Source organism: Falco punctatus (assembly GCF_963210335.1).
Source record: "Falco punctatus genome assembly, contig: scaffold_35, whole genome shotgun sequence".
In the NCBI taxonomy this organism is placed as follows: domain Eukaryota; kingdom Metazoa; phylum Chordata; class Aves; order Falconiformes; family Falconidae; genus Falco; species Falco punctatus.
In genome coordinates this window covers 458,606-530,423 of record NW_027660155.1, presented here as the reverse complement: position 1 = coordinate 530,423, position 71,818 = coordinate 458,606, and the positions used below count along the sequence as shown (strand labels likewise).

The 71,818-nt window shown below is 44.8% G+C and overlaps 1 protein-coding gene and 3 long non-coding RNA genes across 5 annotated transcripts in view; 1 reads left to right on the top strand and 3 right to left on the bottom strand.

Annotated features, from left to right (window-relative positions):
- Nucleotides 1–20,448: 20,448 nt before the first annotated feature.
- On the top strand, nucleotides 20,449–22,572 carry LOC308057750 (ribosome-binding protein 1-like). Its single transcript, XM_080411802.1, has 3 exons — nucleotides 20,449–20,737; nucleotides 21,074–21,192; nucleotides 21,988–22,572. The coding sequence occupies exons 1-3, from the start codon at nucleotides 20,663–20,665 to the stop codon at nucleotides 22,199–22,201; spliced, it is 408 nt and encodes a 135-aa protein (XP_080267928.1). The 5' UTR covers nucleotides 20,449–20,662; the 3' UTR covers nucleotides 22,202–22,572.
- A 16,680-nt stretch (nucleotides 22,573–39,252) lies between these two features.
- LOC308057764 lies at nucleotides 39,253–40,123 on the bottom strand. The gene is made up of 2 exons (XR_013925442.1): nucleotides 40,070–40,123; nucleotides 39,253–39,587 (listed from the first exon to the last, which is right to left on the bottom strand). It is a non-coding gene; the product is annotated as an uncharacterized lncRNA (long non-coding RNA).
- Nucleotides 40,124–49,572: 9,449 nt separating this feature from the next.
- Nucleotides 49,573–54,697, bottom strand: LOC308057757. The gene is made up of 3 exons (XR_013925440.1): nucleotides 54,618–54,697; nucleotides 52,764–53,029; nucleotides 49,573–50,166 (listed from the first exon to the last, which is right to left on the bottom strand). It is a non-coding gene; the product is annotated as an uncharacterized lncRNA (long non-coding RNA).
- Nucleotides 54,698–66,210: 11,513 nt separating this feature from the next.
- Nucleotides 66,211–71,818, bottom strand: part of LOC308057765 — a 7,634-nt gene continuing 2,026 nt past the window's right edge. For both annotated transcript variants that reach the window (XR_013925443.1, XR_013925444.1), the window contains exon 2: nucleotides 66,211–67,196. This is a non-coding gene — a long non-coding RNA (uncharacterized lncRNA). The remainder of the gene's footprint in view (nucleotides 67,197–71,818) is intronic.

Below are 71,818 nucleotides of genomic sequence, written 5' to 3'. Positions count from 1 at the left end.
TCCTCTCCTGGCAGAAAAGAAAAGTACCTTCAGGTTTTCAAGGCACAGATTGTGTATTTCTTGTGGTATGAACTAATTTCTTTTAACATTCAGCTGCGCAACTCACCAGTTCCAAGAACTGCATGTTATAGTTTGCATTCTGAACAAAGCTAAGTACCTTCCCTTCCAGGGCTCTTTTGTCTTCTAAATGCATCCTCCTTGGTTGTATTTCATCTTACTGTGTTCTCACTGCTTCTCTATAAATGGACATATTAATCCTTAATTTTCTAGGTTTCTTGCTCCATTTGCCAAAGCAGCATTTTCCTTCTCTCAGGAGCTGCAGATGCAGATTACCACTGTGCCAGCTTCTTCCTGTCTGGAGTGGTTTGGCAAAAGGAATTAGTTCAGGAAAGTTCATAAACGTCTATTTTCTTTTCACTTCTACTACACTTCACAGCTGTCTCACTGTGCTCTTGTCACTTTTCTTTCGAGTATACTTATGAAAACCCATCACAGCAGCTAAGGTCTGCAGGGTTGGAAAGCTGACCTTCCAACACAAGCGGCAGAAATACGGGAGGCAATCTTTCTCCCATCAAATAACAGTTCCTCCACAACTCTTTTACTGTTTGGGATATCCCTGAGAAAATGCAAAACCTCAATTTTGGCTTGTTGCAGCATTCACAACGATGGAGAAAAAGCTGTCAGGATTCACTTGTCAGCAGCTTAGGAGCTGTGGAACTTGAGGTCCATTTGAAAATGCTTCAGTTATTTGTATGCAGTAGACCTAGATGCAAGGGCATTAAAATCTGGCATGAAAGCCTGTATGAGCAGGATATGCTCTAGTCTGAAAGAAGACAGGTTTGGATTGAGATAAAATGAAACACAGACAACTAGAAAGAAGTACAAGTGCAATACTGCTGGTTGACTTCATGTTTAAAAACATGGCCCATCAGTGCAGAGAAAAACTAGTCTGTAGCATCCAATTAGAGCTGCTGCATTTTTCTAAGCTGTCCGGCTTACTCTGCATCCAGGCAAAACTGTTCACAGAAATAGTATATTCCCTTTTTTTTATGTATCACTTCAGGAGAAAAGGAAAAAAAAACAAACAAACAACAAAACACGCAAAACCCCAAAACTGTTGCTATAGAGGTATCATCTATAGAGATAAAGAAGGCCTAAAATGAAGCAAGAATTCATAGAATCACCTTTCTAAATCTTCAGCTGCTCAGTCTTGAAAATATGGGGGAAGAAAGCTGAAATGCATGTGAGTTAGCATGCGGTTGCATAAAGCTATCCATGAGATCAACTAGGACTCTAGGAATTTCCAAAGAAGTTGATCCCACCGCATCTGCTTTCTCCCTACCTGTGAGAAAGCACATCGTGAAAATCAACCTTCAGACAGATAAGATTCCTTCCCCCTTTGAGTACTGCATCGTCACAGAGAGCCCAGCACCCCCAGAACAGCAAGAGAGATGAAGGAACCGGCACTTACTGCCACAGAGCATTTCCAGTCGGTTTGATTCTGCAGGTCAGCTACAAGCAACAGGATCCAACTCATGTTCAAAGAGCTCCAGCTCTACGTCTTATTGAACAATGGAAGTGGTGCACTCTGGAAACTCTAATTTAGATGTCCCACTATATATGCTGGTAAAAGCAGATAGATAGATAGATAGATAGATAGTTAGATAGATAGATAGATAGATATGTTACCGAAATCTCGGAATGAAGAACTTATCGACACCAATGTGATGTAGATAAGCAGACACTTCTTTATTGACGGCCAGGTGCGTGAGCGAGTCCTCTCACGATCAACGCACACAAGGTCCCAAAATCAGATTCCATATAGAGAACTTATTCATACATATTCATTAAATATTCATGCATAATCATATCATTTCCCGTAAATCATTTACATACTCTCCTCCTATATCCGATTCTGCGCAGTAAAGCTTAGAAAGGTCTAGAAATGGGTCTAGGGTACGATTTGGGTAGGTGGTATGTGAGTCGGTGGTCGCGATCTCCCCCTGCCGGAATTACCTTTTACTAAAGTTCACAGTTTCTTGGCAGGCACCTACAAGCTGTTCCAGTCGACTCTCCCCAGTTCCCATTCATCTCATACTCTGACATTTCAATACACCTCTGCGTACAGAAGACTGGTTAAGTACAAAGGAACCTTTCAACCCTAAAGTTATTACCTAAGTTTTCACAATAGTTCCAGGCCCTTCTTCTAGCCTTGGTACAGGACGTACAAAAGATGTCATAACTACTTCTACTATATAGCTGTAAATTTTCCATAAAAATTTTCTTATTCCTCTATATTTTAATTCTATTAAATGATTTTATAAAATCAATCATCAATCTAATATAATCAATCAATCTTAACTTATTAACAAATCGATAACAGATAGATAGATAGATACACACACACACTGATTATTCAGACATAATCTGGGGTTTGCCTCACACCTCCTGCAATGAAGCCACTGATACTTACCTATCGTCACACATACAGGGCATTGCAAACCATCCTTGAAACAACTCATCAGCAACTAGTAGACTCTGTATTAAAACTGTAGCAGTATTAATATTTGATGTCTTCACAGCAGTAAAGATTTATTTATTTTTTAAAAAGCAGAAAAGTCTAAGAAAGCCATTATTTGTCATGGGATGATCCAAAGGCTGTTAATCTCCTGTCTATACCTTAAAGAAAGAAAAGAGGAGAAAAATCTAATTTAAACAAGTGTTATTAGGGAAAAAAAATGCAGACTGATGTTACATTAAATTATTTGGGAGGCTGAGGTATCCAGCCATGGTCTTCAGTATAAAAGAAAATTATAGGGTCTATCAACTAGAGAAGCGGTGCTCTGAGCCTATGTGCTGGCATGCTTACAGTTTTTTTAATGTCTGGCAGGATGTTTTACAAACTAAACTCAGCAAGGTGACGATTCCACCACAAGGTGCTTCAGATGGTTTTGCTAATAATTTTGATCAGCTGAAATGGAGAAAAACGTAACTTCATTTATTTGGCTTTTCCAGAACCTGTCAAGGTTCTGAGCAGAACCATTAATTTCTCCCTTCTGCATCTCCCCCACCTTCTTCCAGAAAAGACGCACTTCAATTTTATTTTTTTTCTACAAGTATTCTGCATAATCAGCCTTTGTTCCCAAAACAAATTTTGGTGATTCTTTGTTCTCTTCCTTTGCTAGAAGGAAGTGCCATTTCTTGAGAATGTTCATTGGAGGCTGGTACTGCTACTGCTGCAAACACGGAAGTGCTAACCACCATCTATTGGCTTTTGTTTTAAGAGCCTTTTAACCAACTTTGTTAATGGACTGAATGCAATTTAGGTATGGAACTTGGCTAAAATGTAGCTTCAATTGGCTATTAAAATTTAAGAGCCAACTAAGATAGCTAATTACAAAAAAAGCTCCAGTGATAATCTTAGGAAGAATTAGTAATAGCAAATGACAGGCTGTCTAGTCTTATTCCCAAAGGGAAAGAAACTCTTAACTAAGAAGTCAACCAGACAACGTGCAGAAAACCTAATTGCATTACTCTTATTATGGCATCCCAAATCTGGCAGCTCACTAGGATAAAACAGTGAGTAAAGTCTGTCAAACTACTCAGGAAAGCAACTGACCCTTCTTAATGCTAGCTGTAACAGACATCGGGAATTATGTTAATATTTTGTATTAACTTATTCCTGTAAAAATTAGCAAAGAAGCACCATCTAAAAAATATCTTATACCCATCCTGAATTTGATTCTCTCGCCAGATATTTTAGATTAAGGAAAAAAAAATAGAAACAATGTCTGCAAAGCGGTCAAGCACTAAAAGAAGCATTCTGTGCTTCGTTATCAATAGCCTCATGACACCATAGCTGAAGTGCCGACTAGTTCTCCTGTCAAGATTTATCATGTATAGCGGCCACTTTGAAACATAGGTAGCGGAGTCTTTAACATTCCCTACTCAAGAGTCTCCCTGCTGTGCTGTAAATGTCAGTCCATTTTTTTCACGGCTGTGCGCACAGGTTGGAAACAGCAGGAGAGCTTGGGAGTATGACTGCAATACCAGTAAGGACACTTGTCTTCACGGCACTGCTCAAGTGGCTCTGGGAATGCAGGACCCTGCTGTTCTCTAATATTTACACACACCTGCAGTCACCAAGAGCTGTAAATGCAGTCTAAAGGCAGCTTGCTTCTTTTGTGTCGGGGGCTTTACTTTCAAACAGGGATGGCAACAAAATCCTACCGTTTCCCTATCCCTGTTCTGCAAAACAGCACACACGTGTGCAAGCACATACAGTATGCGGTATGTACAGTAGCACTGCAGGGATTGTCACAGCCTTCCACTTCGCTTATCCTGACCATCCCACGCTTTAAAACATCATTGCAGGTCACAGTGAGCCAAAGGCGTTCTTGCTTGCCACGACTGTAGCTTTGCAGTCTCTTGTGAGCAAAGGCAAGCCCTGAAACAACATTCACCTAGGATGGAAAGCACCCTTTTTCTTCGCAGAACACTTGTCAGTACAAACTTTTTCCAGGACTTTTTTGGGGTGGGAAGAGGCAGGGGTGGCTTACGAAATCTGCACCTCAGAACATTCTTTTCAAATATATGAAAATGTCTGTGTTTCCTGCATTTGGCTTTGGCAGTCTCAAAAGAAAACACACTCCTTGTAAACTTCAAAATAAAGAGAGAAAGTTTACTGGTAAATAAGTTACTAAAACAACTGAAATGTCAAACAACTAAAGTACAAAAGAATGACATTAACTTTGAGTATGCAAGACAGCAAGAGAATACAATATGCTTTCCTGACAACAGTTCTTCGGAATAGTGTAACATACTTTTTGAACAAAATGATTAAATGAAGTCATTAAAATGATAGTTTGGTTTGAGGAGTTTTAAATATGAGAGAGGCTTTAGCAGTCCTGTTTTGCATCTGAAAAGAAAAGCATGCTATGCTGAAAGTCACCAGCCACACTTTGCTGATTGAGTCTGTATAGCAGTCAGAGTAGAAATGAACTTTTAAATATGTTATTCCAGTTTTATTTCAAAACAATGGATTCCCTTGTTTTCAAAACATAACCTCGGCGTTCATTCAACATTTTATGCTACAACATATTTATTTCAGTAGCAATTCAGACATAAAATGAAGCAAGCATAGCACTGGGCATCCACACAAATACACCACCCACTGGCTCATAGGCATTCGTTTTGGTTTGCTGAACTTCATAAAGCAGTCTCCCTGATAAGAATAACGCTCATGCCCTAACATTTTTTTTTTTTTTTTTTTTTTTTTTTTTGCAGTATCTAAATGTGAAGTAGTGGTACTTCACACCAAAATTAAACACTGCATTTTTTTACTTACAACTCTGAAAACAAGACTCAAAGCCAGGCAAGGAAGTACTTTTAAGAAAGGTTTTGGAAGGTTACATGCTTCTCAACTATGAAAAAAAGGTAAACCATTATTTTGTTATGAGAAGCACATGCAAGTCAAGCTTTCACTTGAACTAGACACTTTACAAAATTATTAATAATTACAACTTTTCACTAACATAAAAAGAAAACCTGAGGGGGCAGTTGAGAATGGACCTTGGATTTTGGTTTGTTCTTTTCTTTTCCCTGGGCTCTATGTCTGAAATGCTGGTCTCCTCCTTTCCAGAGAAAATCTGAATAATTAGAAAAGTGACACAAACACAAATACTATGAAAAAAATAACTAACATTCACTACCTGTTCTCCAAATAATTGTTTAAACTTATTTTGTAACAAACTGGAATGCAAGGACGTGATTTTTGTCTTACGTTCTCTTTTTTTATTTAAACACTCGAAAAATATTTAAAAGGTGTCTCTACCATTTCAGACTTCCTCTTGGTGTACATCTAAGTGTCCCTCAATAGGACTTACTCAAAATTAGAAGAAATCAGATGCAACACCACTGTTCTTTATAAAGTACCCACAACAAAAGTAAATAAAACTTTATTTCTACATTATAAAGCAGAAAAAAACACTTCAGTTTGCCTGTAAGATATGGATTTGTGTGTATAAAGAAAACACATCCTCACTTCAAAGTTGGCAAAACTTTGCATTCGTATTGAAGTATTCGTAAATTATGCAAATATTTTAATAAAAAATCTAATTAATAAACATCTATTTTAATAAAACATCTATTCTTCAAAACAGGTACAAACAACATTAATGTTTTCAGGATTCATCACTTTAAAAGGAAAGAAATAGATTCCAGTGCTACGGTAACCGAAAAAAAAGACAACCCAGAGGTAAGCCAAAGAGCAACTTAATTTGTTGTTCCATCTATAATTTACTTCTGGACTCCCCTTCTGGATGCTGTGCCTTTCTTGGCTTTTGGTGAGGTCATCTTCCGCCTTCTGGTAGCTACTGCATCAGCAATTCAAACAACAACAACTAAAAAAGACAAGCCTTTCTAAAAAATAACAGAAACAGATCAGAAGAAAATACATATAGTCTTAAAGAGGCCACATCGACTCAAATCATGCATTTAGTTTTGACGGGGGGGGCAGGCGGACACATGATAGGGACTCAGAAGAATTTACCACAACTTCTGGGCGCAACATTTTTTCCTGAAAAACATGTTGTACAATTCAGCTTCTCAAAGGGTAGCATTGCATACCTTGGAGCCAACTCAATAGCTCAGGTCCACTAAAGGATGAAGAATCAGCTCCTCTTCAAAACCTAAACCCCTCCTTCCTCCCCATGCACCAACTTCTAGTTCCGCATTAAGCCATTTTTGGTGCTCTTTAGCCCTTGTGCTAAGCTGATCCAGCTCCACAATCTGGCAAAGAACTGTTCTTTTGTCTAATAGTTTAGCGAGCTGCAGCATCTTAGAGCATTCGGAATGAAGCTTATACAAGGGGAGGTGGAAGGCACACCGGCAGAAAAGAGGAAGATTTTTGTTTGGCACTGCTGAGCTGTGAAATCAGCTCAGCTATCAGTGCAACTTCACCTACACATTTCAAGCTACTCTTTGGCAATATTTTATTAACAAGTGTAACAAACAGTGCCATCTAAGTAAGATTCCTAACAAACTCGGCAGGCAGGTTGTTCAAAAAGACCATACTCAAATGCAGCAATAAAAAACTCCCTGCACTTTGATTCTTTCCTGCCCACTAACAGGGAAAAGGGGGAAAAACCCAACAAAACACCACAGCTCATTTCTGTAAATCACATTCAACTGTAGTACTTTGAGAAAAAAATATTACTTACCATAAAAATTGCTGCCATTTTCACAAATGCAGTAACAGTAATATGTTTTTCATCTCTTAGCCACAGTATTATTTGGTTTACATTTTTTTTTATCCTGACTTCCCCCTTGAAGTCAGTATGCCTAACTATTTAAGTTCTTGCTTGTAAAGCTATATGTAACTCTACAGTTCCTGTTAACCTTTTATTCTGGATTACTGACAAAGAAAAAAAGATAAAATGGAGTTTCATGGAAGTCTGTAAGAAAGAAGCTGCTTGCGTAAGACAACAGCCTTTGAGCCCCCTCCCCACAAACGTTTCGTGTGGGAGAAACGCCAGCTCTATTCCTGAAAACAGGAGAAGTCTTGTGTGGGCAGCACCGAATGAGGACACAAAGCTATTACAAGGAAAGGAGAGAGTTTGTATAAAGCAGCTTAAACTGAATTAGGTTGAAACAGCAATTTAAATGCGGAAGAACTCTATAGGCAAAACCAAACCAGATGGTGTCACTGCACAGCTTGCTTTGCGACTGGAACAAAGTTCAGCAGAGGCATAGAGTCTCACAGGCTCTAGAGGAATTACTAGGCAAGTTGACCATGATATCTGTGTAAACATTATTATAAAGCAACTTTAGAAAAGAAGCCCAATAGTACCATGTACAGTTTTGGGCTCTATCCTTTAAGAAAGTTCTGAGAAATATGGAGGTAGGGGAAATACCAGGAGTGGTGATCACGGTTTCTAGCTTTAGGAAAAGATAGATAAATTGAATTTAACCAGTTTATCTGAAGAAAGGAAAAAATTGGAGAGAGATGTGATGTGCAAATGTGTACCACACGTGCAAAAGGTTGCTGCATAAAGCGAGAGCAATTTTCCTGTCCACAGTGGATAGGACAACTAATAAGCTTAAGGGAAATTTGTATTAGCTACTAAAGATATCAAAAGAAGATACTCAGCCTTATGAAATCCTTTTTAGTAGTAAGGACAGTAAAGTATTACAAGTGGTGTTGACCGGGGCTGTTTTAAAACCTTAATCATAGAGGTTTTAACAGAAAATATTGGCACCCATGTAGAGAGATAAGCCTGTCCTTAGGCTGCTGTATAGAGCAGGTGACCTCTTGTCGTCCCTTCTCCTCCTGTTCTCCAAATCTACATACACTGTTCTAGAAACACACATAAGTGTTATAAGTAAAAGAAATAAAACTGTACTTGAATCAAAAAATGAGAGTTTTTATGAAATGACAGAAGTTCCTTTGGTAAAAATAAGCAGACAGAGGAGTCCCCAAGTTTCCCACTCAGCTGCCTGTTTTGATGGAAATGAAGACAGTGAGAGATTCTGAGCAAGAAAACACAGCTAATGAGCAGATGAAATCAGGTATGATTTAGGTGATAATGGTGACTTCTAGGTTACATCACAGGCTAGCATATTTGAAAACATACATTTTTAGTCATACTGATTTTTAGACTCTAGGCAAACATCAGTAAGTGAAAAATCTCTATTGCAGGCGTACTGGAGCTTAGCAGCTGCATCACTTGCATATGCTGAATTTACACCTGACAGAGACTGAGTACATGCCAGTCTCTGTGTAATGGCTGAAGAGTTCCAGGAATTCTAGTTAATACAAGCTCTTGAACTGATCATCATTAAAAAGCACACCTAATACCTTTCACCCTCAAAAGAAGCATATGCATGCAAGTACATTGATCACACACCACCAGGTTTCCTTTCTTTAAAAAAAATAACCTAATGTGTGTTTACACATGTGTATAATCTCACGCATACACTCTGCTGTATGTTTATCTCTTTAAGAAATAAAGGTCAACAGATTGGGAGTGTTGGACCAGGCGCTGAAGATTTCTCAAGTGGTTTCTGGAAGAGATGTTCTCTAGACTCCACAGAGACGGAGATAAATCATCATTTCTGTATAGATACCCAGTGTGCTACAGCAGGACACCTACGACAGAACCGACGTTTCTTTAATGCTGGTAACTTCATGCCACATACACTGAACTGCCACAGTTAAGCTGAGAAGCGATGAAGTAGGAATGAGAGGATCGCTATGACCTAACACAACTCTCCCCAGTCAACTAGATATGATCTTACATATGTCACTAGATCAGATAAATTAATCCAAGAATATGTTTTGTTCATAGTGTAAGTAACTAGTTGTGGACTTGTAACCTCCAGAGGAGACAGATTTAGGACACTGTTCTTCAAAATTCCTCCATTGACCACAGCGTCACTTTTTACTTGCAAAATGTGTTTCAGTCGTATTTCAGTTGTCTCTGATGGTACCAAATAACCAAGTCATGTTGCTGGATGGCTCCATAAGAGACTCTTTTCCTTCAACAGCCCCTTAAAAGGGTTCTACAATCATCAAACTGAAAAGGGAAAGCAAGAGAATAGAGCCCATACAACTGCTATTTACATATGGAAGGAGTAAGGAAATGAGTAGCATTGGAAGCTGAAAGACTACACTCAGCGTCCAGCTGCAGACATCAAATGGGAACAGAAGCCAGGCTGTGCAGCATTTGAGGAGAGTTAAGCATCACACTAGTCTACCATTCCCAAACCAGTTTGGGCAGTTTGAATACGGTACCAAGGAAGAGCTACTTTTCTTTTAAGATAAAATAAGGCAGAGTATGTAGTCCTCTGACAAACCCTTTCCCAACTTGGCCAGGGAACACTGCACAGCTGATAAACCTTGTCGTGTAACACTTCTTAACCAAGAAATCTTCAGTACTTTGAAGGCTGTTGAAGGAACTGCAAGGGCAACAAACAGTAGTTGTGCTTATTTGGCATTCTCTCAGCAGTTCTTTTCCTCACAAAAAAAAACCAGAAGTATGATTCAGAAAAAAAGAACAGAGAGACCAGAAGAATGCAAATATGGATGGGAACTCCAGGAAATATGATTGCGGGGTGGGGATGAGAGAGGGAAAAGTAAGTTTGAAGAGCTATGGGATGGGATTTGGCTTTCGGTGCTCTGTTCCTTCAAGCCCTCTGTTTCCTGCAACAAATGAAGCTGACATGTTTCAGGATTATCATATGGAAAAACATCAGGGCACAAGAACATGTTGTTTGATGACTTTATGCCTGTGTATTTCCTAAAGATAACATCAAATCCATGAGTGCTGTTTTAAAAATTTTAATATAGAATTGTTCCAGATAAAACTGACTTACTTCCATTTGTAAAAATTGCTTTACTGAAGACATTCCAAAACACAATTGTAGGTACACATATAAATCAGCAGTTCCACACAGCATGCGTTTAAAATATCCCTCTTCACCTCCACAAAGCAATCTGAAGGAGGAACAAAAGTTTAATTCAAATATATTACTTGCAATCTTGGAAAAGGTTAGTACTCTGTAAAAATCTGAGTCACTGCAGTACAATTTTTCTTTCTTTACTGTAGAAAAATTTCACTTGCAAATTTTATATCCGAGTTTGAATTGCAACACTTGTTCAGCATACTGCAACACATCTTCAGGTTACATAAAAACAACAAAAAAGCAGACATCACATTCATGCTTAAATGATTTAGTTCTACATGTAAAGTCATTATACAAAACTTTAATCCATGAAAAAATTTCCTCAGAAGGTTTTTTGTTTTGTTTCTTTTGTTTTAACACTTTTTTATTAGCAGCAAACACAAGACAATCCTGTGAAGTGTAACAAGGAACTTAAATGTATTTACATTTTAAATGTGTTTAAATGCTAGAAGCATTCTGAAGACATTGTATAGAAAGAAACTTAAAATACAAAGGAAGACTAAGTAGAAAACTGTTCTAAGCAGAGACAGGAGTAAACAGGAACACTCTCATACTTTACACCTTGGACATTAATGTTGCCCCTTTATTATGAGTGGCACATGTTCAAGGTGCTTTTCAGCGAATGTGTCACTTGCAAATTGTCATGGAAAACCATTATTCAGGAAGAACCACAAAGATACATTTGTTCTGTACCTAACTTACTTTAACCTTCCTACCCACAATACTTCAGGAGCTTTATACTTTAAAAGCACTTTCTACCACCCCTCTTCTACTTTAAATAGCTTTTGAAGATCCTCAAACAATTTTGGGGCGGGCCATAAAAAGACAGATCACTTCATATCACGTTTGAATATACTTAATGAAAAATACAGAGGCAAGTTTGTCGATATTTCTGAGAACTAAGCACAGTATTTCTCGGCTTTAAAACCTAAATCTTGCTGTTAATTTCTAGATACAACATAGCAGCACATGCTTTTAATTTTAACTTCTAAAACCATATCTGGTAACTTTCATACTAGAACATTGAACCTGCAGCGTTCCTGAGGCAGGGAAGGGAAGGCTAAGAATGGCACAGAAAGGGACAGAACTTTAGGTGACTAGTCAGAGAAACAGATACGCTGTTGTAAAACTGCTATCCACTTACTCCTGGAGCGTGTTACTGATAATAGTCAGTATCAACTCCTTCACAAGAAGGAAAAGATGAATAACAGACAATTAGAACTACTGTACAGCTACAGGTTTTGTTGGAAATGTCTGTATTAGGGTATAAAATTAAGAGGTAAAAAAAATCTACCTATAATGTGAGCATTGGTGTGGAGTAGAAAGACAAGTAACAAGCGGCGCCATAAACAAGCTCAGAAAACCCGTATGATTTGCCTTCTCCTAACGCTTGATGATAAGGCCAATAATTCTTTAAATATAAAAATGAGCCTAAGTGTAGATTTAATCCAACCTTAAGGAATAAATCTTGCTTGAATAAAGAAGCCATGCAATGTAAATAAACAAAGCTAAGTGCCTGTTAGTTGAGTAATACTGACGTGCGGAATTTGACTCTATAACTCGAAAGTTATATGAAGTAGGTATGTTTATTGCGCACAGATGCACGGGGGATCGCTCCTCCACAAGCGTGCATACCCGAAGTGACGAACCATCCCACATTTATACAATGAAACAAATGAATATTCAATTAGCGCCTATACATATTTGTTACCTAAACCCCGCTTCGTATGTTAATTAGCTTATCAGTCCGTTTCCTGGAATGTGGTGGTCTTGCAGGTTTGTAGGTGATTCATGTCCTTGTGACCATCCCATCTAATCCAGCAAGGAGACTTAGCACTCCCTCCCTCTAGATAGCATTGGAATATCTCTCATCCTTTTCTCATTCTTTTTTAAATAGCCCCTTTGTTAGAGGAAGAAGGGCAGGCGTCTCCTCAAAAACTGTAGTTGTCTCCTCAAAGCTGTGTGCCTATGTGACCAGACACCGCACCCATGACTAGTCACCATACCCACATTCCTTGAGCAGACATATACAATCACGATCGATGTCCATTGTCCCCATTTCACACTATTTCTCCATATCAATCCCCTCTTTTTTATCAAACTAAGTAAATTCTTTTACTTAAGCAGCCTTCCCGAATGATATAAAGCATCATACTTAAGTGTTACCCTTTTAAACATTCTCCAAACCCACAAATATAACATAATGGTTAGTATTAAGGAAATTCCTAAACTGATCAATAAGATCACAATGGGGTGTACCATAGTGTTAAGAATTCCTGTTGCAGAAGGTGACCAGCCAAAGAAAGTATCCCACCAATTATGGTTTCCATCCTGTTCTACCTTTTTTAAAACTTTCTTGATCCCCTCTACATCATGATGGATCATAAGAAGAGTTTCATGTCCCTTTTCTTTGGTTTCTTTCAGTATACGTTGTAAATCTGCATGTTTTAATAGTTCTTTTATACTACTTATATTTAGTCCTATGGGGGTAGGAATTATCATCTGTGATAGGGTAAAGTTGGATTTTAAGAATTGATGAGACACTACTGGGGCTGAGTAACTAAAATCGCATCCTGTTATAGTAGTAAAATTACAAATACAATAATTTGAATATTGTGCAGTCTCCTTTACCTCCCCATCTACGGTTATTGTGTTACACTTAGTTCTCAAACACGCACATCCTTTCCCTGCATATGTAATTACTGTTTTCAAGTTTGCATTTGGTCTGGCCTCGAAATGACATATTTTCTGATCTGTATCTAAACAAGTATCCTGGGCCATTATAGTATTGCTTTCACAGAGGAAGCCCTGCTGTTCTCGCATAATACAAGATTCTAAATCTACTGGTTTGCCACTTGTCGCCTATCTTTCTGGCCCATGTTCTATGTTCAAAAGGGTACAGGAGCACCCCATTATGGTTAATTCCAAGGGCTACAATGGGGTGTATGGTAATTATTACTGCATTATGTATGGTTAATACAAAAGCTGTGATTGTGTGTGTGTTGGCGTCGTAGGTAAAGTTCACCATATTCCACCATGACTGGAGTTTTCTTTCTACTTCCGTACCATTGTCCCAAACCATCTTTCAAATTTCCGTAGGAAATATGCCTTCCTCTCCTTCTCTTATTATGGATGCAGCTATTGATTGCATCCACATTTGGGCTTGGATACAACTTAGAGCCAGGGCGACGTCATCCTGTAAACCACCTAACGCCTTAGTGATGAGTTGATGATATTCCATGTTTATTTGTTCCCACCTGGGGAGTACCTTTGATATCAACCATTGGTGCGCCCCTAATGCCAATAATGAAGATTTTAGTGGTTGTTGTAGTTTTGATAGATCGGCTGGATTTGGTTTAGTTAACTTAAGAGCAAGCGTTAATGGGGTTGTTGTAACTGTGGTGGTGGTAGGAACAGTGGTTAGCATGATTGTTATTTTGATCTTATAAGTCAGAGCTGTTTTTGGGGATTCCTTTCCTAGGCATATTATAAAGATGGGCTCGGTTAAGGTAAAATTGTGCCAACATTCCCGTGAATTAAAGCACATGGCTGTATTTAGAAGGGTAAATTCCTTATCTACCTTTCTGACATTAATCAGGATGTCTCCTGAAATCTTGGTGTTATCTTTTTCATTATACGTTTGACACCCTACTTTTATCCTATCTCCTAATTTTCCCCATAATCGGTCGACTTTGTGTACATCCTCCCGATCCCATTGATTTCTTTGGTACACCTCATTTTCAGAAAAAACCACCATAGCTAGTTTCGTCTTTGGGTCCACCTTTCCCATTATTCCAGTGTGTTTTTTCTGGGCATGATTCCAAGGCCAGTTATCAGGCTCTTGGTTGTAGGCAAGAGAGAGGGTACAAAAAACCACAAATGGTTTAAACCCACTATTGATCATTTTAAGAATCTAAACGTTCCTCATATATACATATAAAATCTGTTTTGATCAAAAATATCTTTGTTTGAGTTGGGGCTTACTGATAACAAATTGGGCAAGACTGGCCACTAGCTCAGTCCCAGACTCTTTTGTTCTATATTGTTTGTTGTGGTGCCCTTCCCATATGGTGGATCCACAACCGCTCAGGTTCACTTACTTGCGACCCACATTGTTCCCATTTGTCCGAGTAAATTTGAGTTTCAGTTCTTTTTTATCTGGGGTTACTCTCCACGAAGTTGCAGGGGCTTTCTTGATCCGGGTATGGTGAATCCAAGAATTCTGTCCCTCAACCTTGATTGCAGTGTAGGTGGTGAGTAGGACTTGAAAAGGTCCGGTCCACTGTGGTTCCAGGGTTTTATCTGCAAAACACTTAACGTATACATAGTCCCCTGGTCGTATATCATGAACAGGTCCATCCAGACCCCTACTGCGTGTTCCCATCACATGCTTCTTAATTCTCATTAATTGTTTGTTTAGTGCCACCATATAGGAGGTCATTGTTTCTTCACCAATCTGTGAAGATGTCCCCTTTTGTACCCCATAGGGTCGTCCATACGAAATTTCAAATGGGCTAAGCCCCTCTTTTGCTCTTGGTCTAGTTCGAATTCGTGTAAGAGCTAATGGCAAAGACTGGGGCCAAGTTAGATTTGTTTCTTGACCTAGCTTGACGATCTGTTGTTTGATTAGATGATTCATCTTTTCCACCTGGCCACTTGATTGTGGTCGGTATGGGGTATGTAATTGCCAATCTATTCCTAGATGGTGGCTGATCTGTTGCGCTATTCTGGACACAAAATGTGGTCCTCTATCCGAGGACGTTACCGCTGGGACTCCAAACCTAGGTATTATCTCTTGGAGCAGTATTTTGGTCACTTCCCGGGCTTTAGCAGTTCTGCACGGGAAGGCTTCTGGCCAACCTGAAAAGGTATCTGTTAGTATCAATAAATATCGATACCCCCCTTTTTTAGGAAGTTCCGAGAAATCAATCTGCCAATGTTGCCCTGGAACATTTCCTTTCCCAATTTTTCCCAACTTTGGCCCCTTGGTAATCTTGGGATTAGTCTGGAGACAAAGATCACATTGTTGGGTTACTTGTCTAATAGGAGTATACAAATTTCGTGCTATTATGTTTTTAGTGAGATCCTTATATAGAGCTTCTGCCCCCCAGTGCCTTTTTCTATGTTCTTCCCGAACTACTGACCATACCATGTAGGAAGGAATCACTATTCTCCCATGTGAGATTACAGCCCACCCTTCCTCATTATATGATCCCTCTAGGTCAGAAATCAGTTTGCGATCTTCTTTAGTATAGTCTGGTTTACCTTCTAGAGATATTTGTCCATCGGGTATTAGCGCACCCTCTACCTTGATTGCTTTTCTGGCTGCCTGTTTTGCTTCCCTGTCCGCCAGTTCATTTCCTCTTTCTAATTCTGTGCTCACTTTCTGGTGTGCCTTGATGTGCATAATTGCCACCCTTTCAGGAAGCTGGACCGCATTTAGGAGTTTCAAAATTTCTTCCGCATGTTTGATGATTTTTCCTTGGGAGTTTAACAGTCCCCTTTCTTTCCATATTGCTCCATGAGCATGTACCACTCCAAAGGCATATTTAGAATCAGTCCAAATATTTATAGGTTTTCCCTGAGCTCTCTCCAGAGCTCGAGTAAGGGTTATGATTTCAGCCTTCTGTGCCGAAGTGTCAGCTGGTAGCGGTCCCGATTCTATCACTTCTTCAGAGGTTGTAACAGCATATCCGGAATGTCGCTTTCCATTCAGCATATAGCTGCTCCCATCCGTGAACCAATGTTCAGCTCCATTAATAGGAACATCCTTGAGATCTGTCCTACTAGAATAAGTGGCTTCGATTGTTTCTAGACAGTCATGATCGACTGATTCGCCAACATTCCCATTAAGAAACGAGGCTGGATTGACGATGTTTGTAGTCACGATCTCAACATCATCTTGTTCCACCATTATGGCCTGGTATTTTAGGAATCTCTGTGGGGAGAGCCAATGCCCCCCTTTTGTTTCAAGGACTGCAGACACTGTGTGGGATACTAAGACAGTCATTTTCTGGCCCAAGGTAAACTTCCGGGCCTCCTGGATGTTTAGGATGACAGCTGCTACTGCTCTTGGGCAACCAGGCCACCCTTTTGCAGTGGCATCCAGCTGTTCAGAGAAGTATGCCACTGCCCGTCTGTATGGTCCCAAATCTTGTGCCAGTATTCCTAATGCCATTCCCTGTTTCTCACGGGAAAATAGGAAAAATGGCTTACTCACATCAGGAAGTCCTAGTGCTGGTGCCGACATCAAGGCTTTCTTCAGTTCATGGAAAGCTCTGTCTGATTCAGCATCCCACTGAAGATCCTTCTGATTAGCTGCTATCAGGGAATATAATGGTTTAACAAGCAAGCCATAATTACATATCCAAAGCCTGCACCATCCTGTCATTCCCAGAAATGTCTGCAGTTCCTTTACAGTTCGTGGTCGGGGGGCTTGGCATATGGCTTCTTTTCGGGCCTTCCCTAGGACCCGTTGTCCGGCACTGATCTCGTACCCTAGGTATGTGACTTGTTGTAACACCACCTGTGCCTTCTTCTTAGAAACCCGATATCCTTGTAGTCCCAGAAAGTTCAGCAGGCTCACAGTCCAAATAATACAAGATTCATCGGTTCTGGTTGCAATAAGAAGATTGTCTACATATTGTAACACTTTCCCTTCTCCTGAAGGTGGTTCCCATAAGTCCAAATTCTTTGCTAATTGGTTTCCAAAAATTGTGGGGCTATTCTTAAACCCCTGTGGCAACACCGTCCATGTGAGCTATTGTTTTCCCTTGATTACTGCGCCATTTAGTATTTTCTTGATGTCGGCGTTCAGGGCATTCGTTTTTCCCGTGTCCTGTCCTTTTGCATATTGCACACTGATTCCTACCCAGGGGTGTTAGCCCACGCCTTGATTTAACTTTAGATTTTTGATTCTCATTTTCTCTTACTACTGCTAGTATTTTCTTTTGGTCCTGCTTGTAACCTTCTTCTCGATTACTAAATATTCTCCATGCTTCCTCTACTAATTTTTCCAAGTCTCTATTTTCAGGAGGTCTCAATTTTTGCAGCTTGCGCCTAATATCCCCCTGTGATTGTCCTAAAAAGAGGGATATTAGTTGCTGTGCGCCCACCTCCGAATTTGGGTCCAGAGACGTGTGCCGGCGCATTGCATCTCTTATTCTGTCTAAGAATTCTGAAGGTGTTTCAGAGGGACCCTGTCTAACCTCATATAACGCTGCCCAATTTATTGTTCTAGGAATTGCTTTCTCCATTCCTCTGAATACCCATTCCTGGTATGCCTGTAATCTTCCCATTTCAGCGGCGTGGTTTGGGTCCCATTCCGGGTCCAACAAAGGAAACCACTCTCTATAATTATCTCCCTTTATATTATAGTGTTCCTTTGCGAGATCCCCCGCTGTTTTTATGACCAATTGCTTTTCAGTTTCAGTCAAACAATCTAATAATAATTGTATATCACTCCAGTCAGGATTGTGCTGTTTTATTAGAAATTTAAAATTCTGTGCCGTCTTTATCGGATCATTACGGTATTCTCGGGCAGCCTCTTTCCATTCTCTCAGATCAGCACCCGTGAATGGAACTTTTATTTTCATTTTTCCTCCGTCCGGATTCACGGCTTCTCGGAGGGGTGCCTGTAAAACAGACTTCTGTCTGGTGCGTGAAGACACCGGACTATTTGGAGCCGTAATGGCAGTTTTTGTGTTTCCTTGTGTGGCAGCGGGTGTTTGGCTTTCTTTATAAATAACTTGTGGAATTTCTTCCTCTTGTTCGCCTGGGGGTGGACTGGGAGCCCTGGCCGAACCTTGTCTCTCCACTCTATAAGGTGGATTAAATAAATCATTTAATTCGGGCTCTTGTTCTCCGTTTAATTTGATACACCTTTGTCCAATACTACATGCTGAGCAACATCTTTTCAACTTGCCTTTACGCTCCCTCCTATCCTCTCTTTCTAGTGCTAGTACCATAGGATCCCGAGGGGGTACTAAGCCGCAGTCCTTTTGCCACTCAGGTTTGTCCCGGAGGACGAAGAACATGTCTGTATACGATACTTCATCCCACTTTCCCTCTCTCCTCAAAAACAACATTAATTGCAGGAGAGTGTTATAATCTAACATTCCTCCTTCCTGAGGCCATTTCGCATCACTCTCCAATTTATACAAAGGCCACCACTGATTACAATATTTAATCAATTTTCTTCTATTTTCGGTACCACCATGTCCTACGATATCACTCCAAAGTTTTAATATACAACCCAAGGGCGATTTTTCACAGGGCTTACTCCTTCCATTTCCCATTTTGCAATTTTAATTACTTTTTCTCCGGCCGCCTTAGCCACCCAAGGTCGGAAACACAGACAGAGCTCCTTACTTGTTTTGCACTCAAACGCGCGTCTCAAGCACTCTTGCACTCACACTCAGTCAAAATAATTAAGCTATACACGGAAAATCAAAATGCGCATCTCAATCACACCATTCACACTCTCCGGGCAGCCCTCAGTCACACAAGCAGTATGTTATACGGTACCGTGCACTTATGTACAACTTTTAGGAACACTGACAGTTCACAAAGTATGCATTTCAATGAACAATTACCAAAAAACAAAAAACAATTTTTCCTGGTCTTAAGCAGAGTGTTAAGTTTTCCGCTATTTGCCACGAATTACCAGAATATTAATATTTTTCAACATACATTTCATAACACCAAGTTTTGAACATGTAACAAGACAACACATAGAACAAACAAGACACAGAGCGCTATTTCAGTTGTTACATTCTAGGAATTCCCCAATTCTTAAGACAACTTAAAGGAAGTTTTTAGCTTCCTTTTTTCCTACGCAAAAGTTTCCCTTTTACTTTTGCTAAGAGGTCCCTCTTGTTCCTGTGAGATTCCGCCTTATTCCGTCCCGCCCCCCGCTTTCCGTCACGAGGCCTCCGGGCTTTTAGGAATGGCAGTAACCTCGGGTTTGCTCAATCTGCCCTCAAGATCGCTAGCGGCCACCCCTTGCTCAGCAAACCCCCTCCCAAGGTACCTTTCCTCCTGGGGACTACGCTGCGCGCCGGACGTCTCCGTGCGTCTCACCAGCCGCCCCGTTACTAAACATACCGTTTTATCCGTGGATCCAGGGGTTTCTCTTCTGCTCCCGGGTGAACAGCTGAGAAGAGGAGGCTCCTCCGAGGAAATCTCCCGGGGCGTGCCTAGGAGCGTCCGCTCCGCAGCTGGTCCCTCAGCCGAGCAGAAATCCTCCTGGCTGGCTCGCCAAAACTGACGTGCGGAATTAGATTCTATAACTTGAAAGTTATAAAGTAGGTATGTTTATTGCGCGCAGATGCACGGGGGATCGCTCCTCCACAAGCGTGCATGCCCGAAGTGACGAACCATCCCACATTTATACAATGAAACAAATGAATATTCAATTAGCGCCTATACATATTTGTTACCTAAACCCCGCTTCGTATGTTAATTAGCTTATCAGTCCGTTTCCTGGAATGTGGTGGTCTTGCAGGTTTGTAGGTGATTCATGTTCTTGTTGGGTGTTGAAGTCAGAAGGGACCCCCGGCGCGTCGTGCTCAGCACCTCCTGCCCCGCAGCCGCCAGGACCCTGCTGCAGCAGGTCCATCTGCCTGCAGGCAGGAGAGGAGAGGGCGAAGCCACCCTGTGCACTGAGTGCTGCGCTAAACCCCGGCCTGTGCAGGCAGCCCAGGGCAGCGGCACGGCATCACCCAGCCGGCCAAGAGAGCACCCCTGCCTTGGCAGGGGGCGGAGGGGGAGTCTGTGTTTCATTTGTGGGGGTGTTTTCTTTTTTTAGTTTTCCTGCTTTGCCGCAAACTTGATGTGATGATGTTGATCCTGGGGCCGGGGAGGGGAATAAAATTCCAGGCCCTCACTCCTGTCTCTTAGCTGCCCCAATGTGGAACAACAGTGGCATCCAGTGGCCACTGAGCCCAAAGCTTAATGCAGGAGGAAATGTAAGTGCGGACGGTGTAGCTGGGCCTGGGGGCAGCGCCGAAAGGGTTACACTTCTTAAAGTCTTCTGAGCTAGGAGGCCACTTGGTTCGAGTCCCCTTAAAGCAGGGAAGTTCCTACGCTGAAACTGACCGGGTGGCTTCTCTCCTCGAAGGAGCTGGCGGCCGAGCGGGCCAAGGCGACAACCCTGGAGGGCAAGCTGAAGGAGCAGCTGCTGGCCCGCGAGCAGGAGATGGCAGCGGTGCAGGCACGCATGCAGGCCAGCTACCAGGACCATGTCAGCGAAACGCAGCAGCTGCAGGGCAAGGTGAGCCCCACGCGGTGCTCTGCAGCTTCCTCCGCTGGCTGCCGGCTGGCCCTCGGTGGCAGCTGCCTGGTCTTTTGGAGAAGACCGAGGTGGACGAGGGGACCAGAGCCTCAGGGAGGGGCGAGAGCCCCGCAGTGCTCCTGAGCCGTGGTGCTCACGCTAGAAGAGGGATGTGGGAGCATCCTCACGGGATGCAGCAGCCACAGGGGCTGTCAGCATCAGCAGACACCTCGCTGTGGCTTCCTTGCCAGTCCCTCTTGCCCATGGAGTGGGCTCCTCAGGGGAGAGCTGAGAGGCTGGCAGCGGCGGCATTAACCCCTGTTGGTCTCTCCCTAGATCCGCACCCTGCAGGAGCAGCTGGGGAATGGCCCCGACACGCAGCTGGCTCGCCTGCAGCAGGAGAACTCCATCCTGAGCGATGCCTTCTGCCAGATCAGAAGTCAGATGGAGAGCAAGTAAGACTAGGGGTGGGGGTGGGGGGCAGAGCCTGGGGCCGCCCTCTGGCAAGCCCTGGGTGTGGCTGTCCATCATGATTGGCCACCCCCTTTCTTGAGGGTGCTTCTACAGATGCCCCAGCTAAGTGGAGGTAGAGGAGGGAGTGAGGAAGAGATTGCCAAATGGCTTTTGTGGGCCTGGCAGGGGAAACAAGGATGCTTTTCCCAAGTGGAAGGGCAGGGGAAGCCCTCTCTGCTTTGGAGTCACCTGTGCTGATGCTAGCGGAGGGGGCAGAGGGGACCAGAAGGCACTGCAGCATTTCTCCACACTTCGGAGAGCTTGTGCTCACCAACTTCAGAAGAAATGTCGCTGGCTCTTAGATGGGAGTGGTGCTGCAGAGAACCGAGACCTGCCTGGTGCATACAGAGCAACCAGGAGCTAGGGGAAGAATTTGGCACTCTCTTTTTGTAGAAAGTCTGAAATGGCTGGTGATTAACAGTGGTCAATTAATTACAGAGCAGACTCCAGCTGCTTAGAGTGCTTCCTCCTGTGTCTGGGAACACAGATCCTTGCGTCTTCTATTTCATGAGAAAGGAATGTCTCCTGTGATGGAAACGGAGCTTTTGAAATTGATGTGTCAGCTCCTTCCACCCCATCCCTGAAGGACCAGGCGTGTCCGAGAAGCAGGCCAACACAACCGTTGAGATGTTTCAAGCCCTGTTATCAGGCCCACGGGAGGATGTGTTCCCCCTGGGTAACGCCAGGGATGCTTGACTGGCCTGCGGGCTGCAATAACGCTGCTTCTGTTGGTGCAGGCAAAACGCTGAGGTGGCCAGGTTACAGGAGTGGTGCGGCAAGCTGATGAACGAGCTCTCTGAGAAGTCAGAGGTGCTGCAGCATGAGAAGCAGCTGAGGAAGAGCTGGAAGATGAAAGTGGCAGCCTTGGAGAGGCAGATGGAGCAGCTGCAGGTCAGGCAAGCGCCTGCAAACCTGCTCCCCCCGGGTGTGAGGGTGGGGGGGGAAGCCTAGATGGTGCACCGTGCTGAGTGGTAGCCTCAGGTGAGAGAGGAAACCCAGTGGCCCCTGCCAGCGGGTGCTCACGAGGACGTGGGTGCTCCCTCTCGACTCTGAAGCCCTTGGTGCAGGAGGCAGAGCTTGTGGCTTTGTTATTGTCACCGGGGTGTGGCTGGATTTGGGGTTTTTAGGGGTGTTTAAAGGACACCTCCCAGGTAGAGCCTCTGAGCACACCGCTGGAGCAGTGGTGCATCGCTGGCTTGTGGCTACCGAGGCAGCTCAGTGGAGACCTGAGGTGACCCGAGATGTTTTGGAGGGGGGAGTGTCACCAGACGGCCAAGGGAGACTCAGGCAGATGCCTTCTTTTGACTCCCATGTAGGAAAAACTAGGAAAAAAAAAAAAAAGAAAGAACCGGGGCCAGGCAGCAAGCGAACTACAGGAGCGACTGAAGGTTACCCAGGACCAACTGGCCAAAGGGAGAATGAAGAAGTGTAAAGAACAGCTTCAGGAAACGGTACTGGTGGTAGCCACAGCCATCCCTCCCCTTGGTGCTGGTGGAGGGCAGGGGGAAGCGCCTGTCAGGCAGCGGTTGAAAACCGGAGACAAGGTGGCACTTGCTGCCAGAAACCATCTGGGTGGCTTTTGGGAAGCTCTGGGAGCACAGGAGATGGTGGTCATGGTTCTCCCTTCTCAAAAGGCAGGACCTGGCCCATCTGTGAAACGCTTTGATGCTTGAGCTGCCACGAGAATAAGGTCGAGACCCAGTTGAGTAACCCACCTCTCTTTTCCTTCTCCAGGGGGAAGAGGACAGTTTGAAGGAAGGGACTTCAGCTTGATGAGTCTGTGACCTAGACCTTACTGTCAGCTTGCCAAAATGCCTTACACATTCCTAAAACTAAAACTAAAAATATATGCCTGATTTACTGTAGAAAAAAGTTGCAAGCCATTTGTGACCTAAAACCTAGTTTTGAAACTTAAAAAAAAACCCAAACACAAAAACCCAACCAGTAAACACTGCAGGCATATGTTTGTAAGAAAATCTTCATACTGTTTTGTACAACTACCGTTTGTTCCCAAGGGCACCGCACCGACCACATCGGGGCAGGCAGAACCCACAAATCTGTGAAAAGGGAAGACTCTGTTTGTACATCAACTGGTGAAATTATTTTTTTTCTTTGTTTTTACTTTTTTTGGTTTGTTTTGGGTTTTTTTTGTTTGTTGGAGTGCAAGAAGTGTGAAAGTGAGACCCAGCATGGAAGGAAGCCTCTCTTTGATGGGTGGCTCTTGGCACGTATCTTTTTGTGTATTTCTGGGTGTTGATGCATTTACAATGATGTAGTGAAAAGAGCTAATCCTTGCTTCATTTTCCCGGTTATTATTTACTAATTTTTTATTAAGTTTGCAAGCCAGCCAGGTGTTTGGGGTCACTGAAGAAGGACCCTGCTGTGGCCGGGAGCAGATCCTTTATTCCCCGCCTTGCTTGCTGTGCTGCAAACAGCCATCCCCTCTGTTTTTTCTCCAAGATACGCAAAGGAGAGAAGCCTTCCCTTCCAGCCACGAGTGTCCTCACACTGGCTGCACCCCGAGGTCCCCTGCCATGGGGTCAGGCTGAGCGTGGGGACAGGGCACAGCAGCGTGAGCGTGGGGACAGGGCACAGCAGCACAGCCTCGCCAGCCCAGCGCAGGCTGCTCCTGCTCTCTTAAGCCTCAGCGCACCCCTGAAATTCTGTCCCTGCGGGTGCTGTGTGGTGGTGGTCCTTGGGCACTGCCTTCTCTCTCCCCTTCTTGTGGCTTTCCTTTTGAAACTCCACACAAACCCACCCTTTTTTCCCCAGGTTTTCTTCTTTTTAAATAATTTTTCTTTTTTTTTTTTTTTTATTTCAAGTTGGTTTATTGGGAAATGGCAGAGACCACGTCACAGCTTGGTGCCTGCCTCCTCACAATAAAGCTGCTGAGCCTGGCGCTGACATCAGTGGGATTTGAGGAGCTGGTGGGGGGAAAAGGCCCCCAGAGTACTTGGTACCTCTGGGGTGTGTGAAGAACCAAGGCCAGGAAGGGGGATGAAGGCCAGACCCGCCTCCATTTTGTTCCCAGAGAAGTCTGCGTGTGCTCAGCCTCTATATTAGACACACCAGAGACTCCACGCAGGCAGGACTGGGTAGACACGTGTCCTGTCCCCCCAGCACTGCAGCTTTGGGGGTCATGATGGAGAAGGGACGTGCAAATCACACTTGGGCTGTGCGGTATGTGCATGACCTGTCTCTGGTCAGGCAAGAAAAAGGGGTCCTGCTGAATTCTGGCTGAGGGAATGGCAAGCTGAGAGCCCACCACCCACCACCACCCCTACTGCCTGGTGATTAACAGTGGTCAATTAATTACGGAGCAGACTCCAGCTGCTTAGAGTGCTTTCTCCTGTGTCTGGGAACACAGATCCATGCGTCTTCTATTTCATGAGAAAGGAATGTCTCCTGTGATGGAAACGGAGCTTTTGAAATTGATGTGTCAGCTCCTTCCACCCCATCCCTGAAGGACCAGGCGTGTCCGAGAAGCAGGCCAACACAACCGTTGAGATGTTTCAAGCCCTGTTATCAGGCCCACAGGAGGATGTGTTCCCCCTGGGTAACGCCAGGGATGCTTGACTGGCCTGCGGGCTGCAATAACGCTGCTTCTGTTGGTGCAGGCAAAACGCTGAGGTGGCCAGGTTACAGGAGTGGTGCGGCAAGCTGATGAACGAGCTCTCTGAGAAGTCAGAGGTGCTGCAGCAAGAGGAGCAGCTGAGGAAGAGCTGGAAGGTGAAAGTGGCAGCCTTGGAGAAGCAGATGGAGCAGCTGCAGGTCAGGCAAGCGCCTGCAAACCTGCTCCCCTCAGGGAGATGGGGCGGGTGGCTGAATTGTGTGGGATCCGTGGGGCTGGCCATGGGGAGAGCTCGGGGGGGGGGAGACGAACGTCTGCATTTGGATAGCGAGCTGCCTGGCGGACCTCTTCATTGCCTCCTGCCCCCTGTCAGTTTGTCACATGCAACGAACTCTTCTTGCACATCCCCGGCAAAGCCCAGGGGGCACGCTGCCCTGGTGGGAGTGGTTCTCACTCACCTGTGAAGCTCCCCAGCTGGCTGTGAGGGTGGGGGGGGAAGCCTAGATGGTGCGCCGTGCCGGGTGGTAGCCTCAGGTGAGAGAGGAAACCCAGTGCCCCCTGCCAGCGGGTGCTCACGAGGATGTGGGTGCTCCCTCTCGACTCTGAAGCCCTTGGTGCAGGAGGTAGAGCTTGTGGCTTTGTTATTGTCACCGGGGTGTGGCTGGATTTGGGGTTTTTAGGGGTGTTTAAAGGACACCTCCCAGGTAGAGCCTCTGAGCACGCCGCTGGAGCAGTGGCGCATGGCTGGCTTGTGGCCACCGAGGCTGGTAAGATGCACGGAGACGTCAGGTGAGCAGCGTAGTCCCCAGGAGGAAAAGGTACCTTGGGAAGGGGGTTTGCTGACCAAGGGGTGGTCGCTAGCGATCTTGAGGGCAGATCGAGCAAACCAAGGTTACTGCCAAATCCTATTAAAAGCCCGGAGGCCTCGCAATGGAAAGCGGGGGTCAGGACGGAATAAGGCAGAATCTCACAGTAATAAGTTAAAAAAAGAGGGACCTCATAGCAGAAAGTAAGGGAAACTTTGCGTCGGGAAAAAGGAAAACAGGGGAGTAACAAAATCTTAAATAATTCATTACCAATAATCGTTTTTATTATCTGTTACATAATCTGCACAAGGCACTCCAGAAGCAGCCATGGCCCTCACGGAGCCTCCTGGCCAAAAGGCTTCAGTCTTGAGGGCAAAGGCTGAAGAGTGCACGAAAGTGAGAGAGACACAGGGGCAAGCACTTGTCCCACCTTGTAACATCACTTGTCGGCATCTTCTCATCTGACCCCAGGCTGCAAAGGGTTGCAGCTCCGCTTGTAAATGACTGGGTACCATTACAGCGGTATTATCAAGCAAGGAACAACGTTAGAGTAGCAAAAAGACACGGCTTTGCCCTCGGCTGGGGAGGCACACTGGGACAGCCTCCAGCGCCAGACCATTTTTAGCAAAACAATCACAAATACAATTAACTTCTTAGCTGACTTGTCTACAAAGAGGGAAAGGCTCCATACGATAAGCAGCACTCACTATTACTCTGCTGCAGAATTTAGTTCTTCCAGAGGTAATACACTCTGTTTTGCCAGCATCTAACAGCAAACCATGTAACACGAAGATGCAGAGTTAAGGTACCTGTAAATGCACTGGTTTTGTTTCCTGGCTTTTGTGCTTCCCAGGGCTGTCCTGTGTTGTGCAGCTCTGATATTTTCCAATTTTTTTATATTTGGATATAGTAATTGCTAACACAGAGCCTAAGGCTAGCAATCATAACATCTATTTACAACATGCACACTGGCTGTGTGCACCTGTTCCACCAGCCTCCCATTTGCTTCAAACATGTCAGTCTCCCTGAGGACACGTTCAATGAGAAACCACCCCCCTACCCTGCAGAGCCCTGCTTTACTTGCTGCCAAGCCTCCTGCATCCCCCTGGGCAGATTACTTTTGGAAGGCTGGCCAGGGAATATTTACCAGCTATTGAATCAACAGAGTTCAGCCACATGCCAACATTTCATGCTGTTACCTGAACGGTGTCGGAACTCTCAGAACTCCATCAAAACAGAAGTGGTTTGCACTTTGGTATTAAAAGTTATGTCCAGGCCTGAACACCTCGTTGGGAGCTGGGCCACACAGCAGGCTCCTCTGGGCAAAGATTTCTTTTCTAAGCAGCCGTTATGCAAGTACCAATCTGTGAAAAAATTTTGAAACTCAAAGAGAGAGAACCTTGATTTGACATAGTGCTCTTGCTGCACGTTCCGTAGAAGGAAAGTCACCCACATCTCTAGATCTAACGGAAAGTAGGAAAGAGGCACCAAGTGCCAGGTTCTGCATGTGGGCTGGGGCAATACCAAGCACAGGCACAGGCTGGGCAGAGAACGGATGGAGAGCAGCCCTGAGGAGAAGGACTGTGGTGTGTTGGTGGATGAGAAGCTCAACTTGGCCCAGCAACGTGTGCTTGCAGCACAGAAAGCCAACCATGCCGTGGGCTACATCCCCAGCAGGGCGAGGGAGGGGATTCTCCCCCTCTGCTCTGCTCTGCTCTGCTCTCGTGAGACCCTCCCCGTGCAGTGCTGTGTCTTCTCTGAGGCCCTCAACATAAGAAAGACATGAAGCTGTTGGAGCAAGTCCAGAGGAGACCGTGGAGATGCTCAGAGGGCTGGAGCCCCTCTGCTGTGCAGACAGGCTGAGGGAGTTGGGGTTGTTCAGCCTGGAGAAGAAATGGCTCCAGGGAGACCTTAGAGCAGCTCCCAGTACCTGAAGGGACTGACAGGAAAGCTGGAGGGGTGTAGAGGGATTTTTAAAGGACCGAGGACATATGTTACCGTTGTCCAGGTTGGACAACCAAGGCCTGTTAGTTGAAGCTGCAGAGCAACTTTAAATTGTCCTTGGAACAAGCAGTGTGAGAAATAGAACAAGCTATGCGTGAACAAGAAGCCAGGTGCAGAGCAAGTCCTGGGAACCGCAGAATCGACACAGTCATTGGCACACTCTGATCAGGTGCCTGCAGCATGTGACACGGGTGCCCGCATGGCCAGAGTCTTTTATCCAATCACCTGTGTGTAAAGTCGGGTGGGCGGCCGGTTTAAGTTATAAATACGACCTGTTTGTTTAATAAAGTGAGCACGGCACGTAGCCATATTGGTGTGATTGTCGTGAATTGGCTGACTCTCCACGGGGGACCTTCTTCGCCTGGTGTCACCCGTCTGGAGATGCACCAGGATCCCTGGAGCTCCTGACCCCCCCCCAACCCTCCCATCTGTTGCCCTCATCCCCACTCCCAAGCAGTGCAAGTATGTCCCAAAAGGCGTTGCCTCCAGTTAATGGCGAGAGGAGAAAAGAGACCGCTATAAACTTGTAGGATGTGTCAGGGCAGCGACTGTTACAGGCAGGTTTAGAGAAACGTGCATGGAGGGGCCCTTGGTACTCTGGAGGCAGAGGGGACTGCACATGCAGGTGGGGAGGCCGGGGGAAAATGCTAATGAGTGAGAGGTGGTTAGCAGCAGTCAGAAGCTGCTGATTATCCCACGCTCCAGATTGTTCTCAGGAGAGCTGGGAAACTCTCTCTTTGATCCTCCTGCATTTCATCTGATAATTGGATGGGGGTTCCAGATGTTACTGCTGAGCATTTCAGAGAGCTGATGGAAAGACATATCTTGAATCAAGGGGCCTTGGACAATCCCAGAGGTATTTTCAGTGCTTTGCTAAAGGAGTGGGACACCATTCACCTTCTTGTCCCTGTTGAGTTATTGCTAGGGTTCATTTGTATTGTCCCCTGAATGGCCTTTTCTTTACCATATACATCCATAAGCTTCCACCCTTTTTTACTCAAGTTTCACAGAGAACAGCGCTGAATCTTTATTTCCTTCTGCTTAGAAGAGCTTTGAATTGGATTGAGTTTGTGTGTCATTGCTGTAGCTCTGTATGACTATTTCAATAAATGGATTTACTGATTTAGTGGCATTTAGTGGTAGCGACTGCAGCAGCAAGTCTGAAGATGCCTCCAAGAACATCAATGGAAAGGGAATTTTGAATTTGTCATTGCAAATATGCATGTTGAAAGCCTGATTCTGGCACCTAGATCTTTTCATGAACAGTACATCCAACCAAAGCAAAACACCTTGAAATACAAAGATGTAGGTTTTGTAATAAGTTGCTCATTGATGGGCCACAGATCAAGGTATTAGCAGAAATCAGCTGGGGAAGATTTTTCCTGTCTAGTCCAGGAGGAGACAAATCCAATCCCAAAACGCCTGGTCTCACAGAAGCTCAGATTACAGACTGTCATTGCAGGTTTCTTTGGATTTCCAGAATTTCTCCTGTGGCACAGTACTGGATGAATGGAGAATGACAGAGACTGAGAAAGGTCTGTTGGCTTGAAAAAAAGTTACAACAGTTATCAGCGTAGTTAAAGTACTGTAGGTGTAACAGCATGATCTCTATTATTATTCCAAAGAATAATGCCTTTCCCCAGTTGAGTAACACAAATAAGATCAGAAAAGTGCCTCTTTTGGAAAAGCATCCCGAGTGGGAGTTATGCAGTATGAAATGGCTGTATAATTTTAATGGTAAATTTCTTAGTGCAGACAAGCCCCGCTCTTGTAACAGTCCCGGGGCATGTCACAAAAGAGGGCATTAGTGTTACTAAAGGGCCAACAGTCTTCTAGGGAAATGTTTTCCATAATCAGCTATAATGTGAAATTATACAGTGCCTAGATACCATAGTGACATAGATAGATAGATGGGATGTGTCAGCTACTCCCTGTAACAACGTCTTGAAGATCTCTTTATGGATGAAAACACCCAGTCACACACTTATCGTCAAGGCTTGTAGCTCCAGATGGAAGAAAAAGCTGCATTCACCCAGGCATGCCCATTCTTGTCTGTTTTACTTGGCGGTTGACCACGGGCACTGCATGGAGCCGTGTCCACTTCCAGGACTGCTGATAAGCAGGAGACTGGGACCCATCATCCCTGTGTTCTCATGAGGCAGAACAAGAGCACAGAGGGGAGAGAGTGTCTCTGTCCTCTGTAAAATGTTGTGTTTGCCTCCTGAGATAAAGGTTAAAATGCACAGAAGAATCCTCAGCAAGGGGTACCAAAGGTAACATCTCTGGTGGTGCTGAGACACCCAGGGAACAGGGATGGGAACCTCTCAGCCCTGAGCCACTCCAGAGTTACAGTTGAGGAGGCAAGTGGTGGAATCTAAAACTGGTTCACACTGCAGAGTCTGTGAACGCACTATGGGTACCACAGTCCTTGACTTCTTGAATACGAGCTCTGCTCTGCAAAGAATGTGACAGGAAGCAAATACTGAGGAATTTTCAGCATGGATGGCTGGGAGTTAAACAGACTTCTGTGCTGATCTCCATAATCAAGGGCAGGCTGTCTTGCTCCTGCAGCTGAGATTTGGGGCTGGTTTTATGCATTTTTTTGGGAATCTTTTTTTCTTAGATGATGTGAATCTTCATGTCTGGGCACTGGAGCACAAGCTGTTTCTAGTAGGTCATGCAGATCTCTTTCCCTGCTTTGTCTTGATACAGGCGTTCCAGCTGCTGAAGCCATTTTGGGGCTTTCATGCAGCAGGGGCTGCCATCAGCTCAAAGTGAAGATAAAACTGCACTGCTGAACGGGTCTAAAATGTGCAAAAAGGTGTGGGGCATGCACAAAACTGTATCTTAGTTTGAACGATGTGCTTGCTTGCTTATTTTCCTGCCACCACAATAAGCAGGATGGGGCCTATGCCTGTGCTTGATGAGACTCCTCCAAAGAAACCCCCGTTGGTGATTCATTTAGTTTAAACCCCTTTTTCTCTCAGTAGAATTAAGGATCTGGACAGATGTCAGCCGTTTTGGAAAGGACTCCTGAGTTGCTGTCCCAGAGTTGGCCTTACGACTTCTAGTATCTAGAACCTCCTCCTAGTGTACCACACCAGACGTCCTGACAGCAACAGCATAGGGTGTTTCTTCTGTGAGGATGGAAGCAAACGGTAGGGGCATATGCAGACTATGAGCATTAGCCATGGGGACCAGGAAACTAAGGGAGTGAAGGGAGGAGAAAGAATGGAGGCTCAGCCCAGAATAAAGTGGATATAACATCCCTAACCAAGCCCATTTACCTGGATTTGCACTGTGTCCTGGGCTTCTCAAGGTTGACGCTAATAGGGTCACATTCATGTTACAGAGAGAAATGAGTGGCCTGGTTTGCATTACTGTATTTCATGAAGCAAACTACAAATCTGATCAGAATGAGGTATAAAATTGCAGATGTATATAGCCTCTCTGTGTGTGTGTGTTTATGTGCACGTGTGTACAAACACACAGATTACTTCCAAGAAGCACAATGTATTTGTGGTAGTCTGAAGGTTAATCCAGACTGGGACTTGATTTCCATATTCATTCACTGAGAACCCATACAATCTTTGTAGTAAACAACAAAACCCCCAAATATATTGGAACAATGAGCATTCCTGCAGTCAAATACAGCAAATTCCCTGATGAGTTATGCTAGGTCTACTCTCTCAGGTATTAGCAGGAGAGAGAGGGAGAATCTTGCACTCAAAAACTTAAAGATCCATAAAGATGTTCTTTTTTTTAGCAAGTAATAATTCTTTGGAAATTAAGGCTATTTAAAAGCAATACCATCCCAATAAATGCATTCAGTTACTTTGTCAAGACAATTTTATATTTGTTTCCTATGATGTTGCCATGTGCATCCTAATCAGTGTTTTGCTGTAATTGTAATTAGAGACCATACCTCAGAGGCAGACTCCTTAAAAACTGAATGAAAGTAGCAAGCAGTGGGTGGTAACAGAACTGAGTGTCTTCTGCATATTTACAATGGATTAGGCTTTTTTATTTGAGGGTCAGTGCAGCCTTAACCTATATGCAGTGGTTTATGGCTAATGCCAGCATTGCTTCTGGGTGCAAAGCATGTGTGAGAAATTTCTGCATGCTTGATGTACTTAAAAGGGAAGACAGGAACTTAAGAAGATCTCTTTCCTGCCCTACTCATTTTCCATAATTGGCCCCAACTTCCTCCTAAGTCTTTTCCAGGTAGTGAAAAATGAAATGTGTGTTGGAACCCAGCTTTTTGCCCCTTCAGCTGTTGGCACATCTGTTCATCTGCTGAGGATGAGATGCACGTTACCATATGGCTGAAATGTTAGCGACTGAATTTCTGATGACTGCTTCCATAAAGCCAAACTAATGTTTCAGCAGCATGTCTCTTACCAATTGATATGCACAGAACCTCAGGTTTGATATTTTAGCTCTTCCTCTCTTTTTCAGGGCACAAAAAAAAAGAAAAATTAGCCTTCTTGTTTACCCAGAATCTATTCTCTGAGTGCACATGCCCGTGCATCTCTGTGTGTCTGTGTCTAACACGGGATGGCCCTTGGTGCCAGGCTGTCACTACTACTGCGTGTGTCAAGTGCTACAGGACTGTAGCTGTTCCCCTCATTTTATCCGCAGCTATGGCTAACTCTGTGCTACAGACAACAGACGAAAGGAATAGTTTTTGCAAACAGCACAATGTTCAAAATGCCTTTTTATCCTTTTCTTTTGGTGCAAAACTTTAAAGTTTTTGACTATGTACAGAGTAGTTTTCTAAGTGTGTGCTGACAACGTATTTATTTGCATGTGTGCCTTTTGAGTGTGAAGAGTGAGTGAAAATGCTTTGTGCCATGTCTGGATGCAGATTAGTTTTGGCTAGGAAAAGGAAGATGTATGACAAACAAAATCTTTTTCTCCTGCTGTGAACAAAATAGTTATTTCTAAGTATTTTCCAAAGAGTTTAGGATGAACAATTTTAGGCATCAGGCATGAAAATTATGCGCAAACTGCATGCTCTGACATTTCTGCATTTGCTGCTTGTGGTGCATTGTGGCTCATAATTACTTGGTTTTGCTCAGTGACTGAGCTATTGAATTTGAGAGAAACAGAGCTATAGAAATCTATAGTATGAGATGGAAATGAATGAAGAGTGTGAGCACCTGAAGAGCAGTACTTCCCCGCTCTGCTTTACAGAGATGTTTTCTCTCTGTTTCATGAGTGAAGAACCTGAGTTTGGAGTCACTAGGTGAATTGCTGCCGTCACACAGTGATGCAAAATAGGCAGAAATAGAAATGGGAATGCCTGACTCCACATGTAGAAAAGTTCAGGTTTGGAAGTCTGACAAACAAATAAAAGTTGGTGCTAACTAGTTGCAGCAGGCAGCTTCTCTTGTCCACAAGCATGCTGCATTTGCTATGAAGCAATGCAAAGGAAGGAGCAGAAAAGTTGCTCATCTTCCAAGGAACTCAAATCCCCATGAGAAGATTCAAACGTGTAAATGCCTGCTTACATATTTTTTTTGAAATTCCCTTTATTTAGTTTTTGTTATTCTTTTCTTAATCTCATCTAAGTTTTTGTTTGATTTAAGCACTCTGTTGCAGTGTAGTCACAGCAACAAGTTTACTTCATTGAGTCTCTTTTTTAGGAATGTAAGATTTAAAAGAAAAGAAAAACAAATTCAGACAAGATAAGCCTTCATGTGGTCCTGACCCAGCATTTATTCATAGTCATGGAGGAGGTGTGAGCAAGGAGTGAGTGCAAAGTTGTTCATGTGCATTTGTCTCCTTGAGTTCACCGGAGGCTCTGCTTGTGCCTGTGACTGTTTGTAGGTATGCCTTTGAGTATGTTGTGTCCAAATACGATGTACATGGTAGAAGAGACCATGTAAGAGTTCTGGTCACAGTGACGCTGAAGTTACAGTTGCCTGCCTGTACCGGCGTTGATCTAGGTAGTCCATGAAACAATCACAGAGAAAGCACAGCAGCACAAACTTCAGTGAGAATTCCCTACACAAACGTAGGTCCGCATTGATGGAGCTCCTATGTGATGTCTTCTCAGAGTACCAGTGTTAATTTAGGAACATTGAACTATGGCAGACGGGCACTTGCAGTCATATCTGAAACTGCAGTATAGACACAGCTCTGACTAGGGCCTATCTGTACACAGTTTCACATTGCTGTAACAGTAATTGTTCAGAAACATTCCTAGCGGCATTTGCACAGCTCTCTCCTGGGGTGCAGTTTTACTAGTGAAGAGGTGATGCATGCTCATCCCACCATTAGTAGGGCAGTGACTACACTACATCAGTTTCTAGAAGAGGAGAATAAGAACAATACAAAACCTGTCTGCAGAGATGCCCAGTGAACGATTTAAAGACTTTTGAACGTGTCAGCTCTAATTAATGTGTTTGACAGCTGTAAGCCAGCTCAGGTGGTGTGTACTTTAGCACCCCCTAAATTGGTCAAGGCAGGTTCTACCTAGTGTTTAATTTGATCTTTCTAGCATGTATTAAAAGCAGTCACACCTTGATTGCACTAGACTCTTCTGAAACACTACTTCCAAAGGAGTAGCTAACAAGGTTCACCTGCCTATCCTAAAAAAAGTGCTGTTTGTCCACATTTGTATATGCATGTGAATTAAGGGAGAGACCCATGGCTTATTTGTCTGTGGCACTGTTTGATGTTGGGATGGCATGCCTAATGTTATCATCTTTCCAACGGTCACAATTTTTTAATTGTTTTAACCCAGCAACAGATTCCAACCATACCCAGATTCTTGGATAACCAGTTTTTCAGGGTATCTTTTTGTTACTGTGATTGTAGGAGGGAAGGCAGGCGGGAAGTTAGGGAAGTGGAGTAGCACAGAGTATATACACAAGTGTTGGGACACAGCCAAGCTTTAGATTAATACGTGACTGTCGTTTCACCATCTTTTGATACACGGAGTTTTTCTGAGCAGTGGTGCAGAGTGGAGTAGCACAAACAAAGGCTTTAAGGGAAAGAGAGAATCTGGTGGAGGCTTTCTTCTGCATTACATCTCTGGTATCTCAAGTCTTTCACAACAGTTATGAATTAGCAATAAATAACCTCTGAGGACAGAGGAATAGAGAAGGATGCATTTTTAATTGCAGGATGCACAAAGAAGTATAGTAAATGCAGAGAGAAGTACAGGGAAGCTGTCCAGCAACTGGGACTCCAAAGGTGGCAGCTCTTGCCTTACAATGGTCAGAGAGAACAGTTACTATAAGAGCAGCTTTGATACTTAAAACCTTATTCCATTAGTGATTTCTGTAAATGTGTTTTTTACATCATAGAGACATCACTTGAGTGTAGCTAAACTTGTTGTTTCCCAAAACCTTTGCAGAGAAGGGCAATCTCTTGCTCTGTTGTGGAGGACTAGAACACTGAAGTGTCAAGTCAGTAAAAATTTGCTGTTGGTTTTAAGGGAAATCGGATTGTGCCCTTTAAACTTCTTGTACAGATCTCAAGGTTGATTCTGATCTACATAACCCCAAGACAGCTGAACTTCAACCAGTAAGGAAGAGCGGCGCATCAGTCCTCCTACCATCTCATAGGTGTTCCAGTGCCATGTCCTTTGACAGCACATCACAAAGCAAAACGGTCACTTGGTGCACAGCCAGCCTCCCAGGGCAGTTGCAGGGTGATTCTTGCTGTGCAGTATGTGCAGCAGCGTACAAAGGTCTCTGAGCTGTGGGCCAGGTGACTGTTTACAGTGTAACCAGTATACCAAGTCAGAGAGAGAACAGAAAACGCGTTCCCTGCATGTGAAGTTATTCATGATTTAGAAGAATGGAGCAGCTAGTTTAGAGTTAGTCCTTGTCTCCCAGATAAAACTTCCTTCACTTCTCCCCGACATTTAATTCCTCTAGGGTTAGAGTACTGATCTACTGAGACTGGTCACACAGCTATACAGGGCACTTGTAGGGAAGGTGGTTTGGAGAAGACATTTTGTGAAAATAGTTTGATGAGGAGAGAGTTCCTTAAAGCACCATTGACCACCCCCAACCCTGACCACGCCCAACGTCTGACCCTAAACCCGACCCCGACGTCTAACCCTAACCGGCGCCTAACCCTAACCAAGCGCTCCAAGCGCGCGGCTGCAGTACCCAATTCCTGGCCGCCAGGTGGCAGCAGCGCCCCACCAGCCCCGTGCTGAGCAGGGGCCGCGCGAGCACTGGGCGGGGTCTCAGCCCAGTTTACGCCACCGGAGCCCGGGAGTGCCCGCTGCGGCTGCGGGGTGCCCTGCGCTCTGCCCTTCGCCCACTCGCAGCCCAGCCGCTATTACCCGTTGCCTCCGTACTAAAAAGCACCCGCGTGGTTCGAGTGGCTAAATCCTTTGCATCTGACAGCTTTACAGTTGGGTGGCTCTTTCTGCCCGTGCCCCCGGCCCACCAGGAGGGAGCAGCAGCAGCATGGGGAACCCCTGGCACAAGGTGCAGGGGGGGCGGTGCATGGTGGGGTCCTACGGATAAGCCCCGGCGATTGCTGTTGTTCCAGGAGAAATTTAAACAGATGCGGGTACCACTGGGCTTGCTTTAGTCACAACTCAGAGCCGGGCTGCCACCCCAGCGAGTGGCAGGAGCAAAGGGATACAGCACGGCTTAGATATGCTTCTCAAACCGTTGGGATACGGCACGGCTTAGATATGCTTCTCAAACCGTTGGGATACGGCACGGCTTAGATATGCTTCTCAAACCGTTGGTCAACGTCTGAAGTTTTTAGGAGTTTCCTTTGGTCCTGTCAGTTCTGCAAATCCATCACCTGACTGTCCCAGGTGATTCATCTCCTCAGTTCCAGGCTGCTCCTCAGATCTTGATCTTCTTTCTGCCTGCTTTAACTCACACACTCCTTCGAGTACACTTAAGTCTTTGAACAAGCAATTACTATTCCAGTAGACAAATTTTTCCAAAAACACCTGAATTTGAGAACACCTGTGTACACAACTTGATCATCTGTTGTTTCTCTGCTCTCCCACTGATTAACTGGACTGGGCTTTAAACCAGCCTTGGATTAGGGCTACACTAGGGACAAGGCGTGGTTCTGCCACTTAGCTGCTTCAGCACTTCACATTTCCTAATTCAAAATACTTTTTCTCTAACAGACAACACAGAACAAAATGCTAAGACTCCAGGTGTTACAACAAACAAAAAAGCCCCAAACCCTAAACAGTGCCTCTGAACTGTTTCCCTTTCCATCCAACGAGTGGAAACTTCCTCAGTAAATGACAAGTGTCCATGACCACCCAAGTGACCTGTGCTTACTGAGCAGGAAAGCAAACAATACCTTTTCAGCTGGCACATGTATCCAAATATATACCCAAAGAAACTCCGTCAGCGTAACTTGCAAAGAGCCCTGCGATCTTACAGCCTTACCTGTAGTGAGTGCCCCTCTAGGGAACTGCAGAGCTGTGGACTCTCAGACGTACTGGAGCACATCTCTTGCCTGCCTGAAACGTTCAGGAGGCTCTCGGATATCCAGGCAGCAGCAGAAAGCGTTCTGATTTTACAGCAAGGCTGACCACACTGGCGAGTTTTCTTTTGCATGCTCACACCTGGAAGCCAAACCAGAACAGCTGCACACACAGCAGAGCAATTGCTCAGCACACCTACACCAACAGAGCTCTCCTAAAGCACACCTGGAGCCATTCATACCCCAAGTCAACATCTACAGCGGAACTTGGCCACAAGCTTTGACACAATGTCATTTTGCGGTCAAACTGGTGCACATCAAAAAATTAGTAAAACGCACCTCCTTCTCTGCCACATCAGGTATCGTGCTCCTTCAGTTCAGCTGTAACTGTTACATTATTTCCCAAATGCAAAGCCAAACAGAGAAAATATAACCACAGCATGCTCCTTAAAAAGCAACTCTGCGCAGGCAACCGTTCATTGTGTGTGACCAAGGGAAGATGTGACCACGGCCCTTCAAACTTTCGGGATGCCTAGGCAGGACTAAACGGTGCTTGCAAACAAAGAACATACCTGCTCGTTAAGACAGGCTGGTCAAGTTTACCACCAAAACTCTACATCAGCATTTGCCACCCCTGTCCAGCTTTGGGTAGCCAGAGCTGCACTCGGATCACTTGAAAGCGTCTCCCAGTAGCGGCCAGTACTAAGCTCAGAACTGTACCTCCCTGACACCTGCATGGAGGAAAACTCAGACTGTGCCCCCTTCTCCTTAAGGTGCCTTAGAGCTTGTGACAGGAATTTCATCCACTGCTTGGAAAAGCTCCAAGGTTGCAGCTTAAGGGAACCAGAGTTCCCTGGGTCTCAGAGTAATTCCAGAGCTAAAGCGGTGACAGACATCAGCTCTAGGTCAGATGATACATGCCAGCACTCACCACTGACCCAGGGTGGCAACCTGCTCCCATCCGCTACCTCCTGACCTAGGAAGCCCCTTAGGGAATTACAACAGCAGTTTGCCAATGGAAAAACCACAACAGCACGACACGGTGACTCAAAGATCTAAAATAGACCCCTTGCGCCTACAGAAGCTGGTGCTAAAAACACAACAGGTGAACGAGAGAACATTAACTGCCATGACTGATACTAGAGCAAACCTCACTGGGCACTTAAGGAGAACAGCAAAACCAGAATAGTAGCAAAAGCCTGCGTGCCCAGGACTGTAATAAAAGAAAAAACCCTGCCTGGAGATTGTTATGAGCACAAGTAATACACATCCTCTTCAGTTGCGATCTGAGTTAAGACAGACAACAAATATCACAACACACCCATATTGATTAGTTGCAACAGCTCGCCTCTCACCATGTCTGTTATGGGTCACAGGTTCTCCCGCTTGTCTCAGCTACGTTGGGCACCAGTTGCTGTAGCTGGAGCCCAACTCAGGCAGCCTCACACAGGGCACCCACTGCTGCAGCACAAGCAAGCTATCAGGCTGCAACAAGGCTTTTACCATCAGTCAGATTCTACTGTCTGTGCTGTTTCTCCTTCCTCCAGGGATGGGATGGGATGGGATGGGATGGGATGGGATGGGATGGGATGGGATGGGATGGGATCAGATCCCCTCTCCCACACTCCTCAGGGCTATTTAACTACTTAGCGGGAACGAGCTACAGCTGCTCATCATCCATGTCCCTCAACCCACTGCCTTGGAGGCAAGGTCACAGCTGCATGTTATCAATACTCATCAACCCTCTGCCTTCACTCCTCTGCACTCCAAGAAATTGCAGGGAAGACAGTGACAGAAACCTGTGTTGGAACTAAGTGCCTGGTCAATGCCTCCAAGTAACAGCAGCTGTGACATCCAGACAGACTGTGAAGGGACAGATGGATCCAAGAATTAAATTAGGGAATGAGGTAAGTAAAAGGCACAGAGAAACAGAGACCTCTGAGTTCTGGAGAGTATATTTTGATGTACCCAATTTCTGGTTTTGTGGCTCAGAAAGAACAGAGCCCAGGTTTTGTCGCAGCAGTTATATGGCTGCAAAGGGAAGGCGAGAGCCAGCAACAGAACTCCTTCCTGGCACCTTCTGTGTAGGAGCAGCGGCCAGACGTTTTCGGTTTCGGAGCAGGGCTCCGTGGGAGTGACAAAGTGAGGGGACTGTTTTGTGGCCGAGAAGGAAAACCATGACACCACCATACAGGAAGCAATTCCATTTTAATAGTCTCCAAAGTGTCACGGTTCGAAAGGAAGAACAATAGGGTAAGAGCACGAATATGCAGCCAATACCGACAGAAGCAGCGTTGGTAAGCTTCTCAATATTGCTTTTTGGTATTTCACAGGGAAAAACATTGAGCCTAATATTTCTCATCTGTAGAGTTCTTGGGGGCTTTGGGGAGAAGGAAACTGACACTCTTACTAGGTTGTCTGAGAATCACAGTTTACGGTTACTCAATGTCTTCTGGTCTCACAGGATGAGGCAGAGGTATAATTGATTTCTTCTCTGTAACTCTGCAAAGAGCTTTCCTCGTACCTATGGCAAAAGAAAATAATGCTATTATGAAAGACAGTCATTGCACAAAGCCACGTTAAGTGACTTCTCTATTACGTTAAGATCATTTTTCAAGAAGATTTCCTAGAATATCTTGAGTTGCAAGTGACCCATAAGGATTCATCAAGTCCAACTCCATGCTCCTTGCGGGACTACCTGAAACTAAACCATATGACTAAAAACATCATCCAGATGCTCCCTAAGCTCTTGACAGGTTTGGTGCCCTGACTGAACGCCCTTTCAGTGGATAAGATTTTCCTAATGTCCAACCTGAACTTCCCCTGACGCAGCTTCATTCCGTTTCCTGCAATCAAGTTTCCTAACTGATGTACTCTTCAGTAGGAAAAGCTATCTAAAGCAGAATACAGAATCCCATTCATCAACGACTATCTGAACTTGTACAGGCCCAGGAACCCTCAACACAAGAACCTTTCCATTCAACTTAAGGCACAACAACCACTTACCGTAAGCATCTTCATCTGGCTCTCCACTGCTAGCAGAGTAGCGCTCCGATAGTGTCCGGTGCTGCGGGCATTCTGGGCGAGCGGGAGTCAGATTCAAATACTCATGGAGTTCAAGATCTGATCCGTTTATTGTACAAACCAGGTACACTTTTATAAGGCACTCTATAAGCGTGTGATAATATGATTGGCTATTTTACAAGCGTATAATAATATGATTGGTTAACAATTGTTTATTGGCAAGATTTCTGTTTCTACTTTTTCAGGCACGTAGGCTCTTTTCTGTTGTTTCCCAGCTCCTCTTATCGCGTCCTGCTGGCCCTGTTTTTGTGCAAGCACCTGCAATTTGTTCCTCCCTCTTCATTCCACTGTTCTGATCGTGCCCTTGTCTTATTTCTTCAGTATTTTTCCACTTGCTTCAAAGTTCAGTATAATCATTCAATACAGCAAAAGCCCCAACACCTCCCCCTTTCTTTTTAAATACAGCATTAATACAGCTTTGGAAACATTGTAAAAGACAAGGCACTAAAAGTAACAAAAGAATAACAAACAACAATATATTATGCAAAGCAGAAGCAAAAGCAATATTCATTAGGCCTATTCCTAAAAATAATGCCATTGTTCACATTTACAATAATGTTGTATTATATGAGATTCAAAACTTTTTCTGATAATGCGAACCCAGAAGATGAGTTCGTTTCGATGTTCTGCTAAAAATATCTGTCCGAAGGCTTCATAAGATTGTAAGGCCTCATTTATACCTGAAAAGTAGGGGCATGTGTCCCAGTAAGAAGGGAAAAACCGCCGGAACTGAAACGTAGGAAAACCTTCCGCCTATATGCTCCAACCCTTTTACAATATCCACAATATAGAGTAACTGTTGAATTACAAGAAGTAGCACATATAGGACAAGAATTTTCTGTTTCTATCGGTCCTTGCCCAAAAAGATCCTGCAACGCACGCACGATACGGTCACAGTGTAACAAAGACAATTCACCGGAGGGTAATTGACATTGTATCTCCCGAGGTGACTGCTGCAAGATGGGCAGAATAATGTATGTTAACTTATCTACAAGCCGCTTTTCTTCATTTGGTCGTGGCGGTTGGAATAACCTTTCTCGATGCTGTGCCCACTGAGCCCACTGATCCCTCCTGTTCATTTAGGAGTCAATCCTGTCGTAGTCACCCTGCTTTTTCTTTTCAGTGGGTCGGTTTTCAATCCACGGGCGAACCCATTTTGCCGGAATCCACTTGGTCACTGCCCCTGTGGAGATACATGCATAACCCCGACCCCACGTTAATAAATTATGAGGTCCTGACCAACAATTTGAGACAGGGTCAAATACCTGGACAGCTATGTCACGATTCGAAAAATCGTTGGGATTGTTAGAAAAGTGATAGAAAATCGGCTGTTCAGTACATTCCGTTCTGGGATTCAACCAGTTCAGTACATAGCATGCTTTTGCCACTATTACATGAGGACTCCTCTCCCCCTCTTTTCGAAAAACAGACAGGTAATGTTTCAATGATTGATGGGCACGTTCAATAATTGCCTGACCACCAGAATTATTCGGAATTCCGGTAACGTGCTTCACCTGCCATTGCAGCAAAAAGGTCTTTATTCTGGCACTAAGATATGCAGGGGCATTATCTGTTTTTACCATATCTGGGCGGCCCAGCACAGCCATGGCTGACGTCCAATGCTGAATACAGGCAACAGCATTGGTAGATTTATGAGCAGTCGCCCAAATAGCTTTCGAGCAGGTATCAATTGTGACATGGACATATTTAAGTACTCCAAATGGGGTGAATTCTGTAACATCAGTTTGCCAGATTTGTCGAGGTTGTAACCCTCTAGGATTTGTACCTTCCTGTTGAAGAGGTGTTAACCTGGCACAATCAGGACAGGCCGCTATGACAGTCCTAGCGTCTTGACGACACAGACCAAACTGTTTTTGGAGAGACTGGGCAGATTGGTGAAAAAAGGCATGTGACTCTGTTGCTTGTTTTAGAGGAGAATTTTGTAATACTGGGGATGCCACCTGAGTGTCTATATAAGCATTACCTTCTGATAAGACACCAGGTAAATCCAGATGACTTCTGATATGCGTGATCCACCAAGGAAATTGTCTAAAATTTATTTCATTCCACATCTGAATAACTAGGGCCATAAGTCTGTCATTCGTAAAAGACCCTAAAAGGGAACGCGAAAGACGCGAAACTATTCCAACAACATATTTAGAATCACTCACAACATTAAGAGGGACATTGCGAAATTCCTGAAACACCATTAACACTGCTCTTAATTCCAAAACTTGAACTGAACCTTCCATTTGTTCTATATGAGAAATCCAATTGTTCCTGTCATCCCTATAGGCATAGCCACACTTTTGAGTTTTGCTACTAGCGTCGGTAAAAACTGTAAGTGCATTTTTTATAGGATTTTGTTGCTGTAAAGATTTTTCCTCCAATACTAAGGAAGTTTTAAATAAGGGATGATTGGGATAATGATTATCTAATTGAATACCTAGGGTTGCCACTGCAAAACACTCAGAAATCTGAATCCACCAGTCAGCCAAGGACAAATTTTTCACAGGTAAAATAATTTTTTCAGGGTCGCAGCCTGCTAGAGTACGCAAACGTTCTCGTGCCTTCAGCAATAACTGTCCTACTGCATCCACTCTAGTAGTAACTGTGGCTTTTAAGGTGTTACTGTGGAAAACCCATTCTAACAGAATCATAGATCGATCAACGGGCAATTGTGCTATTATAGCCACAATTTCTGTGTCTCGGTTATACACGAGTAGGGTAAATGGACAATTCAATAGTCGCCTGTCCACTCCAACATTTTGAATTTTCTGTGTAATTTTCTCTAGGGCTTTTTCAGCTTCAGGTGAAAGAGATCTGGGATCAGCGGGTGACGAGCCACCCTTCAATAATGCCAATAAAGGAGCCAAATCCATATTGGTAATTCCACAGAAAGTTCTTAACCATTGAATGTCTCCGACTAGTTTCTGGACATCGTTGACGTTTTTTATATTTGGGACACTAATAATTTTTTGTGGCTGGATTCTTGTTTCTGAGATGCGCAGACCAAGATAATTCCAGGGCGCTAGTTTTTGTACCTTTTCTTTTGCTATAACCAATCCAAAGGTCTGCAGACTCTGTATAAGTTCCTGTTCTTTTTCAGGGGCTAGTGTGTGAGGGCTGGCTATTAAGAGATCATCCATATAATGATAGGTAATAAGGTTAGGATTATTCTCTCTCCAAGATTGTAGAGCTAAATCCACAAACCACTGACATATTGTTGGGGAGTTTTTCATACCCTGAGGTAGTACTACCCACTCATACCTTTTTGCTGGAGCGGCACGGTTTATAGCTGGTACTGTAAATGCAAATTTTTCACAATCATCCTCATGCAGAGGAATAGTGAAAAAACAATCTTTTAAATCAATAATTAATAGGTCCCAATTTTGTGGTAACATAGTGGGAGAAGGCAGTCCAGGCTGAAGGGCACCCATGTCAACCATTTTTTCATTTATTGCTCTTAAATCATGTAATAATCTCCATTTTCCTGATTTCTTTTGAATTGTAAAAATGGGTGTATTCCATGGGCTAACAGAAGGTCTGATGTGGCCTAAATCCAATTGTTCTTGGACTAATTCTTGAATGTGTTGCAGCTTCTCTTGAGGTAAGGGCCATTGATCAACCCATACAGGAGTTTCTGATTTCCATTTTAATTTTAAGGTTGGGCGAGAGCTGCTATCAATGGCCCCAATCAAAAATCTGTAGAGATTCTCATTCCCCATTGGGAAAGTACATCTCTACCTAACAAGGACAAGGATGTGTGTAGGACATAAGGTTTTACCCATGCTTGATGTCCTTCTTGATCCATGAAAAGAATGAAGTTTTTACTGACCTGTGTCAGACGACTTCCCCCAATGCCTGAAATGGTTGAACCCGCACTATCTAATTCCCACATGGTAGGCCAAACTGAAAAAGAAAGAACAGTAACATCAGCACCAGTATCAATCATCATTGAAACATTAGGAAGATTTAGACCTTGTGGACCAGATATCTTAACATTACATTTTGGCCGCTTGGCACCAATAAGTTGACAAAAGGCAATGTTAGGCATACCCGTTGAGCCAAATGCACCTTGACCCCTGTCCTTTTCTCCTTTTTGAGGGACAGTAGCTTGGAATGGAATGAGCTGTGCAATAGTGCTTCCTGCTGGAATATGAACAGGTGGAGAAAAAACTTTTACCATAATTCCAATAGGTCCGGTATAATCGGCATCAATACAACCAGGAAGAACAAAAATCCCCTTTTTTGACGCAGAAGAGCGTCCTATAAGGAGTGCAGATAAACCATAACCCAAAGGACCACTAACTGTAGAAGGAAGTACATGTACCTTTTCATCAGTGATATTTACAGGTTCTGCCACGGCCAAATCGACTCCTGCACTTCCTCTGGTGGCTGAATACAGCTCGCCGAGGCAGCCATGAATTTTGTTGGGTTCTGGGGATATTTCTTGGCCGCGTCCCTCAGAACGTGGCTGTCCCTGTTTCCCGGAACAAAGAGGGGTGTACCATCTTTTCTAAATTTTGAGCGACAATCGGCCGCTTTATGACCAAATTTTTGACAACGCAAACAATTTCCATTCAACAGAGACTTTCCTCCTAGATTCTTTTTGCAGTCACGTTTAAAGTGACCTTCCTGTCCACATTGATAACGTTTTGGCTTAGGACCCTGGTCCCCTCGGCCTTGTACCTTGTTGTTGTTTAGAGCTACTGCTAGAGCATTGGCATGTATTTTTGCCTTTTCCTCTTCCTCAACCAAAGGAGCCCTTGCGCATGCCTCTATCATTTGAGCGATGGATGCCCCAGGGGGTAAGGATGCTATAAGTTGCTTACAAGGGACATTTGCATTTTGTACAGCGATCTCTTTAGTCAACATAATCTTGAGATCTGGAGTGACGTTAGGAGCATTATCAATGGCGTCTCTTAACCTGTCAACAAAACTAAAAAAAGATTCATTAGGTTTCTGCAAGATTTTGGTATATGGTAAGGTTGGTGTATGCAATTGAGGTAACGCCAAGAAAGCTGCTAACCCAGCTTGTTTCGATTGTTGTAACACCCTGGTATGTAACGCTGCTTGTGCAGGTCCATCACGATAAGGACCTGTACCCATTAAGGCATCTAACGGCGCTACTCGTAAGGGATCTCCTTGTGGCAATTGAATGTTTTCTATAAGTTTCACCTCTAGATACTCCTGCCACTTTGCTAACCAAAGCATGAATGTTGTTGGAGACAGGATAAGCTCCATAACTGCTCTTAGGTCGGCCGGCACCAACTCAGTATACTTAATTAAGGCTGTTACTTGATTTCTCACTAATTTATTATTATGGCCATACTGCATTATGGCTTTTTGAATGCCCTGCACCAATTTCCAATCCAGGGGTTCCCATGTCGGCTGACCCTGTCGCAACACTACAGGAGCAGCTAATGGGGTAAACGAAAAATCCCCTTCTATGGTACAATTCTCTACCAGGCCCCTGTATCGCCTTCGAGGGTCAAAATTAGGGTCTATAGGTACCACGCACGCATCTTGTTCAATTTTATCCCCCAGAGCCTCTAACCCCTCAATTATAGCCTTATGGGCACTTTTATACGCCTTTTTAACATCTTTCTTTTTAGAGTCCTTGTCGAGCCTCTCCATATGATGTAGTAGGTCGGACATCTTCTTTTCCTGCTGTCGCAGCTCTCTCCGTAGTGCCGAATAAGGCGTCGGTGCTGCCTCTTCATCACTACTGCAAAGACTGCCACTTTCGGGAGGTAAAGGAGGCAGATTGCCAAACAGTTCAGGCTCAGTCTCCATTTCCTCCCCTGGTGGAGCTGTGGGCTGTGTTATTCCCATCCCAGCAGTCTTACATCCAGTACTCGTAACTGCTGGTATTAATGTCTGTCTGCCGCTTGCCGTTTGTTCCTTTTCAGGACACCAGGGTGGCAATTCATCATCTAATCCCCACGCTATTCGTTCAGCAGTAGTCATTACTGGATAAGCTTTAGATGTATGATCGGGGGGGTTTTTGCACGGAGGCTGCCCCTCTGGCTCTTCCTCCGGCTGAGCGGTAGGATCGCCGGGAGACCGCACTGCAGCTTTAACAGCTGCAGCGACTTGTGCCTCGCCGTGTAACTGCGCGACCATACCCCGTACAGCCCGATACGTGCGAGCCAAAGTCTTTACCCCCTTAGTCCCGACTTGCACAGATTCCCATATGTCCTCTCCCACTTTCTTCCATGTTTCAGTACTATATACATCTTGCGTAGAAGCAAGGAAACCACGGCGGCGACTCCAACATAGCAGATCAATTACTGCCTGCCGTGAGACTGGCGTTTCAGTTTTCTCTGCCAGTTTCATCAAACTGTCTACGATTGCTTTTTCCACCACTGATGCAGTGATTCCCATCCTGCATAAATTTCCTGACTCACCGGTCAGCCGTGCACGTTCCGCCTTTCTTCGGGCGCCCAGCTCTCTCTCCGCTGGCAGCAGGATCCTCGCCGGCTCCGCAGCTTGTAACACGATCCTTAATGAATCCTCCTGACTTTTCGACCGATCCACACGTCGGGGTCACCAGATGCTGCGGGCATTCTGGGCGAGCGGGAGTCAGATTCAAATACTCATGGAGTTCAAGATCTGATCCGTTTATTGTACAAACCAGGTACACTTTTATAAGGCACTCTATAAGCGTGTGATAATATGATTGGCTATCTTACAAGCGTATAATAATATGATTGGTTAACAATTGTTTATTGGCAAGATTTCTGTTTCTGCTCATTCTGGCACGTAGGCTCTTTTCTGCCGTTTCCCAGCTCCTCTTATCGCGTCCTGCTGGCCCTGTTTTTGTGCAAGCACCTGCAATTTGTTCCTCCCTCTTCATTCCACTGTTCTGATTGTGCCCTCGTCTTATTTCTTCAGTATTTTTCCACTTGCTTCAAAGTTCAGTATAATCATTCAATACAGCAAAAGCCCCAACAGTCTGGTACACACGGTAGCCGAGCTGCTTATACATATTTACTGCAACCCGATTTGATACTCTCACAAAGAGATCGACGAAAAATCCACCCTTTCTTTGGAAACATAAAACCAAAGAAAAACCACAGTAAGGAACAGCAGGTGAATGTATTGCTAAATAACCCATAACTTGTAATCTGACCAAGAGCAGGTCTGACGATGTCATATGCTAATCAAACACCTTTCACACTGCAGTAACAGATGCACTCCTTTCCCAAGGGACAAATCCGGTATAAGTTCAGATTTTATTCTATTTTTGTCATATAACCATTCTTTTATACCAGCCTGTAGGTTCAAAGTTATGAACAGAAAGAACAGGGCAAGCTAAGCACTCGCACAGGTCTCATACACATAAGAAATCTTTCATTTTAAAAAAAAATAATCTAAAAATCCACATTTTCAATTGCATTGGCTTAGGGACTGCCTCCTTCAATGTGTGTGGCAGGGGGCAGTGGCAGAACGGGTCACAAAGTTCAGTCACCTAACACAAGGCAGCCCTTCTCCTCACAAGGCAGATTCCTCAGTGTGCAATTTTCCCATTTTACCGATTACAATGGGGTTGCCCTACCACCATGAGTTCAGGACATTTCCCTGTGGGTTCATTTGATGCTCAATTAAATCTTCAGCAAGTACAAGCAGCCAAGCATAACAAAAAGTAAGCTAAGGTACTGTCTGCCATACAGAATTGGTTCCAAGGCTGCCTGCAGGAACTGCAAAAATCTCACGATCACTGAACAAGCACGCTGGAGACCCTACGGGAAAGTGTTGACCCTCCATGAAACTCTCTTGCTGTCAAGACAAGGACCTTTTTCTATACAGTATCTCTATTAGAATTCAGGCTACACCCTACTCATTCTGGCAAGTTAGCTTTCATAGAAACCCTGAGATCTTACACCGCCACATGACAGTTTTAGTCTTGTTCTCTAATTACAGGGAATCCTCAGCGAATCAGAACACTACTTAAAGCAAAATTCCGGGTCTCTTTCATGCAAGTCAAATACCTAAGCCATGTCAGTTGAGAGGTTACTTTTAGAAGATTAAAGATAAGCATGGTACTCACACTTCTGAAATTTCTCCCAGTAGTTCCATCAATTTAGCAGCCAAACCCAGCTGTTGAAATTCCGGTGCGACAGAGAGAGCAGTAACATGTCCGTGCCACTCTTCCCCAGCCCCAAAGCCTTCCGCTTTACCCAGTACTGCGAACGTACAGAGCATCAGAGCAGTAAGGAGCACCTTGGGAATAATGCACCACACGCAGCCACACGACTTTACAAAAAACCAAGCAGTCTACAAACAAACATTGCGATGATTGTGGTAAAGGCTTAAGCAGCGATTCTATGCTATTACTCAGTGATTCAGCAGCCACTAAGTTTCATTTTGATGCAGTATTACAGTTTTTTCTTTGTTAGTGTAAATAAATAAATGGATCTCCACAAATTCATTGTTTGAGGCGTGACTTCCAAATGCAAGTTTTAAGCAATTCTCTTGAGTCTTTAACTGAGCGGAATTCACGACTGAAGGAACGGAGGGCTAGAAGCCCAAAACTCACTCACCATCCCAGCAATTACTGAAGACTTTTTTTGACTATGGGGCAATAGAGCTTGGGACGCTTTGCCAATGTGGCAAGAGAAAGCAAAGGCCCTGGAAACACTGGACGTTTAAGGAAAAATAAAAAATAAAAGCAGGGATGGGTGTGTGTTCTTCATAGTTCCTCTCCTTTCTACACAGAGCCAAGCTACTGTTAGCTCGTTAATGAATATGCAGACTTCCACAGGGCACTGCTAAATAAGCAACTGATGTGGTGGGTACAGAGAAACCTTCCGTACAGCAAACGCTTTAAGCTTTACTGTTAAACACTTCATTTCCTGGGTCCCTACAAAGACTCCCATTCTGTGCCCACCTTCTCAAACCCCCCAAAAGAAGGGGAATAAAAACAACTGGAAGGAGAAAATACATATATATATATACACACACACGTAAAAACACGGCGAATCTCTGTAATTAAAAAAATTAGGAAAGGATGCAATCATCCAAGTAATGAGGAGTTAACTGATGCGCTGCATCGGACAGTCTTGTCAAACTCATGCTGGTGAAACTAAGCTCATACCAGTTGGTTTACTGAAACACTTGTCATTTTGATTCAAGTATATGTATGCTAAGACATTCGGCTATAGAGTGAGTGCAAGAAAATACATTTTTGCACACTACAGCAAGAGACCTGCAAAGGGCCACGGTATAATATGCTTCAAAAGAGTCTGTGGTACAAGAAATTCAGCCTCATGGGCTGCTGGCTCAAACACACTGGTGGAACACTGTATAACTGGCCATACGCACGGTTTACACGGAGTGTTGTATGCAATGCACATGTTTAACTAGGTATTTATGGTTTAAGACCTTTTTTAGCTCCTAAGGCAGGCAGCCAGCAAAGATGTTTTCAAGAGTTAACAAGAAACAGAAATTAAAGGAGTTGCTGGTTTTAAGAAGCTGACTCATCATTGTTTTGAAAAATGGCACCATATGGATCACTGTTAATGCGCTTGTAGACAAAGCGAAAGACCTTGGGTTGCGGGCAGCTGTGCAGCTCTGTCTTAATCTTCTGAGGGTAGGTATCTTCTGTCAGTTGCTGCCAGGTGTCATCAACAAAAAGAAACAGGCTATAGTCTTCTGGATTCTCCACTCTAAACTTTTCAGCACAAAGCTGACATACATCTGCGGTAGTGATGTAGGGTCTTACTAGTAAGGTCTTTCCTGTACACGCACTGTTAACTTCCTGGAATGCAACACGAAGGTAGTTCTGTAGAATGAGAAAACAGACATCAGAAACAAAACCTCCAAACCTCATCCTCTGAAAACAGGAAGCTCAGCAACAAACAGCAATCCTCTCTATGTTCTAGTTGTGAAACGCACACCAGTGATTCCTGTACATTACAGCCACCTTGTGAATTGACGTTGGTGATAAGACTGTGGCAGGCATAACAAATTCATAAGTTGACATCCTCCTTTCCTTGGCTCACATTCTAACCCTGCAATTACAAACGAACAGATAGCAGTCTTAAAGCCCCATTGAAAACATCAGTGGTTTTAACGGGACTGGGTGTTTGGCCTTACTAGGAAACTAAATGCTGTGAAGCAAAATAAACATCAGAGGCTGTAGGACAAGGCCTCAAGAACAAGAGTCCAAGTACTGTTAGCCTGATGCATAGAGACTTGTAGGGCACAAGCCCTGGGAACCAAGGAACAAGCTAACTGCAGACCCCTGAGCCGCTACAGCTGAGGAGGCAGCAAGACGGACAGAGAAACAAGTAGCCGGATAAGGGAACGGATGGCGCCGATATGTAACTTTGTTAATCAAGAAAGCCGCCTAGAAAGAAACTCCCTAACTTTGGAATAGAAATTGTTGCTATGATAAGGTAAACTTCCTATTGTTTAAACGGTGTGTCTTAAATGTCAACCAATTGGTGTGTAATATGTAGAAGGTAGAAACGTATATAATTGTAAGAAAATCACTAATAAACTGACATCTTGCTTGCATCAAGCTGTGTCCCGTCTCCTCATTCGCCACAAATTGGTGACCCTGACATGATCCAGTGAAGGATCCGACGTGGAGGGGCTCTTGAATCGCCTGAGCGACTTGCAGCAAATCCCACAGAACTCTGAATGAACCGCTGAAGTGGGAGCCGGCCGGCCTGAAATCCCTCCGGAGTTGAGAGGTGAGCTGTGGGAAATGCGTAATGGCGAATCAGGCTTCGTCCCCAGAAAGAGACGTTTATGAGCTTATGAAAAGTCTCCCTAACAAACATGAGAAAAGTATTTCTGGGCATGACCTTAAAGCAATGCTCAAGTGGGTGCAAGTAGATATGCCCGCAGTGACTGCATCTACAATTTTTGCATGGGAACTTCAGAACAACACAGGGGTGAAATTGTGGGATTCTGTGACAAAAGGCAATACTGAGTCCCACCGTCTGCTCTCTTCATGGAGAGTTATTTTTGAAACTATGAAAGCACAAGAAGAAAAGGCAGAGGAAGGAGAGGAAGAGGAGTCGCATGCTCTTTACCAGCCTCTAAGTCACAGTGCTCTAAACCCCTGGGTGTGAATGCAGTTGAGTATCCGTCAGAGGAAGATCCCTTTGACCCAGGACTGGCAGACCCTGAAAAAGGACCTGATTTATACTCTCCTGATCCACGCGATCTGTGGGCAAAAATAAAGAAACAAGCTTTAAGGGAGGTGGATTTAGAAATGGCTAAGACTATAGTTGCTCCGGTCTTGTACACTCAGGGTCGGGCAGGGGGACCACCTCTTTCTTTTTCGGTTGTTAGGGAACTGCGCCGCAAGAGGCAGCATGCCCAAGAGATGATGCTGCAACTGCTGGTCAATACTATTGAAGAGAAGCTTCACACAATATGTTCATCATAAGGAAAAAGAAAAAAACCCAACCCTCTGCCAGCAACACACAAGGGTGTTGATCCACAGGTTGCTGCACGATAAACCATTCACACTCTTTATGCTGCAGCATGCAAAAGGCAATCCATTTTCATGCAGGACATTTTCATCACATTAACCGATGGCAACTTAGTGTCTGAGCCTGATGTAACCAAATTTCATCTAACAGGCTTAGAGGGAGGCAGAAAGAAAATTTACTCTGCAACATTAAAGTAAAACCGTATGATCACGAGGCAAAAGCTGGATCTTTTTTCTCTGCTGAAATTCACACATGTGCACAACTGATAACATAGATTAATTCTAAACAAGTCCTACAAGCAAACGCAGTTCTACCTTTCAAAAAGTATTTAAAAAGTAAAATAAAAAGCAACTGGAAAAAAACACACCCAACCACAAAACACTTTTGGACACATGAGCAAAGCAGCCTGCCATCACGTGCTTTTTTGCAAAAAACTAACTGCAATTAGAAACTAAAAGCAGTAAAATGAAAGGAGATGGGAAAAATGACAGTAAGAAAGACCTGTTTATTTACTGAGCTGATACTTACGTTTGTACGCTGAATAAATTAAGCATGCTAAATCACAATAGCAAAAATTCACGTTTCCTAAGAACAAGCTGTTAAAAGCTAAGACTGAGAAGAATGCTCATATGACTTCAGTTCCAAAGAGCACTCTGGGTTTTTAATAAACTTTTGATAGCTTGCAGACTGAAACACTGGAACTTTGCAACAGCTTTTAAACCATTAGGACTGAGCAGAACTAATCCATTTTTGTTAGCCGGTGTGAAGAAAAAAATAAATAAAAAAAATCAAATCAGCTCTAAATAAGGCAAAGCACACTACAGTTTCAATTTCTAACGTAGCTAACACACAGAAGACCTGTTTTTCGATGCTTCTAGATGGACAGGATTGCTTCAAGGAGAGGCTGAGGTTTGTGCAAATGCCTGTAACTCATATAGTAAGTATCAAAATTCTTTATGCAGTATCAGCAAGTTGTATTTCATCATCATCAAAATACCGGATTTTTTGCTTTTCCATCCTTTTGAGGGAGGGAGGATGAAGGCCTTTCCAGGACCCAAAAGCTGGTGGTAAGGCTGTGAGACAGCACCACAGACATGTAGTGACCACATCCTGGTTCAATGTGGGAAAGATGAGTTGAGCTGAAGCTGTGTTACACATACCTTGTAGGGAAGGTGCTTCATGTCAGGACTGCAGATGTGGAGAAGGGAGATGGAAAACTGGCATTCTGGGCAGGCAGCAAAGTGCTTGAATTTGTGCCAAGCATAGCCTGGAAGCGGAGCGACCTTACTGATTTGAGGCTCTCTTTCAAAGAGTCAAAGGAGCAGCCCTGGACACAGCTGGTGCCAGCTCTTCCTGTGCTCCCCTGCATCTTCCAGCATCCAGCACGGCGTCCAGCTGTACAGGTAGCTTGGCTGAAGTTCAGTTGCTGAGGAAGAGAAGGTGAAACTGAATACAAGATCCTGCTGAAAAAAATCTTCTGTCATTTAGTCATCCAGCAGAAATACAAAGTTGATTAATTTTCCTATTAAGCGTAATATTTTGCTAGAAAGAACAAAGACTCAAGGTACTTGAATGTGACACCTAACTACAGGTAAGCAGAATATAAAATGGATCCCAGTAAGATGTACTAGCTTTGTGCACTTGCCACTGTGGATAACTGGCTAGCTGAAAAGGGTCACATAGCCATAGTCCAGCTGGCTGGACAAAAATGCACATGGCTCTCAGCTTATCTGAAGTAAAGCAAAATACACTGTCTTTGGCTGTTCTTGTTACACAATAACAGGAAGATTTCGGTGGGAAAAGAATGTTGCAGGTGGGAACAGGTAACTACAGAAGAGAAACTAGGGGCGGGCTTGGTATTTAGGCAACTAACCAATAATGAGCTTAACTTTTGTAATATGTATGAGCTAATTATAACAAGGCATAAAAGGTGACTGTAAGAGACAATAAACGAAGTCTGCTGATCACTCATATTGAGTGACTGTGTCTTCCCTCTGTCGCGACATGCCACAGTTTGGAATTTCTGTTTGTCAGTTCTCCTCTTCCTAAGAGAGGCATATTGTGGGAGACTGCTGCTTTTCCCAGCTCCTTCCTGTTCAGTGATGTGCTGTGGTTGTTTGCATGGACACTGATAAAGCAGAAGGAGCCGCAAGTGAAAGGTTTAATTACTTCCTGTTGACCCCATACCTTCATTTATCAAGCTCTTAGCTACATCATAACTCATTGACGGTTGTTGTTAGCCTCTCCAGCAGCTTTGCACTGTGGTATGGGCTGTAAACAACCAGACACAAAGGAGTAAATCCTTTCTTCTCGATTCCAACATCCTCCTTGCTTCAGTTCGCAAACTGATGCATCTGGACAGACAGCAGCACGCCTATCTACGTAACAATCTTTTCCTATATGAAAGGCATGCAGACTTGGTTTTAAAAGATAAAGTAATCCCGACTGTTTTGTTATTCTTCAGTTGGAGTTACTGCCCTACTCTGAAAGAGCAGTAAGAAATGGGAGGGGGGAGAAAAAAACCCCACAAAACAAACTACAAACATGAAGACATCCACAATACAGAACTCTACTCCTTGCTTAAACTTTCAAATTGTAGGCAAGCTTTTCTGCCAAGTCTCCTCTCTATTACCCACGGTAAGCCACCAATCGCTACTGGGGAGTTGTGATGATTTATACCACTGGAAATCTGGGTTTGTTCTTTTTAACAGCAAAGCGTACAAAGAAGCTGAATCGAAAATACAATTTGGTCTGTCCTCGCTCTGCACGACTTAAATACAAAGGACAGTGGGAAAGCTCCATTATTTAGTGTTTCCTTTATACCATCATAACCACACTCTGTTATGAAGTGGAAAGACTTTGAAACAGAGGCAAATTTGCCAGCCATCTTCTCAGCACTGCTTCACACCACTTGTGGCCCCAAGGAAATCATTATGAATCGTACTTCTCAAATGGAGATTTCCAACAAAACAACCATCCCCTGGGCTTTTTTTCTCTTCAGCCTAAAGCTCTACCTGAAAATCATCAACTGAAGGCATTGTTCTGTTAGTTGTCCTCCTCTTGTGCCATTGCCGGAGAGTATCTCTAGCTTCTGGGCAGCCTGGTCTTCCTGGAAGTTCTTGATCAGCAAAAGTGCTCCATAAGCATATGCCAAGGAATATCCTCCTGTGAAGGACAGCAGGGGAAGAACAATTCAGAGTGGTCGCAAACACCATGCCAGTTCCAACGGGTCACAGGCAAAAGTACAAACGATTTCTGTTTTTTTTTTTTTTAATAAACAGACGCACACATACACGAAAGTCACTGCATTCTATGGCCAAAATATTTATACGTAAAGAAAAACAGCTTACTTGCCTGCAAAATACTGGACAGTGTGTTCTCAGCTGCTAAGAGCCGTGCAGTGGTTGCCTGGGCTCCATATTATCAAAGTGGTGTAACAGTATCCATCTCTGGGTCCGCTAGCGCTGGGGGTGGCCGGTTATTTAAATGACCAGTGTCGCTCCTTTACTCCTGAGTGTTTTTACAAAGGTGGAACATGAGTTTTCTTCTAAACAGTTTCCAAACAGCGATTTTTTTTCTTCCTGAGCTTCAAGTGGGGATCAAACAAACACAGCTGTTTAAATGACATAAAAGACCATCTACCACTGTTCAGGAACTTAAAAGTGACCCCCTTAGTGGCAACAAAGCAATGACCGAGCGTGTGATTTGTACCTGGAAGCATCCCAAAGGTTTTGCTTTTGTTTTTAAAAGGCAGGCTGTGTTTGTTCACCTATGTCCAACACTACATCCAACTAGTTCAGGAGGCAGCGTGTACAGCTCTCCAGACTTCACCTTTATTACATGAGTGGAGAACAAAGTACAGCCACAACAGAGTTGCCGATGTACAAAAGGAGCTGCAGGCCACAAAGGAAAAGGACTCTCAGCAGGAGGCAACAGTCCTCAGCAACCAGGAGAAACAGAAGACAGGCTATCATATATTTCTCTTGCTCTTTAAGTAAACTATTTGAGTGGGAGCGTTCAATTAAGAGGCAGCGCGGTCTATTTGTGGAGTCATTCAGAGATGCAGTCTATGCTCACAGTAGTGCTTTCTGTATTACCGACAGCATCCTCTCGCTTTCAGCTCTGTGACGAGTTCAATACGTGGAAGACACGCAAGACCCAGCAGACAAACTGGAAAATACATTTACATTTGAACCGCACAACCCCAAAGCACTAAACAATTTTTCCTGCACCGTACAGTTTAACTAGTGCACAGACAGGGCCAGCCAATAGATGAATGACTTTTGCTACATTAAAAACGACACGACTTAACAGCCCAGTAAATATTTCTGCCTTTCAAGCGTGTTAATGATCTCCAGCTTCACATCTCAAGTATTTTCTGTCCTAAGATTCCTGAACAATGCACCCTGCACACAAAGCAGGGAACAGACTAGTACTGAACCGGAGGAAACCCGACACAGTTCTGTCATGCATATCGGCATGTAAAAGGATACAGCAATTTCAGCAACCCAAGAGACAGCAGAAATGGGACGTATACACATATACTTAACTCACAGCTGAGCTTGGTCACAAGAACCTTTGAAACTTCCTCATAAACTGATAGATTCTGGGGCCTACCAAGGGCTGGCAGAATACCTCTTTGTTAAAACCACCACCGTGAAAACAAAGGAGGGAGATTTCCTTGCCTCTAGCAGACTTCAGCCATTGTTCAAGAGTGCCTTAAGAAACATATTCCTAGGCCTCATAAAAATACTCTGTGAGAAGCAAGTATCGGGCATAAACCAGGATCATTAAGGGGGGCAACATTCTCAAAAGCACTCTCCCCAGAGGGGCAGAGAATTCCCCCAAAGATTTTACAAAGCACCTAACCCGGGTCCCATTCCAGGTCTCACAACTCAATTGAATGCTGCAGACCCAGACATACTCTCGGGACATTTTCAGGCACAGAAGGATAACCACAGTTGGCACCCGCACAGCCTATGTTTGCTTGCTAAGTCAGGACGCCTCCTCCTTCTTGGCAGAAAACAACATACTCCCTCCTAAGACGTCGGTAGATTCCCAGGTCACTTGGGGCTGTAACTCTGCAAGCTAACCAGCCTTCTCTTATTTTAAGGTGGAAATAATTACGAGGTTCTCTTGTTACACTACCGCCATCACCGACTACATGACTCCGTCAAAAGGGTTTCTACTCAAACGAGGTGAGGAAGAATCCCCCTTCCCCAGCCCTCCACTCAGTTCTAATAGCAGTTGATTACCTTCTCCATGCAGCAAAGATGGGTCCAGCAATTCCACCATGTATTCAGTTTCAGTATCCAGCTCCAGCGTATCACCCTGGGCCAGCACATATGCCAACACAGGCAAGAAGTCGTCAGCTCCAAACAGCCTCCCTGGGTCAAAGAGAACACAGGCAGCGATAGACAAATCACGCCCTTTTACCAGTTTCGGTGTTTGAAAGGAAAGTGTTATTTTGCTGCCTTTACTGACCGGGTTTGTATTACTCTAGAGCCTCTCGTTACGGATGTGCAGCAAAGAGAACATCATCGGACACTTGGTGGGCAGCGTCCAGCTTCATCTTGTACTTCTAACGAGCACAAACTGGATGACGCAGACCTTGAAGCACGCAAGGGAATTTAAAGACTGGGCTCACCTTGGTGTCAGCTCAACCGGTGAACTCACAAGAGGTAGCCATGCCAGTCTGGCCTGACCTCCACCCGCACTTCTGTCAGTGGCTAAAAGAAAATCAATGGGCATTTTCTTTATACGTGCACGGACGACGTCCCCTTTCTGGAAGGATCCAGCCACAAGTATCAGTTCCTGAGTCCGAAACCCAGCAGAGAAGCCTGTATATAAAAGCCTATTAGATTTTACATGAAAACTCTGCACATTTCCTTGATGGATCATGGTTAAAAACACCAGTGAGCAAAGCCTCACGTAACTCCCAACTAGCTGGTGAAGCATCATCAGTAACAACAGCACGCAACACACAGAGGCTCTGCTGTACCTAGGTCTGTATGTGTTCCTCTTACCGCATTTAAACTTTCTCTTTAGAAAACGCTATGTGGCTAGATCTCTGGGTCTGGCCAAACTGTGCTCATTGCAGAAGTGGTGTGATGGTCACTTGAAACATCAAGATCGGGAGCCAGTTTAAACTATGGCGAAACTCCAGAGGACTGAAGGGCTGATATTGAAAGTCAGACCAGCTAAGACATACCCTCCAGGTATTACACTATTATATGGCTGAGATTACAGGACAAAGCAGGTACTGGAAACAGGTGCTGGCTCGATGCCACATTTTAAAACTTTACATGACAAAGCAAGACAACCCCAAGGAGCATTTGCTGCATCTTAGCCCAAGCCCCTCAGTACAATGGTTCACCAGAAGCCTCTCAGTACTTTTCTTTTGCATGTTGGGAATACCTTACTCAATGTGATAATACAGTATGGAGAAAAAACCAAAGTTTACATCACTTTGGGCAAAGATTCCTATATACATTTTAAAATGCAGGATTTTGCACAGAAATAAGCCAGGTCTAAGCTCCTGCCCAAATCTTGCCAAAGTGCCTGGGGGTCTTTTACAGCCTCAAGCTTTCACCATTCACCTCAAGTCTCAAAAGAAAGCAAGCATCCTGATCGGCACAGAGCCCAGCTGCAGATTCAGCGCTCGAAAGAAAACTGCCAACCACCTGCAGCAGCTTATACTTTCTTAAGAGAAAAAAATCTTCCACTACCACCAGCATTGCTTCACCTTAGCTCGTGACCTACCACGGCAGCGTATGATAAGATGTCAGGCAATAGAGCTGCACCTATGAATTCATGCTGTCCAGCACAGCGTTTTAACTGTGCCACTGACTAATCAAGCGGGTCTTAACTGGTCTGTGGTTCCATTTCACCATCTAGGTTTCAAGTCACTTTGGGACTCCTGCTACAGCGTAAAAATAGATGTTATTTCTCTTGCAAAAACACAAAGAAATTGTCCAAATGAGAACGTTCAGAGGCACAGCAAACCCAAAACACTGGATCAGGGGCTGCTTTCCTCCAGCCATTAACACAGAGCCCTTGTAATTGTCATATTGCATACACACTGCTGAATTACTACAGCTAGATACTGGGTGCATCCTTTATTACGATTTCCAGGAAAATACTAATTTAGAACCAGTGTCAAATTCTAGGCTTACAGGACAGCCTTTCTGACAGCCAAATTCAAATGCCTACAGTCAAGCAAAGCTGGTGGTTGGGTTTTTTTTTGAAGCTGCTTCACAACTCTGCTTCACACTGAATTTGTAAGATGTGCTGCCAGATGCAGAGAGATCAGGAAGGAAGCAGAGAGGAAGAATCCCTCTCAAAAGGGCAAGGAGATGCTACAAGAGCTCCAGGAGGAGGAGACAAAGCTGCAGAATCAGGTGGTCTCATCTCCTCCACCAAAACACAACCCCAGGTTTAGAAAAACAATGACCTTGAACCACAAGAAGCACCATACCTGAGTTATTCTCCATAACAGTATAAATCAATTTGCAAACTCTCAGCAGCAGCATGACTTTCTTTTCAGGTGAATACATCTTCTGCGTGGTCACAGACTTTCAACATCCACATAGTCTGGTGTTGGAACAAACACGCCCAGTTCCTGAGGATTCCTCTGCCGCACCACCTGAAAGTTTTCCTTCAGTTGTTTCCAAAAACCATCTGCAGTATGAAACACTTTCAACATTGCTTCATTATGGCTCTTCAACGGCTTCAGAATGCGCTTATGCATGGCCTTCTCCAGGACAACATCTGCAACGGGAAAACACAAGTTGAGCTGTCTTCCTCCTCTAGAGCAGAGCCAGTAGTAACAACCACTCCCAAGAGACACTGTAGAGCAAGACCTACTTGCTAAGGCTTAGTTATTACAGAAGCTGAGTCTCCAGATGTTTGTCAACAAGAAAATAAAAGGCAGAACAGAATCTGTATTCCATTTTCATTTCTGACAACGTGGGAAGTACAAAAAAAACCACAAAGGCAGACTACAGATTGTCACAACAAAAAAAAAAAAAAAAAAAAACAACAAAAAAAGAAATAAACCCCAAAACAAAGCAGCAAGCAAGCAGCAGCTCCAGTTAACTTTTTCTTTTGTTGGCCAGAAGTGTCCCGGTTTTATTTTACTTTGAGCTTAGACTTTAATTCTGAAACTTGAAGCATAACACAGTCAAAACCCTAACTTTTGTCTGCTTTGGCATGAAAGCCCATCTTTCTTTGAATGGTTTCCATCAGAAACTATAACTCACCCAGGGTCTCCTAAAACTTGGCTCAGCTTTAAGATCTTTATGATGCTGGACAGATGACGGGCACTAAACTATAAATGAAAACCAAGCTGCGTTTATCCAGCTTCAGATTTCATCATGCAAGCTTATATACAGCTTTGTCATCAAGTCTGAAGTTCTTTGTTTGGCAATAGTGTGCACATGGCACAGTAACCTCTCAGTTATTTTTCTTTTATTCTTGTTTTACTCAAGGTTTTCTTTAACAGTCAGTCTCCATTTCCAAGGTACAGAACACATCAACAGAGAAAGCTCTTTGGTAAATATTTTCTTTGAAAACCTTTACTTTGTAAGTGAATTTTCTCTCCCACTCAGCCTCCCTATGACAACATAGCTTACATTAATAATTAGCTTATATCCATTATTTGTACTACAGTGAACCGCCACAAGCACAATAGAAACTAAGGACCCTTCAGCCTGGCCACAGCACAAACACCCTGGCGATGGGGCAGGACGCGAGCCCAGACTAGGCAGATGTATTAGGGGAGCACAGGGACCGAGAAGAGAAAGAGGAGAGGCTGTGTCACCACTAGATCACACATTTATACAGGCTAACAGTGGACATCCCTGCTGCTAGTGGCAACTCAAATGTTTCGTTAAACCTCATGCCCTTTCCAGGTTCTTTCCCTGTTCTTACATGTTTCTCCTAGACCAGTCTCTTTTTTTCTCCCCCTGGCCTGCCCTTTTTGGGGGTGGGTTTTTTTTTAGAAATTGCAGGCTATTCCTAAGGCTTGGGATTTACACACACACACACTCCCCTCCAAATAAACATTACCTACTACTTTCATTTTCTTGCTTTTGCTTTATGTTTTCATTTATTTTATCTTTGTGTTCAACCAATTTTCCTTTTGTGCCTTCAGACTGCTCTTTCTCATACAAACACACCCTTCACACACTCCTCACCTTACGGTGTCTTTGCTTCACATGTAGCATTTATTCTGTACTTGTCTGGCACACAATTCCCAAATGTCCAACCCTACTGGGAGCTCCCATCTCCCCTGTCCCAATTCTGCTGGGGCTTTGGTAGCTTCTCTTACTATTTTCCCCTTCCGAGATCCTGATGGAGGTGGCAAAGCCATGTCTGCTTCATTCCCAGACGCTTCAAACACATCTAGGTGCTCTCTCACGGAGCCTGCAAAAAGGCGGAAAGAGTGAATGTGAGGAGCAGCACTTGCCCTCTGATTTTCTATAGCCACCAGTAAAGGCATAACCAGTCTGACACATGGTCTTGATGGCCTGTCACACAGCGTGAAGGGCAGATCTAGCTTCCCACCAGACCAAAGCCACCAATTATACATAACAAGCGGCAACATTTCAAATGACTGATCTGGTAGAGCCACACAATCACCATTGACAGCACTATCAAACCCAGCCAGGAAAGCAGAAGCATCACCCTTCTGCACAGTGATAGAAACTGCCTCTCCCTGCTATCAGAGCCATCCTCAGGGCTCACAGGGCAGAAATATTTTTCCACCAAGAAAAATGCACAAATCTCACCCACTGGTATGTTAGCTAGCTGAATTTCTAGAGCAGGAGTCCTCAAACTACGGCCCGCAGGCCAGATACAGCCCCCCAGGGTCCTCAATCCGGCCCCCAGTATCTACAGACCCCCCCTGCCCCTGCCAGGGGTTGGGGGGGGAGGGGGCGGGGAAGGGAACCAAGCAACTGCAGATGACTGCCTGCCACTTCATCTGCACGCCGCCCCCCTGTTTAAAAAGTTTCAGGACCCCTGTTCTAGAGGGTACACATAGTTCCTTGATAGCTTCACTGATTTTTATTTTATTTTTTTTACAGTTCAGCTTGCTTCCTTTATTTATACTGCCTGTTCAGTTTTCTAAAAAAAGTGAAACGGTCAAATGCTTTGCTTGTAAGTGGAACATCTCTGCAGTTTGCATTCCAAGTGCCTATCTTATTTAAGTCAAAATTAAAGCAGTCTGTGCCACCAAGCACTGGATTAAAGAGCTCTCTATGCCCACGTTAACTCCCACAGGCTTCCACTGGACATGACTAGTTAACATCAGACATCCTTCCCCTCAGCAAAGCGGGGTCATCACCACATCTGGTCACAGGAGGCTCAATAAACTGTAAAGAGTTCAGCACAGATCCCCAGAGCCCTTGGTCCAAAAACAAGGGAGCACCTAGCTTAGGATGGGACATCGGAAAACTCAGTACACTTCTCCGATCCTCTTTATAGGCTCCAGCCCGGCTGGTTCAGCTGCTGCCTGCAGCATCAGCACAGAGGGAGCTGCAGAAACCGTCCCTCCCCAGAGGCTACGGGAACTGGACGTGGCAGGCAGGGAAAACTCCTCCATAGAGCCCCAGTCCCTGGTCGGGGCCAGGCTTGTTAACCTGTAGGCAAGAAGTAGAAGCCTCAAGCCTTCTGCCCTCAACCCTCGCTTAGTGCTGCTCCCACAGCTTCCCGTGCAGATGAGCGTCGCAGGAGGCGTTATTTCACATTGGCAGTTTGTGACGGGCTCCAAAAGCAGTGCCTGCAAATTGCTCCGAAATGTACTTGATCACACTCCACATTTACTCTAAAAACTTAAATCTGAAGCAGCACAGAGAAACAGAGCAGATAACTCACATGGCTGTGCTCAAAGCTCTGAACAGGGTCTAAATACTTATTGCTGAAGGCTGTTCCTAATGGTTTCTGTGCCGTTAAGGCAATCGGGTAAACAAAAACAGGACAGAACATTGAGTAAAGCATCCTTCAGTGCTGTCCAGTGACTCTGTTACAGCTAATAGGAATCAAATGAAATAAAGGACATAGCCTCTCTTTGGAATCGCAGCCGTAACTGCCTTGGCTCCGTAAGGGCAGACCGAGAGAGACTGTCATTTTAATGCAGCACGTTTGCACAGAACTAGAAAATGAGGAGGTGACTAAGACATGACAGTGTGTCTGAGGCGGTTGTTGTTCTAAAAAACAAAACAAAAAATCACAACCAAAAAAGCCCACCAAACCAAACAAAAAACCCCACCCCAAAACAACACACAGCCTTTTATTCTCCCTCGTGAATTCTTGGAATAGGCATAAGAACCACAGAGTTCTGCCCTCAAATTAAAAGTGGCAAATTCCAGCAAGTTGAAGCGGCCAACAACACAGCAAGATTGATAAACACTGGAATTATTTCTCAATGGTCAATAAACACCCCTACGTATCCTAATTAATAGAAAACCTATAGAAACGTTTAGATTATTACGAAAGCCTGGAAGGACAGCATTTCTAGTAATCTGGGTCCTAGACCAATATTCAGTGTCAGAAGACACCTATAAGCTGTTTATCCTTTCTACTGAACTGCTGTTACTGCTGCCTTTCAGAGAAAGGTGTTTCTGGATCCGATCCCCCAAATCAATTCCCAGCTAGCAGTTTTCACTGATTAAATAAAAAAAAGTATAGGAGGGTCATCCCCCCCCAGGCAAATGAGCATCTAAGTTCTGAACTGGGGACTGATTCGTTGCATATGAACATCTCTGTATACTCCCCAAATCCAAACTGGCAACAAAAATTCTTGTTTGCTTCGGCATATGCAAAGTGTTTTCAGCTGTCCTCCCAGGTTGCTTAATACTCTTCAAGCCAAAACAGACACTCTTCGGGTTTTGTGGGGGTGGGTTTTTTTTGTTTGTTTTGCTTTTTAACTGAACATCATTTGAGCTGAGCACCATGTAGTGTTCCTGAAGTGATACTTATCAATCATTAGCCTCTAGCCTCAAAATGGGAACAGGATGTGATTTGATAAATGAATTGTAAAGGCAAACCAGCTCGTTTCGTCATGACTTGTGGATGCATCTGTATCCTGTGCTGACGTGCTATTTTGTTTTGCCACAAACCCCACAAGTCTGCATCTGGAAAGGACAACGTATTAGTCATCACCACTGTCCTTACACAGCCTCTTTACAGCCTCACTGCCTGAAACTGCAGGCGTGCTCTTGCCTTTTCCTGGCTTCAGTTTACCTGTTACCCACTACTGTTGCTCCACGGAGATTACCTGTCAAACTTCAGATTTACATACAAGCCCTGATCATCACCTACGACAGAAAAACCATCCATCCATAAAAGAAGGCTCAGTAGGAGACTGAACGAGCCTGGGAACCACCACAAAAAGGCACAGTCCTGTAAAGTAACGTTGCCTGGGAGGCTGAAAGCAGAAGGCTGCTTTAGAACACCACGGTGTGTGGTGTGTATGTGCAGAATACACGACTACGCTGCATTTGCTTTCTTATAGCTCTTCCTAATGTCTTGCACATGTATAGACTGGCATGACTGATACAGATCTATTTCAAGACACCTCATGTCAGAATGGCCAGGTGTCCAGCTCTTGGTGGACATCTACAGTGACACATGCCTCACCCCTTGTGCAGACAAGGGCATCTCCTCCAAAGAAGCAAGGCTCGAAAATCAAGACCTCACACAACCTATATGCCTTGATAATCTGCACAACCCTGAAAAGAAAGGTAGGACTGAGGCAGGTGATGGATAGCTGGTGGTGCCAGGAGCTAAACAACTAGGGAAGACAGGTCTCCGGGTAAACCTCCTCCCATTTTACCCGCCTAAAGCATGCCAATGAATGACAGAACTATCTGTGCTAGGTCTGGTTTGCTTTGTTCAGCTGTGGGTTAATTAAAACTCATGTTATGGCAGTGTGGTAAATACCTATCTTTTCTTAAAGAAGAGGTAATAAAGGACCATGGAATAAGTCACAAAGCAAATCAAAGGGATGCCTGGGAAAGGGAGAACCAAATCCTCTGCTCGGCACTTTTACCGCTTGTTTCTTACTTGCCCTATCTGCCTGCTCCTATAGCGAAAGGAGCAGTGGTGAGGGACACAGTGGTTGGCCTCGACTCAATATGAAAAGATACTAGGATGAACCACAGGGTAAGGGAATGGGACACCAAAACAAATGTACAAGCACCTAAAAAGTAACGCAGCACTAGAAAACAGTCACAATTTTTTTTTCCCCAAGAGCCAGTAGTGTCATACCATTCTAATTCCTTTAAGAGGATAACTGGATCAGCGAAGTAGAGGGAAGTAGGGGATGGGCTGTATCCTAACCTTTTTAAAGCCTAAAACCCTATTCCATGCAAATCTCCTATAAGCAAACAAGGGAAATCCTGTCATGCTGTAATTACCATAAGGTGGGTGGCTTGAACGGGTGTATAAAATACTGCACTTGGAGCCCAAGACAGGTATTTGCACAGGGGTCAGCCATGATGTCAGAGCAGAGACTTTACATACAAAATCTGCACATGACATCACAGCACGGGTGGAAGAAGGGCAGCCCCAGTCCTTCGCAGACCAGGTTTAATTAATAAGTGAGAAACGGGCCTAAAGCTAACGTGATAAAATCTCATGAGAACAAAAGTAAAACATTGCCTCTCAGCAAGAGGAATACAAAAGCAAAAGCGCTGCTCAAAGCAGCCTCCCCGGAGCAGCCGGCAGAGTGACTCAGCGGGGGATGGGCTGCGCCCCTGCACACCGCAGCTCTGCCCGCCCGCAGACCCCAGCCCCTGCCACAGGGCACGGCCTGCCGGCCAGGGACTAGCACAGCCTCTCCAAGCCTCCTGCAACACCCAGCGTTTAAGAATCCATTACAGATGAGACATACCGAAGCAAAGAACAGACAGTATTGTTTAGGCACCTTCCCACACAACCAGTTAATACCTTATGGCCAAATTATTGAAGCAGCCAGTCGTTTCTTGGGCTGGGCCCAGGCTTGGGCATTGAGACCGAAGCTGTTCGGGTGTCCACCCTGCCTGGTAGAACAGCGACAGTCGGCTTGATTCCCTTCTCTTCACAGACAAGATGATGCAGTATTACCGTTAGATTGCAACACTACCAGAATCATTCCCGGTTTGTGTTGAAGTACAACAGTAAGTGTTATGACACACAACATGTTAAAAAAGCAGAGGAGAGGTTTACGTATAGCCAAGGACCACTTACTCCAACTTGTAACTAAACTGATAAATCAACTGAAATATATTTATCAGGTAAGCATTAACACACACAAAGTAAACGCAGTAAGGTGATAGTTTAGGCTTAAAGTTCAAGTCAGTGGAGCTTTCCCTGGAAAGAGGCTCATTCCTCTAACCAGCTTGTCCCATTTGTCAGCCTACCAGGATTTAAAGATTGGGCAGCAAACTCAAAAACAGATAAGCCAGCATTGTAGCCAATTACAATTAATTTAATACAATGACTACTGCAAACAATTTAATCTAACACAGTCTGTTGCCTTCACAGGCACGCGGTGACCTGGCTCAGGAACGGCACGGCAGCCGACCCCTGGCCACGCGGTCCATCAGCTCACAGACACCAATGTGGTGGATGGCAAATGGTGTTTATTGCTGAACGACGCGACACTATATAGCCTAGGTTTACAATGTCACTTCCGTCTGCTTACATCATAAACTAAAAGCTGTTGGCTACCTGGAGGGGGGCCCTGTGTTTCCATACAGCACGAGATCTTCCGGCCGCCAGGCCCTACCTAGCAACATTCCCCCCCCCCCCCCGCTTAACCCAACAGGCTAAAATAGTAAAAATATTTCTAAAAAAGAGTACAAAGATAAGGCACACTGAGCAATTGGCACTTGGGAAGCGACTGGGGGTAATGGAGTGTAGCTTGGGATATTTGGGGAGAGCCAGGGAGAATCGGGGGAAATACTGATCAAGTACATTTTTAAAGCAGTTGTTGGTGTTCTACAAACATGATGTTGACCCTTTCTAGCCGGCTCTTGACAAAGGACACAAGCCTGTTTAATATACAGGGTCCGAAGATCAGTGTCAGCAGGATTATTGCAATCGGACCTACCAAGGTGGATATCAGGGTGGCTAGCCACGGAGATTGGTTAAACCATGATTCAAACCACCCTTGTTGGGCTTCCCTGTCTCTTTTTCTTTGAGCCAATCTCTCTCTCAATTTGGCCACCGAGTCCCTAACTACTCCGGTGTGGTCCGCATAGAAGCAACATTCCTCTTTCAAGGCGGCACAGAGGCCTCCTTGTTGCATAAACAGGAGGTCTAATCCCCGTCTATTCTGCAAAACAACCTCTGATAGCGAGGAGAGGGATTACTCCAAAAAGGTAATGGATTTCTCGATTTTTTGTAGGTCTTCATCGATGGCAGCTTGCAGTTGAGGCAGGCCTCGTCGCTGGGTCACTAGGGAGGTCACTCCCGTGGCCGTGCCGGCTGCTCCTAAACCAAGCAGCGTTGCTATTGTTACAGCTGTCAGTACTTCTCTTTTTTGAAGCCTGCTATTGGCTTCTCCCCAGTAGCGGTACATTTCTTCTTCTGGATGGTATAGGATCCTAGGAACAATCAGAATTTGTACACAAAAGTCAGCAGAATCGTCAAAAATTTTGAGGGACACACGGGGAGTTACTCCTGATCGATGGCAGATCCACATTCCGGGTGCGGATGGGATCACCCATTTACGGGTCTTGTCAACCGCAACGGTTCTTGCGCAGACAGCATTATCCCAGCTTGCTAGGGCGACATTACCAATACATATGCCCAGGCCCCTGACTTAGTTCAAGGTAACTCCTTTCCATGGTGTATCCCACCTGCACTGGGTTGGATTGCTGTCTGATGAATAATCAAAGGAAGCATCAAGGGCAATGCCCTCGTAGAAGGGGGGATACACGTCATAACAAAACCAACAGGAATTCATGAGATCCGGGTTTGACTGATTCAGCGACCGAAAGGTGGCATCTAACACGCTAAAAAATGGCTTGTCGGGTAAATGGTGAAGGTTCATGTTAGGTTGGCTTGAGGGAACTATCTGCTTGGTTAGTAAGGGATCGGCTGGGGCGGGCATGGCAGTCTGCAAGTTTTCTTTTCTTTGCTGGTTATCACTTTTGATCACGACGTTGGGGCCAATCGCTGTTCTGCTTTTTACTTCCTGTTTTTTAATAAAAAACAGTCCCCCCCCTATCTGTGCCGGGTTGCCAGTATCTAACGCCCCAAGTTTTGCCGATGTCCATCCTAGGTCGTTTTCATTGGTTACGTTTAAGAAAATATGTTGGCAGTCACATTTCCCTCGGCATACTGTCCTTCCCATCCCACTTGGTCTCCTAGGGGTGCAGCCTATTGGTCCCCAACTGGTTTTAAGAAACGGGTCTGGTTTCGCTACCTTCCAGCCAGATGCGATGGTTTCACAGCCCCAGCGAGAACAGTAATACTGATTAGGGACGTTACAGTAAGATTTGCCGGGGTTAGAGCTGGGACACATATAATACATTATAGTGTTCAAACAGGGGGTTGAGAGGATTAGATCACAGAGATATACTTGAAAACTAGGGGATCCCGGGGTAACTATCCTTTGCAGTATCTTTTGGTCCTCCCATCTTGCCAGTACCCATTCCCACGGCTGATGTTCATACAAGCCGCTAGACGGCGTTATGAACCCCAAAATTGAGATCACACAAAAACATCGCAGCCCCGCCTTGCGGGAGCTGTTTCGCCGTTGTCTGGACTCCGCCGGTGCAGAGCTCTCAGATGCGGACAGGCCGCTTGCCGACTCGTCGTCTTCTCTTGTCACCAGGGTATACTGGTTACGGGGGTGTCCGATGATCTGGTCCTGCAGATAAAAACTCACAGTTTTCATTAGTTTTATTTTGAAGGTCTGGCTTGATAGACTTAAGTGGACACCATTTGATTCTGCTATCTTTTCTGACCGCAGCATACCCTTGCCCTGTCAGAACTAATTTCCACCCTTGTTCCCACTCTCCTAGCTCATTTCTGATCATGACGTACGGACCTTCTTCTAGTGCTCGAGTGGCCCAGTGCTTCTGGGCAGGGCTATTCACCTCGTCTCCCCTGGGGAACTGGTTTAAAGCTAACAGGGCTGTTGCTAATAAGTGTGCCTGGTCCCTTGAGGGAATGACGTTGGTAAAACCTTCTGTTTTTGCTAATACCTCTAATTTAGATTTCAGAGTTTGATTTGCCCATTCGACTATGGCTTGTCCTGTACTATTATATGGGATACCGTGTATCAGAGTAATACCCCATTTCAGAGCGAACGCCTGGACTGATTTAGACAAAAAATTCGGGCCGTTGTCCGTTTTGATTTGACTAGGGATGCCAAGCCACGCCATGGCTGTTAGCCAATGTTGGATGGTTGCCTTAGTGTCGGTCTTAAGGTGTTGTGTCGCTACGATCACCCCGCTATATGTGTCTACAGTTACTGCTAGCCATGCTCGAGGTTTTAGCAATTGGCAGAGCGTAAAATCTGTCTGCCACACCTCAGAGGCTTTAAGACCTCTGGGGTTGACTCTGCTAGACCACAATGGTGCTTTTTGACAGTGGGGACATGTAGCTACTATATGTTTCACGTCAGTGGCCGAGATCCCACATCTCTTTGCTAACGCTTTAGCTCCAATGTGGAGGGACTCATGTAATTGGCGGGCATCTTTCAGTGTCCACAACCCTTTTGCAGCGGCATCTGCTTTGTCGTTGCCGATTTGGAAGAACCCTTTGATTGGGTTATGGCTGTTGACATGGATAACCGATATAGTGCCCTTTCGGGAAAAAAGTGCTTCTTCTAGCATCAGAGCTATTGTGGATGTTGACACGCCGGGCCCTGACATGGCTAAGCAAAGCTTGGCCACAAACATTGGATCAGTTACTATGTTGAGATGTTCTGTTGGGAACAGACCGCATGCCAGCACTACAGCTGCTGCTTCCAGCTGTTGGACGGAGATCGCACGATCGGTCATTTTGACACAGTGCCATTCTCCTCCCAACTGCCATACTGCTGCCGCAGTTGAGGTCGCTGAGGATGCGTCTGTGAAGACCGTTGGTCCCTGTTGGGGCCGGTCCGTGATTTTCCGCGGGAGGTCGACGTCGACAATAGCTAGCATTTGAGTCCAGGGGGGCTTTGTGGCATACCGGACTTCCCCCCCAAATCCGGCGAGGGCTATAGCTAGATATTCTGACATTGCCACTGATTGTGTTGGGAGCTGTTTGCGAAAGGGTAGGTATATTCTGGCTGGCTCAATGCCCAGATGCCTTAGGGCGAGTTTCCTGCCTTTCATGATGAGGTTACCGAGGCACTCGACTCCTGGAGAGAAAGCGCGTGACGTTTTTCCCAGGACTATCCATTGTATTGGCTGAGCTTTTTCAGGAGGGCCTTGGGCCAGCGCTCCTACTCCCCCCCCTTCCGTGAAATGCACATACAGGTCGAGTGGCATAGCTGGGTTCCACCTGGCGAGCGTGTTTGATGACACCTGTTGTTCGATAAAGTCGAGACAGTTTACTGCCTCTGTCGTCAGAGTTTTTTGTTCCCATGGGTGTTTCCCTTTCAAAGGATCGTACAGGGGGGCCATGATTTCGGGAGGGATCAGGACAACATTGCGGAGCCATTGCAAAGACCCCACTAGCTGTTGCATATCATGGAGTGTTTTAACGGCTCGACGGATTTTTATTTGAGGAGGTGTTATATAAGAACTTGTGATTCCCATTCCCAAGAAACTGACACAGGGTCCTCTTTTAATTTTTGCACTCGCGATTTCAAACCCGTTTGTCTTGAGGGTTTCTGAAATGATTGTCACCAGGTGGTCTACCTGATTGCCTGATGGTGCGGCAATCAGGATATCATCCATATATTGAATGATAGTCGCAGTCGGGTCACTGCGCCGAACCGGTGCCAGTGCTCGATCCACTGTGATTTGACAGATAGTGGGTGAATTGATCATTCCTTGGGGCAGCACTTTCCACTGGAAGCGCAAGTTAGGGCGTTGGCTGTTTGGAAACACTACAGAAAAAGCAAACCGCTCTTTGTCCGCCTCATGCAGAGGTATTGAGAAAAAACAATCTTTAATATCAAGGACAGCACAAGGTTGTCCCTCCGGAACCATGGAGTTCATGGGCAACAGTGTTTGAACGGGACCCATTGGTTGGATTTTTTTGTTTACCTCGCGCAGGTCGTGGAGGAGACGAAACCCCTCGCCTGCTCGTTTGGGTATTACAAAGACTGGGGTGTTCCATGGACTAGTGGAAGGCTCTATATGACCTCGTTGCAGTTCGCGGTCAACTAACTCAAGAAGGGCATCCATTCGAGGCTTTGACAGGGGCCACTGCTCGACCCAGACTGGGTCAGACGATTTCCATGTCAGCCTGATCGGTGGGAGTGGGTGTACGGCAGTGGCCCTTACTGTAAATTTGTCACTCTGTCTTTTAATAAGGCTAGGGTGTCCCTTCCCAACAGGGGTGGAACTCCTGACATGACGTATGGGAAGAGGGTAATGGTCTTTTCTGGTCCCTTTTCTGTGTGGAGCACCATGGAGGCGTCTTCCAATTTCCAAGGTGGGGGCCAGCTCGTTTCAGGAATGACTGTAACATCTGCTCCGGTATCAAACAAAAAGGGGATACTGATGGTGGTACCATTTAGGGAATTATGGAGGGAACAAATCCTCCACACCACTGGCGGGTTGTCACACCTTACTGCCAGGGCCACCCAGGGGTCTCGCCCCCACCGGGCGGTCCCTGCTGTCCCTGGGACGGAGGCCAGGTTTGTGGGGTCGTTGGCTGGGCCATAAAGTTGGTTGCTTCCTGCAGGGGCAACGGGTTCGGGAGTGACCCCCCCCTGTCTGGGGTTGGTGTAATGGGGCCGCCTGACATCCCAAGTGGGAGAGGGCTGTGTGCGGCCCAGGGGCCCCCTCCCCTTCCCGTTTCCCTGCTTTTTAAGTCTGCATTCCTTCGCGAGGTGCCCTCTCTTTCCACAGGCCCAACATGGTCCTTTAGATCGGTTTTGCGGGGGGAGTGCCGTTGGCGGGTCTCCTGATTGGGGGCAATTAATCATCGCATGGCCTGGTTGGCCACATTTGGGGCATATCATCACATTAGCCAGTGCACGAACGGCCACTTGGATTGGGGCTAGGTGTTCCTCGCTCACTACATGTTTAATCATGTCTGCGAGACTTGACCCAGG

Excerpts from the sequence above, each read along its gene's own strand:
- LOC308057750 (XM_080411802.1), top strand. The coding sequence starts at position 20,663 with ATGGCAGCGGTGCAGGCACGCATGCAGGCCAGCTACCAGGACCATGTC. Across the intron at positions 20,738-21,073 it reads CGCAGCAGCTGCAGGGCAAG|ATCCGCACCCTGCAGGAGCA; the intron begins GTGAGCCCCACG and ends GTCTCTCCCTAG. Across the intron at positions 21,193-21,987 it reads AGAAGTCAGATGGAGAGCAA|GCAAAACGCTGAGGTGGCCA; the intron begins GTAAGACTAGGG and ends CTGTTGGTGCAG.